Source organism: Vidua macroura, chromosome 4 (assembly GCF_024509145.1).
Source record: "Vidua macroura isolate BioBank_ID:100142 chromosome 4, ASM2450914v1, whole genome shotgun sequence".
Classification (NCBI taxonomy): Eukaryota; Metazoa; Chordata; class Aves; order Passeriformes; family Viduidae; genus Vidua; species Vidua macroura.
In genome coordinates, this window is record NC_071574.1 from 28740429 (window position 1) to 28811939 (window position 71511).

General features: G+C 41.5%; 1 protein-coding gene across 2 annotated transcripts; it reads left to right on the forward strand.

Annotated features, from left to right (window-relative positions):
* The first annotated feature begins 585 nt into the window (after nucleotides 1-585).
* On the forward strand, nucleotides 586-29496 carry CENPC (centromere protein C). 2 transcript variants are annotated; one of them, XM_053976039.1, is made up of 19 exons: nucleotides 586-642; nucleotides 1942-1988; nucleotides 3042-3103; nucleotides 3423-3511; nucleotides 4578-4683; nucleotides 4787-5006; nucleotides 5872-6075; nucleotides 6250-6623; nucleotides 7282-8125; nucleotides 8670-8708; nucleotides 9931-10004; nucleotides 11063-11131; nucleotides 12904-13008; nucleotides 13814-13912; nucleotides 16488-16586; nucleotides 16874-17028; nucleotides 17451-17541; nucleotides 18965-19034; nucleotides 29127-29496. In XM_053976039.1, the coding sequence occupies exons 1-19, from the start codon at nucleotides 628-630 to the stop codon at nucleotides 29167-29169; spliced, it is 2805 nt and encodes a 934-aa protein (XP_053832014.1). In that variant the 5' UTR covers nucleotides 586-627; the 3' UTR covers nucleotides 29170-29496. The 2 variants fall into 2 exon arrangements, with proteins under 2 accessions (XP_053832014.1, XP_053832013.1); XM_053976038.1 differs by having other exon boundaries at nucleotides 624-669.
* Nucleotides 29497-71511: the final 42015 nt, after the last annotated feature.

Genomic DNA, 71511 nt, shown 5'->3' on the forward strand with positions numbered 1-71511 from the left:
GCAACTCTGATCTGATGCATACTGAGCAGCACCCTATTCACAAAGTGATCTAAACTATTTTCGTGAAAAGGAAGTGCTAACCTCCCATGTTATGATGTACTTTTAAAATAGAAAGGACCTGGTGTTCCGGTCACAACTGTGTGCTAGAAAGCATCACTTAAAACTGTATTTTTGGGCAGTGTTTTGCTGGCACTGTAAGGTACTGCGGCCTTAAGTTCTCTAGCAGTCGTTTTTTGCTCGTTGTTGAGTTCTTCAGTAGAATTTTAAAGAAAAATTTGCAACGCGCCGTGGAGACAAGGGCTGCTTTGTAGCTTTGGAAACCCGAGGATCTGAAGGTTTCCCACCAGTGAAGTAAAAGAACGGGAAGCATCGCCCGCCCCTCCCCTCACAGAAAGGCGGGCAGGAGGAAGGGCGGGGTACGGGCGCAGCAGCTGCTTCTGCGCAGGCGCAACAACCGCGCGCGCCTAAAACAGCTGCCCTGCCTGGCGCGTGGCGGCCGCCGACCAATGGGAGGGGGCCGGGGGGGCGTGGCTGGGGCGCTGCCGGCCGTGCGCGCGCGCCGCCCGCCGGGAAGGGCGCGCGAGGTTCGAAGGCGGCGCGGGGGGCGCGCGCCGGCCCCGGTCTGGTATGGCGCAGGCCTTGGTGAGAGAGCGCGGGAGCGGCCGCTCTGTGCGTCTGTCTGTCTGCCTGCCTGCCTGCCTCTGTGTGTCCGCGTCTGTCTGCGTGCGTCTCTATATCTGTCTGTCTGGTTTGTTGTGGGCGGTGGCCGGGCTCGTCCGTAGCGCAGAGGCGCGGCCCTCGGCGCGCTCCTGAGGGGAGGGACAGGGCCGATCTTCCACTTGCCCCTGAGGAGGGCGAGGCTGGGATTGGGGTTCCGCGCTCCCTCCGGCTCCGGGCGGTTGGCACAGGCATGTTGGCTGGTCTGTCGGGAGCCCCGTTCCCCTCAGCGCACCAGTGTCTGTGCCAGACCCGGTTCCTCTCAGGCTGCCTCTGGAGAGCCGACTTCCACGGGAGAGTGAGCACATCGAGAGCAGGACACTTGTGCAGGCACCCTAGAATCATGCATAAATTTTAAAATTCTTCATGTGTAGCGCGACACGAACACAATAATAAATGAACTGTTAAAGGCTCTTTTAGGTCCTTGACAGGAATTTTTAATTTCTTTAGTGCGCAAGGTCACTTTGCCCAGTGCATTATGCTGCACTCTGCTGCGAAGGGAAGGGGGTTTAAGTTTATGCTCGAGTGCCGGATTGACTGCGGAGTGTTTCTATATAATTTCTGAAGTGGTGTCTTTTGGTCAGTTGTTTTCCCCTGTCACGTGTATCTTCCTTCTTCCACTTTAAACCGATGATGAAAAATTGTAGTGAAATCAATTCATATAGCGTTTGATTATTTTTGATACCAGAAGTAATATCTAAAGGGGAATCACAGTGAAGTACAGTCAGTATGGCAAACTTCAGACAAACGTGCTGAATTCTCTTGTGTTAGGATTAGATAATTGCATTACTCCACATTGCATATACTCTGCACGAATCAGGAAGAGATTATAGATTTTTTCAGCTAAACATTTTCATTTTTTGAGATATTTTCCTGACACATTTGTGAAGAACTACACTCTGCTTTGCTGTTGAATTTTTCTTGCCCTTTATTCCCATTTTATCCTCTACAACCATTCCCAGGTCAGCAGCTTTATTTGATTACACAGAGAATGTGTTGTTGCTTGAATTATTACTGCTCTAGTTGTGGTAAATGGCTGGAGTCCTGTCTGCTGTTGTTTGAATGAGGTTATACTTGGATTTCAAGTGTATGAAGAGGCACTGTGGCATTCTAAGAAAATCAGTGCTGCAATAACTGCCACTGTCTCTAGAATCCTTGAGATCTGCTTACTTGTTTTTCAGGTGTCATCATGATTAGTAAAAATGGATTCTTATTTCTTCACAGAATCGTTTAAAAAAAGACTACAGAGCAAGATTCTGCCATGGAGGAGGGTAATTTGCATTTAAACACCTATTCTTAGGTTGTGGAAAATTTACCTTGACTTTATCTGAGAGCTAAATGTCAAAGCTACTTGATGTACCGTATTGATTTCCCAAATTTCTTGTATTTCTTAGTGGTAAGAGGAGCAAGCTCTGGTGGAGGGGGGTGGGGGAACAAGGCTCCAAGGTTTTCCTTTGCTGAGGCAGCGGACTGTGGTGTAGCTGTACCTAAGGTAACCCTAACTGGGCTGCCTGAGTAGGGAAGCAATAATCTGTGCAAACATGTTGCCTTTCAAGGAGTAGAGAAGTGAAGCTCAGGTAGAATTCCAGCATATTTGGACCTTGCTGGTAAATGGCAGAAATGAGTTTGAGCATTTGCAGTGCTGTGATGTTCTTTACATGCGTATTAGGAGTCTGTGAGGTTTTTGTTGCTGAAATCCATTTCTGGACATGCATCTCATGAGCTTACCGAATGTACACATTTAGCTGTTTTTAAAGGTATATCATGATCATTATGGGAGTAATATTCCATGGCTTTTCTAGTGTTATTTTGGTTTTGATCAACACTGTCTGGCTGGTGAATCACTCACTTCTTCCCTTTTCATTTGTGCTGGTTTGAAATAATAATCCAACCAGCTGTTCACTTGCTTATGGATAGGATACCTCAGGCCTGGTTCTAGGTCTGCTGCAACTGCACTACTGTACAGGCAACATAGCTCCAGGTCTGATTTATAAAAATATTACTTATTCAAGTGAGACTCTAGCCAGCCTAAAGCTCATTTACCTCAGGGCTGTTGCAGTAGTTGCATGTTTTCTTTAATGTAGAGAGAAGTCTTCGTTCTTATTATAATCTGTGGCAGTGAGGCTTTTTTTCCTGGAATTCCTACTTAGACAAATTTCTTTGCAGATATCTATGCATGGAAATGGTAGGTAAAAATATATTAAAGTTTGAACTAGAAGAAATAATAACCTAAAATATATAGAAGTAAAACTTTGCTACTTTAATATTTGGGATAAGAGCATTTGACATTTTTGATGGAAAATATTTTCCCCTCTTCTTTTTAGAAATAAGATTGATCTACAGCCAGGTCAAAACGTACTGAAAGTCATACAGGATTGTTTTGAAGGTAAGTTCTTATTTGGTGTTTTGCTTGATTTGCTGATAAAAGAAAAATATTTTCTTCCTTGTATTATTTAGTGGTGAGTACACAGAAATAAAAAATATGGATAAAATGGATAAAAATAGTATTTCTCAGGGTTTTTAAGAACAGCCCCTTCTCAACTTTTTATAACTGTGTCTTAGCTGTCTTATAATCTCTTTCTCAAGCAGCTGGTTCCTTTCTTGTTTGAATTTACATGACCTTAGTGAGCCTTAGAACTTGTTAAAATAAATAAAACCTGGACAATTCCAAGATTCCCATATTTACTGGTTTTTTTTCTTCATAGGTTGCAGCAGTGATCTTACAATAAACTCTCCAAATTGCTCAACCTTTGTTTCGAAAACTGAGAAGAGGACTTCAGTCCAGAGACAAAGCGTAAGTTCTGTCAGTGTCATAGTGTAGCACTGGACACTGGTTCATGTGGGTGCAAGTTCAATTCTGTAGCATTTGGTTCTGTATGAGCACCTGTAAAAGTATGTGGGCTACAATTTAACGATCTATAATAGTTATTGAAAATGTGGGTTTTTTTCTTAGTTTGTTGTGCTCTAATAGTAAATATTCTATAAGTATAATTATTTAATAGCTTTTTTCCTTAAGTTTTTACTAAAGAAAGCTTCTTCAGCTTTTTGTCCAGGACAGTTAAATTTCTCATGGTCTCAGGCTGAAGCACGCTGCCTTATTACTGGTGGTGGGTATGGCTGTCAACCAACTCCAACCACTGGAGTTGGTTGTGGTCACTTTGCTAGATATATGGACACAGTTCTTAGCTATCAGATGGGCAGTGAAATTTAAAGGGGATTCATGTAGAAAAGCAGCTGGTTAACTCCTGATAATTATCTGTACAATAACTTCATATGTCTGTAACTTTGTTGATGAGTGGAAACAAGGTGAAGGCCTTGTTAATGTGCTGCCTGAGAGGATGATGCCAATATTCTAGACTGTATATTTAGTTTTAATATTTTGATTTTACTTTTTTCTTTTAAGTAGGATAGTCTATTAATGGCAGGGTTTAGAACATGCAACCTTATAATGATGTTTGTTTAATTCAGTCTGATGTTAGAATATAATCTGAAATCAATTCTTGCTAAACCTCAGCCTGTCTTAGTAAAGGGTAATTAAATAGTTTAAATGAATTCATGTTAATGACAATAATAAGTAGTTTACCTCGAGATTAGCCAGATGTCTGGTTAAAGCTGCATATAGATTTTTACTGTACACACTGTTTTACCTGTTGCTTGAAATTTACAGTTACTTTTAGAAAGTTTTACACCATAGAAAGTTGCAGTCTTTAGCTGAAATAGAACTGTGATTTGAATGAGTGTGAATTAAGGGAAGAGCATGAATTATATTAATGGTCTTTAAAAATGTGTATTCCTGTTAAAATACTGTTGCTTTTTCAAATATTTTACTTCATCTCATTATTTGTTACCAACTATGACAGTCCAAGGCAGGGTCATCCAGCTCTGTGAAAAGAGCACGTGAACCTGCAGAACCCTCACCTGCAGAACCCTCACCTGCATCACCGCTAAAACCAGTCAGCAGCAGAGGTTGGTCACAGTATTACTGAATTAAGCTTTTTAAAGTAACTAGTTCTTGGGATTTTGTTAGGTTTGAAGTAAAAGAATTAAACCTGTACTATATATATGGCAGGACAGTCATGTGAATCACACCTGAAGACTACAACACCTGATTGCGTAGCTACTTCTAAAAAGACAGAGTCTCCTGTGTCTAAAAGTGAAAAAAAACATACTTTAGAAGACATTGAAGCATTGTGCCAGCATCCGGCTGTGCCTTTGGATCCTGAGAATCATCGTGGGTCTGTTGGATCACCTTTTCCTGTGGAGGAAGCGAAAAGTTCTCCTGTAGTTAAGTAAGTAGAGCTGAACATGGTTGTGGTGTCATATTCCAGGTATGTCCCCCACCTCAGGGTAAATCGAGTTTGGATTGTGAACTCATAAAAAATAATTCCAAGCTTTTTAGAAAGTTTCTATATCTGGGTTTAGAAAGGGCAGAATTATTTTTTATTTAATATTCTGGTGATAAGTGCAGTACTCAAATGAAGGAAGCCTGTCAAATTAAACTCTTCTTTCCAGGAGAGTGCACCAAAGTATCAGCTTCTCAGCTTGCGTAGACTTCTTCAGTGAATACTATTGACAGTGTTGACTTTAAAAGTTAACAAAAATTTGTTAAAGCAGAAATGACCAGTCATTGTTCCTCTTGCTCTGAATATACAAATGCTTTATTCAAAGTAAAATAGCTTCAGTTGTGATTATTATCTCCTTGTTGGAAGATTTGAAGCTGAACTGCAGCACTGGCCAATGTCCTGGCCACAGTTCTGCTTTCCTAGAGGACTGAATCTCTGGGGTAGATCATAAAGATGGACTGACACTGATCCCATTGACTCCCATTGATTGAATGAGATTGGAAAGACAGTGCACCTGCAGTCTAGGAAACCTGACAATTTCTCAAGCCCATTCTTCTAAAATTAGGAATTTGTTTTGCTGAGCAGCCTTTACTTTGATCAAGAGTCACATGCTGACTCCATGTTGCCTGTAGGCACTTGCTACTATACTGGAAAGCACTACTGCTAACCTTTGTTGCAGCAAGTTTACAAAGGGAAGCTCGTTCATAGGAAGTGAGATGCTGTCAGCAGGAGCATCTGTCCATCCTCACAATACTTTATTGTGCACTCAGGATTTATGGCAGCATATTTGAATGCTGTTTCTCATTCATAGATTGCATTTTGATAACTGGAGTACACCAGCTGCAGCAAAGAGCCGTGGAGAAGTTGAAAATTTGGAAGGACCTCAGCCTGGGAGAGATGCGCAGGTTGTTCCTGTGCAGGGAACAGAACGTATTACTGCATCATCTACCCGGACACAGAAGACTTTCTCTTCAGCTTTCTTAGCAGCTGTAGCAACAAGAACACTTGGACAGAGGTTTGTATGGAGGCTTAATATGGAATGTATGATGGATGAACTTTATAATAATTCTTTCGAGGAATGTTCTGTACTGTGTCTAGGTGTGGTGAGTTACCACTAGATTTGGAAGACTGAAAGTCAATTTCCCCCCACCCTGAATGATATGAATGTTTTTTTCCCTCCATTCTTTAGATATTCGACCTTGATGCCATCACCTCCTCCTGTGAAATACCAAGAAATAGAAATAGAAAATGAATGTGAATTTTTAATTGATGAATCAGGTGGTGCATCATCTTCTTCTTGGATTTCAATACCCACTAAGAACAAAAAATCAAAAAAAGATGGCTCTGCAACTCCAATTTCTAAACTTCAGCCCTCTGAAAAGGAGAAGACAAAGAATAAGAAAGTCAAGAAGAGAAAAGTACAGGTTAAAGCACTTACTAAACAGAAACTGGATCATCTGGATGTTGGAGCTTTTGACTTCAAAGAAATGTCAGCATCAGATTCAGTCTCTAATAGTGAAGAAAATGTCCTTACATCTCAAAGCCAAAGGAGTACTCATATGGGTAAGTTATTTAACAGCTCTTCAGATTTTTCCTTACAGGTCACATTACTGGATTGTTTTCTGGTGGTTTATAAGAAAATTGTGATAAAGTAGGTGATAGACATCAATGGATTCCTTTTTTGGTGTTTCAGTTGCGCAGTTAGATTTGGGTGAGACAGAGAGGCAATGAGACAGTGTCTTCACTTTTTTCACCACATCCTTTTCCTTTCCTGTTATAATGTTAAAAATTAAATTAGCAATGTTGTCTTTTCGTATGAAGAGTCACAAAAGGTAGGTACCCAACAAGCTTTTGTTCTCTCACCATCGAAAGGCAGTTATGTGCTATGGACAGAAAGGGGATTGAGTTTTAGGAATTATTTGTGAAGGGTTTTGTAGCATGAAACACTGAAAACTGGAAAGCAGACAATGTAACATTTCTGCCCCCTTTTTTTTAATACGAAATACTGGAAGTACACCAAAAGGTTTTTTGTAGACTATAGTTTAGTAAAAGCCTTCTTTTAGTCAGTGGTGATAAAACTGGTTTTGTGATACCTCTTTTTTTTATTATTTTCTTCCCCATTTTAATTCTTTGAGGTTTTTTTATGCATTCAGTTGTCAACATATCTCTTCAGGTTTAATGGGAAAAGGTATTAATATCTAAATATTTTGTGTATTGACAGGAAAGACTAAAAAGGATGCACTTAGGCAAGACTCTCCAAACCAGAAAAAGAACACATCCTGGAAACCAGAAGATGAAGAACTGATGTTGTCATGGGCTGGATTGGAAACAAAACTATCTGATGAAGAGCAGTGTGAAACAAGGATACCAAATGAGGATTTGCCTATGCCCTCATCTGGGCGTCAGGAAGAGCAGACTGTGTCACTGAAAAAGTCTCTCAAGTCTTCCAAGAATCTGCAGTTGGCTTCTAAAGCTTCTCAGCATTTAGTTAAGAAGAAACAAACTGCTAAGCAGGAACTTCCAAAAGTCAAAGTAGCTAAGAGAGGGACAATAAGTCCAAGAAAGAAACTTAAAACATCTGTCCAGAAAAGTAGTAATAAAAAGCCTCAGTTACAAAGAGAGGAGAGTTCTGACAGTGAACCTGGTGAAGAAGAGGTTGAAAGAGAGCCTGTAGAACTGAATGAAGTGTGCACCACGCCCTTGCATCAGAAATTAGAGACTTGCATGATTCAGAAGTTGACTAAGTCCGAAAAGCCTAGAAATGTAATACACACATCAGAGTTACCTGGTGGTGCAAATAACAGAACTCCTCTAAAAGCACTCCAGCATCCCATGGAGAATGTGAAGAATCCTGGAAAGAAATGGTCTGACAAGTCTTCAGGGAAGATACCCAAAAAGATTCCACGCAGAACCAAGAAAGCTTTTTGCTCAAGCCCTGAAGACCCTGAGTCTCAAACAGATTCTGACAGCTCTTCTGTACAGGATATGGCAAGGAAAAAACAGAAGTTACCAGATGTAAAAATAAAAAGTAACGAAAGAAAACATAACAGACAGCATGGACCACAGTAAGCTTTTTGTGTGATTCTTTACAAATGTGGTGTATAACTTGGTAGATAATTAAACGCATCTTGTCAGCTTTTAAGCAGATGGCCCAGTTCAAGTATGTGGTAGTTGAGGTTGGTTGAATAGATAATAGAGAAACCAAGCAGTTTAATCAACACTCTTTTCTCAAAGCTGGGTGCCATACTTAAGTGTCCCCTACATGAGGAAACGTGTTCTAGTTAAAGTGGTTTTGTGAGACTTGCATAGCAGATCTAGTTTAACACAATCTCACCACCCACGGAATAACTTCATTGTCAAGTTTGTTCCTTTTTAAAAATAAATTTAGAAAATACAGCATTTAATTCTTCAGCTGTATTTATTTTTGTCAGTCTAAAGACCAAGTGGTCTAAAACCTGGTTTATAATCACTGGTCTTTGCATTGCTTTTTAATTTTTTTTAATGTCTGTTTTATAGTTTTGTTCAGGACATAAAATTATTGATCTACATGTTCCTTTCATTAAGTTTAGTTAACACCAAATGTAGTAAGAATATTTTTTTCTTTTCTAGGGATTCCTTTGTAACTGAGAAGGTTGAGAATTGCGAAAGGTAATTTCTTGAGTTGTCTGAAAAATGTTACTTTAATCCTACTTCTGCCCCATGAAGACCCCCTGAGACTGGGCAGCTGGTACAGCTGCCGTGTTCTGTGCCCTACTGGTGAAACACCAAGTAGAACAGGGTTGTGATTCCTGCTTCAGGGCTTTAAATACTGTGCAAATACAGTTAATAAAGTAATACAGTTTTTCTTCCTGTCATGAATAAGGGGTCATAACAAGCTTCTTGCCTTTGAGGATTTTTTTTTTTCCTTTGAGGCTTGCTTCCACATTAGTGTGTAATTTTTGAGCAGAAAGACCAGTGCTCCTAGAACTAATGACAGCTGCACTAATAAAATTGATGTCAAGTAGGGAAGATAGAACTCTATCTACAATCCATACTCTTTGTGCATGTACATAGGCATGTGTCTTCCCCTTTCATGAGATGGAAGCTTAATAACGAAGCAAACAGGAGTGGCAATCTGTGAATTTATTAAATTCTTACACAGTCATTGTACTGAAAACGTTGGGGGCTTTATTTCCAAGGGAAACGTACTGCAGACTGACTTGGACAAATTGGTAGTGTAGATTTGCTAACCTAGGTAATTGAAACGCACCTTTTGGAGTTGAGCTGAACTTCACTGGCACAGTAAAAGCAGTGAAGCACAGCCTCAGATAGGGGAAGAAGGAAGGTCAAGGGTACTGATTCTAAGTCTGTAGGAGAAGTTCTGTTACAAGTGACTTGATTGCTAGAGAATCTCTATTGAAGTTATATGTGTAAATTGTTGCTATTTTATGGGGGAGATTTCATGATAGACTACATATTATTTTACTGTCCTTTCCTTAGAGTATGCAAAACAACTCTTTAAAGCACTTTTTATAATTATGGTATATGGAAAATTGTAAGGTAATGCTACAGAGGCGGGGAGAAGGTCTGTTCTGGAATAGAAAAAAAATAAAAAGTAGGAAACCTCTGTAGAGAGGAGGTGTGAACACTAATTGTCTACCCTATGACTGAGTAGGGGAGTAGTTCATGAACTTCCGACCTGTGATTTCTAAGGATTAGTCATTTGCTTCAGTGTCTAATTGTTATTGACTTGTTTAAATGCAAAATAGAACTCAGCCCATATGATCTGAAAAAACCTTAAATTTGCTATTCTTGGTAGTGCTGTAATATTCCTTTGACATGTTCAGGTGAAGAAGTATATTTTTCAAGTGTATTTTTTTTTCCTTTGCAGTGGGCCTGTTCTAGAAGACGGTGATAAATTTGCTTCCAGCACTAAGTCTCCTGAGCAGGATGATACATCTTCAGGTAATGTTTGAACTTTGTATTTCCTTGCATTTTATGTATAAGCTTCTTATAAACTGTAACTGACAGTTCAGTAATTTCAGGAGAGTTGTATTCAGCTTGTTCAGAACAAGAAATGCAGGTTTTATTTGCTGTGGTTACATTTCTATCCAAGTGTGTGGTACAGCATGCCAGCTTTACATTGTTAGCTTTGGGAGAACACAGCCCTCCATGTTTTGGCATCATGCATACCAGGATAAAGTTATTCTTTCTAAAATACTTTGAACAAAATTTTCAGGCTCAGTTTGTACCAGTTTGATGTGTTGCCATATGATTATCCTGTATGCAGTCACTTCAGGCAAACCTGAGCCAAATTACAGCACTGATGGAGTCATGGCCTGTTCCCCAAGGAATACTTTGGTTTTGTGGTTTTTTTGGGGGGGTTGTTTTGTTTGGCTTTTTGTTTGTGGGGGTCTTTTTGTTTGCTTTGTTGTGTTAGGGTTTTTTTGTTAGTTGTTTGGTTTGGTTTTGTATTTGGGGGTTTTTGTGTGAGGAGGGTTATTATTATTTGTTTGGTTTCAGTTTTAAATTTCACTGCACAAGTTCCACATGTTGTTGTAATAAACGTGAGCCCTGGAGATATGAAGTCTTTTCCTTAGTGTTTCAGAACCAGATGGGAATGTTATTAAACCATGTAATGCTTTTTTCAGATACCTACTTTTGTGTGTGTTCTGGTAAAAAATTTGTCCTGAAGTTAGGTTTCAGTGATATAAATCTGAATGACCTTGCACTTTAATCAATAAAATTATGTGTATAGTTTATACGTTGTCAATGTTCACTTTAAAAAGAGGGATAGGTCTGAGGAGTATTTATTTGAATGTATAGTTTTCAAGTAATTTTTAAGTTTACTTTGTTTAAAACTAATTAGAGATACTGTTTATCTACAATGGATTTCATATAGTTTATAGCAAAAAATGTTGGTGGAAGCACTATTCTTGGGACTTCTGTTTGTGTCAGCATATTGAATAAAAGTCAGGAATAATAAATACCTTTGGTGATGGGGTTTTTGAATATGTTTTCAGATACTTCTGAAGACTCAAATTACAAATTAAGACATCTGTTGTCAGACGAAATAGCAAGCCATAAAATAGGTAAGAGTATATTAAAATATAATGTAAGTGTGTAAATGCAAATGCATTTCCAACTTGTAAATGTTGCTGAAGGAGACACAGACAAACACCTAGAAATGGATTCATCTGTTCATAAGTATTTACAGATAAGGTTTGTTATTTCTTCAGGCCTTCAACCCTTCTCTTAACTGGAAAGTTATTTTTTAAAACTTATAGTGTTTCTCTTTTTTTATTACTCCATTCAACAACTATCTTATTAACTGCCACACTTCTGTTTTTCATGGTCTTGTGTTAAGGAAACTTTCAGATCTGATCATCTAGGAGCCACTCTGGCAGTCACACTCCCACCACCACAGACTTTAAGTCCTGGGACTGAAACCCCTTTACAGTGGGTGGCTCCAGTGCCGTGACAGGTGCTCCATTTGACTCTCTACACGGCGACAAGGTTTCTTTGCTGGCTTTACCCTGAATTTCTCATAGCAGAGTCTCAGACCTCTGGTTCCTTTAAATAATTTTATGGTGTAGCAATGGAATAACAACTTAAACTGGAACAAGGGACTATCTGGACTTTTGTACCCTCACATTCTGTGTGCTCGACAGTCCAGGGTCCTGCTGCTCCTTCCAGCTGAGTCCTTGGCTCCTGCTGTGTCCCTGAGTGTCTGGTCACCGGGCTGGGCTACAGGTCCCTGTGCCCACTGTTGTTCAAAGGGACAGCATCAGTTCATGACCTCTTGCCTGAGGCTCCCATGCAGAGCTCAGTCTCTGGCTGGCTCAGCAGCTCCACACCCAGCAATGTGCACTGAATACATTCCTAAAAAACTGAGTCAGGACAAACTCTTACTGTTCAGTGAGTGAATTGCTTCTATGCAGTAAAACTGAGGGTGCAAATAACCTGCCTTCTGTGGTGGTCTGAGTCTGGATAGGATGGAACAATGGGCGTGCAGTCAGTTGTAGTCCCATGCTTGTCTGTTTTACATTGTGAATGTTTTTTATTGGCTTCGTTATTATTTTACGCACAACACTTTAGTTGTCTACCTTCAGAAACTGTTTCAGCAACTGTTTCGTATTTACTATTTTTAACATTTAAATATTCTTGATTATTTTGCTTTGAGATCTTAAAGGGCTTTTACTCTTCTTAAAACACTAAAATATCACACTGTATTAATATATGGCAGCTTATGCAACTTGAAAGTTGAGACTGTGTGATGAGTACATTTGAAGGTAAATATCTGAGAAATCCTGGAAATTGGAGTTTCTTTTCATAAAAGTAGAGTTTCTTTTCATAAAGATGCTGCTGTTCTGGACTCTGGAAACAGGACTTCTGAATCTGGAAGAGGAGGATGTACTTAGGCAGTCTCTGTTACCCTCCCCTTCCCAAAACTGAGGCAGTGCCTTTTCATGGTTGCTAATGAAATCCCCCAAATTCAGGCAGGATTCTTAGTCTTTGTCGAGAACTTTGTCTTCGCAGATGAAGCATGTTTGCTGTCCTCCAGCTGGAGCTCCTAATGTCTGTGTATCAGTGGTTCACTAAGATATATAGAATGAAATCTAATGTCAAGTCAGGGTGGTGATTGTTTAAGAAAAAGGGAGGGTGAAATACTGATGTATGCAAAAGAAGGCATTTGGTAATACTTGAATCCTATTTTCTTGTCATGATAACAATGTGATAAAAATATCAGCTGGGAAGGGCTGACCCACTTGTGGTACAGAACAAGAGGAAAGAATACTTAATATTTTCTGTCTCTGAATTTTTCTTTCATACTTAATGTGAATGACTTGATCCTTCAAATCAGTAATGCCTTCGAACACACCCAATGTTCGTCGGACAAAAAGGATACGGCTGAGACCTCTGGAATATTGGAGAGGCGAGCGCATAAACTATACTATGAAGCCTTCAGGTATTAGTTCCAAAATACCTATTTTCTTCCTTCTGATAAAGCAGAAAAGAAAAATCTGAGTTGATCTTGTGCTGTGCAAGCCTTGAGATGCTTACTATTGCGTAACTGTTTTAAAAAGATTATTTGTGGTCTCCAGTTACTTAGTCATCTCTCCATGTAGTTTTTTTCTCTTCTGACACTCCTGTGTCAGCTGAAAATAATATCAGCAGAGCACGTTAAGTACTTTTACCTTCACTGTTGAGGGAAGAGCAGAACAGTTTCTCTGTGCTAGTGGGTTTTTTTATGTCAGAGATTGTGTATGATACTGGAAAAAGAGACAATCTACTGGATCATTTATTAGAGCATTTCTTTTTGTGTGAGGATTGTTTTTGAGAGCAGATGCTATAACATTTTATAGTCTCAGTGTTAAATACCCTAAGTGAGAAAATAGATCTTGTTCTCAGCAATTTTTTACTGACAATTCAGCCTAGTTTAGTACTTTCCTAATGAATTAGTTCACTGAAAAATAGTATTTTTGGTGTCTGTAAAAGTGATTTTTGTCTTAAAAAATTATTTGCATGTAATGGCTTTCTGAAATGTTCTTTAAAATTTCATCAAATCATTTTCAAAATGTCTCAAGTTGCACTGCACTCCGAAGTATTTAATGTAGAGAAGTTTTTTGTTTGTTCTGGCTTTCTAAACTGATCTGAAAAGTTCAGCATCAAGGAAGTTATTCTCAATTGCAATGCTGGTTGCTTATGCAAATTTGCATTCTTTTAGATTTATTATGAGTTAGTGGACTTTGTTTAACTTCCTTTTGTTTCAGGAGGGCTTATGATTAGTGGACTAGTGCATCCAGAAACAGAATCTCCCAGGAAGCATAAAAGGAGGAAGGATTGTCCCAAGCAGAAAACAGATAAAACAAGTAGGACCAAAGACTTCTTTCCTTTGGATACTTTAAAAAGTCTCTTTAATCAAATGCTCTGCTGCTCTACGATTTTTCTCCCATAAACACTCAATTCTCTCTCTGGTTGAAAATAATTTTATACCATAGTTTATTAATATGATCTGATGAGAAAAAACCTGCTCCTACTGGATCTATAGCAATGCTGTACATTGTTGTAGTAAAACTGTTCACTTTTCAGCATAAGGAGGAAATGCTGGACATACCCAGAAGTGCTGTTGTTCCTTTAAAGCAGGGACTGAAGAGACTAAACTGTACTCATCTTGTGCTCAGATCATGATGCTAGTGTGCATGGTTAAGGTATAAAAACTTGTAGCTGTTTTGCTGATGCCTGTAACACATCTAAAAATGCAGCAGAGAGTGTTAGTAGGGCTTCAAGCTGTTGTAGTTTATATACCAAACCACAACATGGTAGGTGAAGAGAGAGCTTTAAGAACAGTGCATAAAATGGTTAAAAGTGGGCAATAAATCTGTGTTTTAGCAAACAGAGACTCTCTGGCCAGTATATAATATATATGTAAGTACTGCTCAGAAAAGAGAGTCAAAGTCCAAAAGCCAAATTATTTTTGTTGTGCTTTGTGGAAGATGTTTTAATGCTAAAGAGCCTTTCTTTATGGGGACTGTCTAGAGCTTTTGTTTGAAGCTGAAGCATTTCTCTGTGAAGTTATAGAACTATTAAAACAAGTGCTAACAAACATGGAAAATGCCATATGGTTTTAGTACTAAACTAATCAGGACTGACATAATCATCAGAGAAATAAGGAAGAAAACAATCACTGTTGGTACCAATTTCTGATTTTACATGTGTTTCATGTAAGTTTTATTCCTTACCTCAAAAAGAAAGTGGTAGGACTGGAGAAGGTTTAGGGAAAGCTCATCAAAAACCTAGGACTTCTGTAGTGAATTCTCCTCAGCCCTGAAGAGAATACTATGGAGGCCTCTAAGGAAGAGGTCTAAAAATACCTCTGAAATCATGAGTGACATGGAGAAGGGAAATAGAAGTAAATGGTCTTGTTGGGGTTTTCTGCTTGTTTTTTTAAACACAAGAAACTAGAAAGTGTGGAAGGAAGACAGTGAGAACTGGGTTATTCAGCAAAATAAGGTGGCCATTCTCACCATGTCCTTCCTGCCCAGAATATTGTGCGTAAAAATATTTATGTTGTTTCAAGGCAAGAACCAAATACATTAACAGGAGAGTTAATAGCTCTAAATAAAGTGTGGGAGCTCCAGGTTAGAGGTGGAAAGTATTCAATTGAATGTATTATATTGAGTATATTTTTATGACATTTTGAGGAATGGAAGGCGTACCTGCTTTGGGCCACTGATAGACAGGACCCCGGTATAGATCAATATTTGATCTAAGTACAGTTTATATTGTAATATAAATCACTTGCAGCCCATGAGAACCTGAGCTGGTAGTGACTGTTCATACTGTATCTTACAAGAACTCTTGGTTGCTTCAAGTGCCTTTGAACTGTCTTCTAGAAGTGATTGCTTTCCTCTGTGGCAGACATTCATCCTCAGAGATAGTGTTTCACTCACATCCTTCAGTCTTAGTGATGCATGTAAGGCCTGTCAGCCAAGTAAAATTTCTAGCACAAATTCTTAAATGTTAGTGATACAATAAAAATTCTGTTTTTATAGCTATAGAGTTTCACCTCTTGCTGCTTCTTTTTATAGAGAGATGGTTGGAACAAAGCTGTTCAAACACAGTAACTTTCTTCCTCCTCCTGATTGTCTTGCTGTAAGAGCATTTAAGCTGCCATGAGTGCCTACAAAGTGCTATAGCTTGCCTTTGGCATGCTTCTTCTGTCTGTATTTAAAGAAATTTCCTGTAGAGCTAAAATTGTCTTAAGAGAATTCTGCAAAAGAGCTTTGGGATATTTATTCTGCCGTGAATATTCTAAAGCATCTCTTTTCTGTTTGAAAAGCATTGTGTTATCATCAACTCTTAGGATATTTCTTTCTCTGGAAAAGTCCTTTTTATTATAGCAATAGTTCTCAGATTTACAACTTAGAGTGAGATTCCTGTAATGTTATTTCTTGAGAAAAGGAAAATTGGACATGTGCTTATCCTTGAATGCTTTCTCTCTTAAGTCCCCTGATGCCTATCAACAATAGGTTGAGCAAAACCACCTGTTCTTTGCACTTCATCATGTATTTCATATTCTCTCAGCATCTGTTGCTAGAAAAACTCTTCTCAGAATGCAGAGTTTAGTTTTGAGTAAATACTGTTGTTAATGGCATAGGATAAATAGTTGGCATTTCCCTAGGAATTGCATTAGGATTTAGAGAGTGTTCATCTATAACACATGGAAATTATTTCAATGAAAAAGACATTTTCAAAGAATTGTTATGGATGGTTTTCTTTATTTGAAGGAAGAGTATTCAGTCTATTTAATCACTTATTAAAGGAAATTTAAGTACCTAATGTGTGACATTAGAACTGTGGAAGAGTTGTAGTTAAATTATTAACTTTTTTTAAATCTATTTTGATTATTTTTTTTGTTTTGTTTTGGTTTCTTTGTATCCTCAGATAGAGGAGAGATACCTGGAAGTTTGGACCACAGCCTAGCTGATGCGTCTAAGCCAGCCATTGTACTGGACCCAGTAACAAATCAGGAAGTGAATCTAGGTGAGTTGAATGGATGTGACCAAGGGACTTCCTGAATTATATAGTCTTACAAGAAAAAAAAAAATATTCATGCCACATTGGGCATAAAAAGGTGAGGTTCTGAAATATTCATTGCTCTTCTTGTGAAAGTTCTGAGGGAGACACAATAAGTGTCCTAATTTTTCAGCTAAATGTTGAGTCTAGCTTTTGGGGAGGTGTTGCACTGAAACAATATGTATTGCACTGAGCATGTAACAAGAGTAATTATGTGGTAGCATTAATGTTAATCTCCTGGACATTTTTTGTAGATTGTATAAACACTGCAAGCAATCAAGCTTACTTCTTCAAAGATGATGCAATAGAAATACAAAAAAAATTGAATACATCTCTTTTTGCAACTGGTAGATTGATCCTGAAACCATATAAAGAAAAAGGGCACCAGTTTGTCGACATGGATACAATAGTAAGTGTGCTTTTTAAAAATTTTAATGAAATGGACTTTGTAAACAGAAGATCTATTAGGCGGTTGGAAATAACATATGAAGTTGAGAGGTCCACCCCACCCCCCAAAACAAATGAACATTAACATATTGTTTGCTGAAGGTTCTTTGTATGCATATTGTCCTGCTTTGCTTTGTAGTAAATCTGTATGTCCATGTGCTCCTACTTCGTGAATCTTGCCAGCAAGACGGAAATATCAGAAAAATAAAACTAGACCACATCCCCCTTTTGAGTTGTGCATCTTATTTTTCATCAGTATGGGGAAAAGAGTTTGCAGCTCTGCCGGCTGATTTGGGTTTCTATCTTTGTTATGTATGTGCAAGTGTTTTCTTGACTATTTTCCTTAAATGGTGCTAACCTCAGAACCCTTTGGCTTCCATTAAGGCTTTCCATATTATCCATGGCAAAGTTATTGTGACATTACATAAGACATCATATTACCTGACTGCAGGGGACTGCTTCTATGTTCCAGCAGGTGAGTGTGTGTGTCTGAAACCCATTTGTTGGGAGGTGCAGGAGACTAAATCAGCATGCTAGGAATCAAAACCAAACAGAATGATTGAATAGGGAATGGGACAGTACAGGGTGAGGAAGAATGGAATGTGACACAACACTGGACACGGGTTGATGATCTAATGGTTGAATGCAGGGATACACATGCCTCTTGTTTATGTGAGTTGGCCTCAAAATTTTGATTACACTACTAAGTTCTAAGAGTAAATTTCTCTTGGTATTCTGATTGTGTCACTAGCTGTAATGTTGAGGAAACATCAGAGACAACCTAATGTTACTAGTAATTAATATAATTGTCTCTGTCACCATATGCTTGCTGCTTTTTTCCTGTGTAAAATTATGAAAATCCATTTGGACCAGTTCACCATATTTTGTGCTTTGTGCTTGTATACAGAAGGTTCAAACTATCTTGTTGAATAGGTTGTAACTTCATATGTTCTTGAGAATTTAAAGACCTGATTTTGTCCTTCTGATATAGAAGTGGCATGAATTCCATATGGGAGGCTGTTCATCAGTGGGTTAAGACACTAGTCTGGAGATTTCATAGTAGTGTTGAAGCAGGCTTTTCATGAAGCTGTAGAGAGCTTTTGTACAGCTCTTCTTTCTTGTGAAGAGGCTTATCTTCAGAAAATGAGAAATTAGCCCATTTTTTCCCTGTTAACTTTTCAGCAGTGTCCTGACTGAACAATCATTGCTCAGTCAATGCTTGGTGCTTTGAAGCTGGTTTTTTTGGTGTTAAAATCTTAAAAGTCTAGTGGGTCTGCAGAGAAAATTTTGTCATTTGCTTTTTGGGAAAGCAGACTATATAAAATGCTGAAGGTTTTGTATGACCATAAGGATCTACACTTCATTTTTCCCTGCTTCCTGATGGCCAGTCTCAGTATGGCTGGATGGGCAGTGCAGTGTTTGTGGCAGGTGATCCCTGTAATTCATTATGTGGCTGTATATGAATGTGAGGATGTTGTTCATTCCCAGTGTTCAGGGCCTATTAGATAATTCTATTTTGTGGTTATGTTAGTGTGCAAATCTCAAGAGAAGATCTGCAGGTAAGTTTCCATGTGCAGTTTTTACTGTAGGAATAAATTAAAGTAAATTCAGTCACCTAAAGGTTTTATTGTGGGTTTTGAGAGCTGAGAGCTCATGCCTGTTACATTCTTCTCAGTAAAAATCTTCTAAGCATAGATGAAAGTAAATGACATTAGGTGTATTCCTTGTCATTCCTTTGAAATGCACTGACCTGCCTATAAGAGTAGCATCCTAGATTAAGAGCTAATATTCTTTCTGTTAAAATACATAAAATGAAATTATACTTGGCTGAAGACAGGAGAGGACTTAAAAAATTCCCAATGGATCCTAAGGCAAACGTACTCTGTTTTTCTTTGTAGGAAATGGATATAATATACGTAATCTTCTGAATGAAGAAAGTGTTCTTCTCTTCACACAATTCAAAGACAGGTGAAGAACTTTCTGCAAAGAAGTTTGCTTAAACACTTGTCAAATTTTTGTACATTCAGAAGTTCTTTTTGCATACAAAAATGTTTGAGTTGGCCTACCCTAACATTACAAATGAATACAGAGCAGCTGAAATCAAGAAGAGTTGAGGGAAAAAGCCCAGAAGAATGTTGGTAGTTCGCTGTCAAACTGAAATGACATACTGAAGGACCTTGCTCTGCATCAGTTACTGTTCTTGGGCCATCCAGTGACAGAAGGATATAAGTGTGAAATGTGTGGGTGTATTTGTTGTTCCAAATTGTATCAATATGCTTAATCTCCCTAAAGATGCTTAGCACTTAAAAAAATGTTGGCATCCTCAGCTAACATCTGATAGATAGTCTTAACGACTGCCTGGTACAACCTGCTTAGAATAATCTCTGTTTAAATGACAAACCTGCTGTTTGCATTCCAGTAATTGTTGTCTAGGAGATGGGCTGCTGCAAGGCTGCTGTGCTGGGGTCCAGCTGCTTTCTCATATGTTAACGACAGGCAACCCTTCCTTGTCTGGCAGCTGGATGATTAGTGCCTCCAATCTCAATAGGAAAATAGGAGCTCTTAAGTAGGAGCTTATCAGTTGTGTCTTTTGTGTGGGAACTACGGCCTGATTAGCTCTGAACATTGTTGATAGCTTTATTTTGTGTAACAGTGATAGGTCATTGTCAAATGTATTACTTTAATATCTCCTTTTGATTTGCTTGCTGTGTTCCTGGATAATAACGAGGACCTTTGGGAAAGCTGTAATTATACTGTATACTCCAGAAGCCAAGTCTAGACAGCAGATGGTATACATAGCATTTGTCTCCCAAGCTCTTCGAGGTTCCTTCTGGCTGAAGATAAGGACAAACTACAGCTATTCTCATATGCTGCTTTCTCTCTCTGGTCATTGCTATCCTTGAAGAGAAGGAGATAAGGAAAATTGAATTGGAATTGTGAACTCTTAAGGACTCGAGGATTGAGCAGTAACCTTGTAACCAGTCTTGGCCATGATCTTCATGCTAAATCTAGAGTATACATTAAAGTAGGAAAGAGGAATTAGCTGTCAGCTAATTTCCTGTATCTGTGAAAGGTCTTGGACACCAAGATTACCATGCCTCTGTGAAAGATCCTTTGGATTGGAGGATTTGAGCTAATACTTTCTGTCATTCTCTTTCAAGCAGTAGTTCCTATGATTAGTGCATATATAGACTGACAGGGGAAATACTTGGTAGAAATTGTGTGCTGTCTTTTCATTCATGGCTAAGTCACATGTAACTCTGAGAAAATGAAACAGGAACATGCCTATTGCTATTTAGTTCTATCTTGAAACAAACTACTTACTGTCAGAGTTCAGACAACACAGAAAATCCTTTTTTTCCAGCTTCAACTTTTGTAAGCAGTTTAAGAGTTAAAAAAGAAAATATTCATTTCGTCACTAGATATAAATTTGATGTTGGCAGCTTTTCTAAATTTTGGACTTGAGTTGGTCTCTTCAAGGTCAGCAAGATTCAAATAATGTCCTTCCTGTGCTGGAGCCATACCAGCTACCAGATGGGCACACATGCTGTCTCACTGCTTGAGGGGATCCCACCCACTAAAACGTTTAGTTTTTAAGTCTTTCAGCTCCTCAGGCCTACAGAGATCTGGAACTTTGCCACTTGGAAAAAGTACAGGGCTAGTATTAAACCTAAGACTCTGCTTCCAACCCAAGCAGGTCTCCCAGTGGTCAGGCCATGGATGTGATGGTCTCTGATCCCAGCAGCAAATTGCTTCCAGTTAAAAATGAGAACAAGGAAAGTTTTCAGTTGTGTTAATGATTGGGGAGTTCTGAACAAAAATACAGTGCAGATTTCTTTTCTACAAATAGGGTAGCAGAAGGATGGATACTTAAGGGGGTTAGTGTAGGTAACTTACGTGGATGGACTATAGGGCTTGGTGCTAAAGGAGAGTGTGGGTGGATGCTGTGACAGAGCTCAGCAGGCTGCTGCTTGCCAGGGATGTGTTTTCATTTGGTGGGCTGGGATGGGAAGTGATGACAATGTTATATCAGGCATTGATGTGTCTTTGCCCCCTGCAGCTTGGCAGCAAGATCATGAGGGAGTTTTCTTCTGAGTCAAGAGAAATAAGTTCTTCAGGATGCTTTCTAAAGCAGATTTAATGTGTGCAGACCTTTTCCTGACACAGGCTGGAAAGTACAGATGTTCAAATGCAGGTTTCAGGTTTCAGGTCAGCATACCTGTTTGTCTTTTCCTAATTCTGTGGCTGGGAGTATCAAGGAAAACAGGGCAGATTTGGTAAAGTATGTCACTTTTTAGGCTGGATAGTTTTGTTGCTCTCTGTCTGGTTGGGTTCTTGAGAGAAATGTCCTGTGTAGTCTGCAGAGAACATTTTGTAGCTGGACTACATCTTAATATGTTTGTGGTTTACTTTTTTTTTAAGAAGCAATATCAGGTTTGTCAAGGGATGTTCTCTGGAATATTGCTCTGGTTTAGCAACAGTTCTATTGTTTGTCAGTAGATGGGGCTTCAAGCACAGCTCTTAGTCCTTTGCTGGCCTCTGTGCTGATTAGGGTCTGGTTTTTGAAAGGCAGGAAGAGCAGTGTGTTACAGGTGGAGATAAATTTAGTTGAATTCTCTTGCAAGGAGATTTAAATCAGTTGCCATTCATTCCCACTAGGACTTAACTACTGAACGTTGCTAAGTTCATTCTGTTACATGGATGTTGTACTTGTTGCAGCCACTTGCACAAAATTGTTCTTTAAAACATTAGTGCACAGCAGGACCTGGGTTGTTCACTATTGGTCTGGATTGCATTTCAAATTTTTTTCTTCAACTTGGCACTTGTTAGAAATTTGTTGCTGTGTCATTAGCCTAAATATAGTGTGAGGAGATGCAGGAGAATCTTGTGAGTGCCAGGACTCCTATGGCTGCTGAGTTCTGCAGTGTGTCAATCAATAATCAGTTGCCAGTCAGAAGCAGCAGCTGATGTTTCACCTCTGCCTGGTCTTGTTTTGGTTCCTGCTTCCTACATTTTTATGTACCGTAGGCCAAACAGGATATTGCAAAGAAACAAGCCTTTTCTGAAATGTGAGAAGTTAGTGTTCTTCCTACATACATGTGATTCTTTTTGCCAGCCTGTTTTCTGCTCTGCTGAGTTATCTCACTTCCACTGGCTACTGTGGTTTAGCTAGGTGTTTGTGGAGCTAGGCTGAAGTTAGTTAACCACTATTACCTGTTGTGGAGTGAAGTTGGGATCTTTGTCTTGAAGGAGACAAAATGTGAGATACACTTACTGTTCCTGGAGGATATATACTGATATCCTAGTGGATATCCCTGTTTCAGTATTTTAATTCATTGCTTTCTATCAGCAGTAATTGAGAGAGCTGGAAGCAAAAGCCAAGTCACATATTTCAGTTTTATGTTAATAGGTTCATGTATTCTATAACAGGTACTATGGTAACATCCAGGGGCTTCTTTTAAGAGGCTTAACTGAAAAGTCATGCCACAATAAAAAGCCACAGCTTTGAAGGCTGTGGCTCCCTTCAAAAAAAATACAGGTTAGTAGTTTCTTTTGGAAATCTATCTTTTTGTAGTTTCATTTGGTTAGAAAGCTGTTCTTGTTTTACTAAACAAAGCTTTTTGAAGCTTAAATTAGCAAAAGAATGATTGCAGAACAGTCAGATGTGTATGCATATCCATATTTGTACAACTCTGTAAACCTAAAATAGGAGATTGTGAGCTGAGTAATTACAGACAAAATAAACAGGACCAATAAAACAAGCTGTTGAGGCACATATATAGCTTCTTCTATTTTGCAAGTGCAGAACTAAATTGGTTATCTGCAGATGATTTTAAATTAACATTTGGGGAATGCAATAAACCTAAAGAGCTATTTCCTTATTTCATAACAGTTGATAAGGCATTTAAGCATGAAGGAATATTTCTTGTATTTCTACTGCTGTATAGACTCTGCATGATGTCTTTTGTAATACAGGATTTACTTTAAGTGGTGATTGATTGCAGCTGATACATCTAACTGAAGAGCATGGGCCCATGCCTCTTTAATGGTACTCACAGCGCTATTGTAACTGAATATCCTCTTTCTTCCAAGCTGGTACATTTCCTTGGCAGAATCCTTCACAGATATTCACAAACTCACAGGCAAACTTTTTGGGTTGTATAGGTGAGCTTCAGTTAGGATTTGACAACCAGTGAGTTCTGTGGTCCCGTTCTAAGATGAAAACATGGTTGATCATCAGTCAGAACAGTGGGCTGCAGCTTATTAGGAAACAAATATGTTTAAAGGTTTGTCTTCAGAGCTGCTCTGTGTTTTTAAGCCCACTCATAAAGCTCCTGTTCTGATCTGCTTCATTTGAGCTTCTGTGCCCAAGTAAAGGTACAACACAAAGGGTTGTAAAACCACAGGTACTGTGTGCTCCTTCTGCAGTCCTGTTTGGAGCACAAGAGAAACAGCGAGTGAAACAAGGAGCTGGAAGAAACAAAGTGTTTACTTTGTGACCTTGACTGCTGAGATGCACATCTAAAAGTGTTCACAGAAAAAAAATATTAATGTCTAGAATAAGGTTTTAAATATCTCTTTGCAGCTTGATAGGTAAAGACTTTTAAAGTTGAAAACTGAAGAATTCCAGTACTCTTGACAAATATTTAGGAAGTTTATTAAATGGGTATGATAGCTGTTAACACACATTATTTAATTTAGCTTTTTTTTTTTTTTTTACTGTGATGGTGTTTAAAGATGCCTTTTCCTGTGTTTTCAGTATCTGAAATGAGAATTGATCAAGATGGCAGATGAATGGGAATGCAGTGAGGGTGTCTTCTAGAGTCAATGTGCTGTAAAAAGGGAGGGGAGAGGAGTGATCTGAGAGGTGTAAACATCATGAAGAGCTCTATGTTAGTGCTCAAAGGTGTTGCAGACTGACTGGTCTAGGTTGTGCAAAGCATTTTCAATGAAGCTCAATAACTTTGAAAAGATTATATGGGAAAGGTTTTCTGGTGTTGGTGCCACAAGGACACAGCTGTGTCTGCTGGTAACCCACACTCCTGGTTTGGGATTTTAGTAGTGATCTGATCACTTGCATTTAAGAGCATTATGTCATCTTATCTAAAACTACAGGGTTCAGCTAATGAGCTTGAGATATAATCCACCTAAGAAGAGGCCTGAATTTAATGAATTGTACCCTTTCTTTATGTTAGCAACACTTCTGTGTTGTAGTACAGTGGGGGTAAGTACAAGAATTGAAATTTAATTACAAAGAAGTTTTTTTCAAACACTATCCAGACTTGAAATTTTATTGCTGACAAAGAGGGGGCTCCCCTAGGATGCAGTAGCCTATTCACTGAAGAAACTGAGCACTTCTCTTATATTTCAGTTAGTGCCAAGTGAGCTCTGAGGCTAATTAATCAAAACAAATTCACAATTAAGCCCAGGAAGTAAGACTAATTAAGTAGACAGTTAAGAAAAGTGCTGAAGAAGGAAGCAACCTTAAGGGGGAAAGTATGAGACTCCCAGTACTGGCCCATGAAGGACAATTAAGTGATAATTGCAGAGGCCTTTTTGCATCTAGCAAATGCTGTCTGCCTTTTATTATGGCTGATTTTCTTAGTAGAAGCAGACATTTGCCTCATGTGCAGCTAAGCTCTACTACGCACTTTTAAGCTAATTCACAGGTAAAGCAGAGAGGTTGTTACAGCTATAAATTAGAACTCAGCTCCCAGACTTGAACACTATTTTAGATAGTGAAAAAGACCCACTGTGATTTAAAGACAAACTAAATGTTTGCTTTATTTTCCTCTTCATTTTGTGGCATACCAAGTCCATGTTAGCATCCTGTTTAACCTTTCAGACAAATTACACTGGGTGAACTATGAGAATTTAGAAGAGCTTCATTTTGTTCAGTTGCTCACCCCACTGAAGCACACAGAATCATTACCTTGTCATGAAATGGCTTCTGCTGCTTATGACCTTGTATTGGGTTTGTATAGCCAGGTTTTGATAGTGGTGGGGGGTGGTTATTGGGATGGCTTCTGTGGGAAGCCAGTAGCAGTGGCTGCGCGTTGCTTTTCCCAGACCCGGTCAGCTTGGGCGCCTTGACTTCTTGTTTGGGTCAGTGCTGGCCGCTACTTCCGGGCACTTCTGCAGCTGTGCCCCGCTGTGGGCTGGCCGCGTCTTGCCATCAGCGCGAGGGAAGGAAATGAAGAGGCAGGGAATTGTCCAAACCCATCCGCGTGGCGGCTGGATGCTTTATTGGTCGCGGGAGCTGCGATGGAGAAGCCGCGGCCACTCCCAACCTCGCGTAGACGAATCTGGCCCCGAGGCTGGAGTGCCACGGAGGGATATAGGGGTGGGACAGGGGAGGACAGGAACCCTCCGCCCAATGAGTGCAGACGCGTGGCGGCGATGTGTGCCACAGCGACCAATGGGAACACAACGGGGGCGGACACGGGGCTTCGGGGCAAATGGGACTGCGAAAATGAGGTGACGGACACGGAATTCCCGGGGCCACATGCGGGAGTGGTCACAGGAGTGGCAGGGGAGAAAACCCAATGGCAGGCAGCCTGGGGCTAACTTCCGGGGTGGGGGGCAGAACACAGGGGGGATGCACGAGGATACATGGAACCGGTAAGCTAACAAAGACCAGAAGCCCAAATCTGAACCTAAAACCCAGGATGCAACAAGCAGCAGCTTCCCTGTGTCTGACAGAGCCAATGCCAGACAGCTCCAGTGGCAACCTGCCACTGGCCAAGGCTGAGCCCACCAGAATTGGTGCTAACTACTCCGTGGTAACATTTAAGAATGAAAAAATGTTACTGTGCAGAAGTAATAATTGCCAGAGAAGAGAGGAGTGAGGATATGTGACAGAAACAGCCCTGCCCACACCCAGGTCAGTGAAGAAGGAGCAGGCACTGGAGCTGAGATTCCTCTGCAGCCTATGATGGTAATGGGTGAGTGATCTCTCCCTGTCCTCATCTCAACCCAGGAGCCTTTCCTTATATTTCCTCTCGGCTGTCCAGCTGAGTCAGGAGAGTGATAGAGTGACTTTGGTGGGCACCTGGCATCCAGCCAGGGTCAGCCCACAGTCCTGCATTCATGCTGCATGATATATTTGTGGGTTTTGCTGGGGAAAAAAAAAAAAAAAAAAAAGGACCCTACAACACCAGTATTGTTTTAACTGAAAATATTTTAAATTTTCTTCTGAAGAACTTTTTAAGTTAGCAAAACTAATCTCTGATGAGCTGAAGCTTTTAGATGAGGCCGCAGCCCCTGATTTCCTTCATCCCTCCTTCCTCATTTCCATTGTGAAATGTGATGCTAATGAAGTACAAAACCTCTCTTAATATATTTGACTTAGCATGGGCTATAGATTTGTGTAAGTGTTCCCTTTTTTTTCTCCCCCTCATATCTGGAACTTGAATTATTGCAGAAATTACAGTGGAGAGGTCCCCTCAAGTATTTATTGAAACGTTGATAATAATTTATTTTTCTTCATTAAAATTCCATGTGAACAGTATGCTACTGTGATGTACTGCAAGTCTTGAAGTATCTGCCCTAAGTTCACTTTTGTCTCTCTTTTTCTTTCTTCTCTTGAAACAGGCTGCAAGATGAGGCATTCACCTGCTGCTGTTTCAGCTCAGCTGTTCCATCAAGTTTCAATCTGCTCCTTCATTTTTTGTCTTGCTGCCTAAACTAATTTCCTGCCTTATTTGGATTGCATTTTCCTTACCAAAGTTTTCTTTTCTGTCTTTTTGCCACTTGCAAGGATTGAATAATTTCTTAGCTCAGTTCCAGGTGTTTTAATTATTTCAGAGGTGTTCTTGTGCCTGAATGTTCCTTGTTCCTTTGCTACCTTTCCTGCAAGTTTTGTACAGGGCCTGGCATAGCTTCCAGTTTTCACCCTGAGAAGTGATGCAAAGCTTTCTTTGGCCTCTGTTCTTTGAAGGATTTTTGTGTAGTTTTAATCCCAAGAAGGTTGGCTTAAGATGTCACTGGCAAGGTGTTTGTTATTGTCATCAGCTGCTGTTTTCCTAGCTGCAGAAGCAGAACTGAGACTGCTTCAGGCCCACTTGGTTGCCCTTGAACCTTGTCCATCTGCTTAGGCTGGCTCTGCAGTGCCGGAAGAGTCCATCCTAGCACCATTCCCCATGGCCAGACTTACCCTGCAGCACCATAGCATTGTGCTTTTTGCTCCTCTTAGAGCACTAATTCAGCATGCTGGTGACTTCCCTTGCCTTGGCACAATCTTGATGTGTGTCTGCCATCACTTAGGCACCACGCCATACCCTGATTTTCTATTGGCAGGATAGTCCAGGCATTCACCTGCTCTTACATCTTCATTCCTCTTGCCAGTGGGAATGCCGCCTGGCACCAGCTGGTTTTGGCACAGAGATGTGCTCACTGTTGAATGTGTGGGTGTGGATCTCTGATGTGCCCTCTCACATCCTCTTGCTACTTGACTTTTCTGGTAAATTCCAGGAGAAAGTAATCTTGGTTTTTAGTGTTTCTGCAGTGTCTTAGGAGTCTAGACTGAAAGAGCTGTGAAGGTTGGGTAGCCCCTTAGGATCAGCTTCATATATTTCTCTTGGAGGTGGAGCTGAGACCTGGCCAAGCACATGTGACATACCCTTCCATGTGGAACAGTCTGTCCACTAAGTTGAGATTCCATCATCTCTGTTTTACCATTCTTAGTGCCATGTGTGGGATCATGTATTTGCAAAGCACATCAGAGTGTTGGTGTACACACTTGGCATCCTCATTCTTACTGCTGTGATTACTGCAGAGAGCTCAAGAGGTACAGAAGAGATCAGGAAACAGAAGCTCATGTGAGGGGAAAGCTTATCTGAACCTGGGGCAGCCGGCTCTTGGTGGTCGTGCTTGAGCGGAAGTGTTGGATCAAATGACTTCCAGAGGTCCCCTTGGACCTCAGACATCCTGAAGTTGCAACTTGTGCTATAGAAGCTGCTCTTCCCTAAGTTTAGTTCATGTTTTGGTTGGGAAAACCCTTATTTCGTTACCCCTCAAGTGCAGAGCAGTCTTTTCCATGTCACACAGCAGCCCACCAGTATTGCCACCAGAGTGTGGGACAGTGCCTGAGCCCCAGCCACTGCTATCTCTTTCTCCACACTGAAAGACAAAATGTTCACATTAGGTAGAGTCACAAGTGTCAGCTTTAACCTTGCCTTTCTAGTCTTGGCTCTGAGGAGTCCCTCTAGGGCGGACACATACCTGGGTTTGATGGGAAGCCCACTGTTCAGTTTGGGCAAATTAGCTAACACTTTTAGGCACATACACTGCAAAACATTTTATTGTATTTAGATAGTGGGTTATTATTTTCACCTGCAAGTCTTAACAGCAGTCTTTATTTTGTGCATGGGCTTCAAACCAGTCGAAAATTTGTTATCTTGCACAATCCAGGCTATCAAGTGTCTGCTTTTCCCATATAACTCTACATGTGGAGTAGCAGTACTCAGCTGTTACTTGATGTGGGGAATTGCATCAGATATTATTCTCTCAGCAAGCATTTTAGTTCCTGGTTATTTTCGCTACTGTCAGCAGCATTTTGTGACCTTTGGAACTGCGGACCAGAGATTGTGAACCATTTGTGTAAACCCAAGTTAAAGGGAATTCAAGTACACGCAAAATGTTTATAAAAATAACATGAAACTCACATGCACATTAACTACTGAGGCCTCTTGGTCCTTCACAAGATATATTTCGTATTCAAAATAGCTTAGGAAAATACCCGGAGAGCAAGTGTCAGTGCCACAACCAGGTGTGGCTTTGACAGCTCCAGGTTTTGCACAGATGAACACATTTGTCAGAGACCACTATTAGTGAAATTAAATTAGGCTAATGTGCTCTTTTGAGCATAATTGAAATTATACTAATGTTTTTATTGATTTGCCACTGGAGTAGGTGAATGCTGTGATGTCCTTGCTGCTGTGAGTACAACTTGCAGGTGTTCCACTTTACTGTCTTACAACTCTCCAATATTATGGCACAGATAGGCCTATTTTTAATTGTGTCAATTTGAACTAATTGCTGGGTTTTTTTATAATTTAGAACAAGAGCAAGAAATGTGTTGTTGGACAACTCTTCCCCATAACTTCACCTGCAAATTGAAGATCATCTAATGCAGAGGAGTTCTAAAGAAAATTGAACATTTTCATCGGACACCCCAGTTTTAGGGGCATGTTGTTTCATTGATCTTAAAGATCTTTCTTCAGTGTAAATGGTAAATACATAGTTTGTTATGAATTTTCTTTTGTATCAATAAATATTAAGTAATGCAAATCAGTTTTGATTTGATTTTAAATAGTTTTAGAATCAGTTTTTTAGCATTCCATGTGGTTTTGAAAATGCAGGTAATTGCATGAGTTTGACTTGTAAATATTTATGAATAAATATATGAGTTATCTTGAGTGGCTTCAAAGATGTCATGAACTGAAATGTTTCACTGTTTCTTTGGAGTTGTTGAAACATTCAAAGGGAGTTTGAAAGTAAAATAGTTTTCAAAGGATAGAGTCATAGAATCATTAAAGTTGGAAAAGACCTTTAGGACCATCCAGGTCAACCACTAACCCAGCCCTGCCAAGTCCATCACTAAACCATGTCCCTGAGTACCATGTTTTTTAAATACTTCCAGGGACAGTTATACCACTTCCCTGGGCAGCCTGTTTCAGTGCCTGACCACCCTTTCAGTGAAGAAACTTTTCCTAATATCCAGTGTAAACTTTCACTTCTATAACTTGAGGTCATTTGCTTTCATCCTGTTACTTGGGAGAAGAGACCAACCCTTACCTGGCTACAGCCTCCTTCCAGGTGGTTGTAGAGAGAGAAGGTCACCTCTGAGCACTTGGCCTTGTTGAACCTCAGATGGCAATGGAGGTGAGATTTGAAAAACAGTTGACAGTGGCTTTGGTTACAGTTTGAATCCCTGATGTTCCTGCCAAACTTACACAGAAACATCTGGTTGGAATGGTGCAGAACTATTTGGTATTCAAGTAAATCATAGTCAGAGCTACATTCTGCTGCAGCATGTGATCATTCAGTGCTCTTCATATTTGGTATGTGATGACTTATGTTCTCCACATTTTCTACAAAATTTTCAAGATGTTTCCATTTAGCTGGAGATGGTGCTTCCTGAGAACAAATCTTGCCTAGTCATCAGAGTGAAATAAAATAAAAACACCTCCCATTCCTTCAAGGAAAATACGGTCCATTAGTTTTTCATTTGCCAGGAGCATCAGTTTTTAATGTTTTCCCCTTTCCCTTTGTCTCCTGGAAATATCAATCTGCATAGATCTATTATTAATTCCACAGCAACGAGCTCATTTTCTCAAAAGCTTTACAGTGGGTGGTAAAAGTAGGTCTCCCCAGGAATTATTTAATATCCAAATTGAACTCAAGTGTCCTATACATAGTGCTGGGTGGCTGTTGTGGTTGGTAGTGGTGGTTTGGTTGTTTTTTCCTAAAGCATCTTTGCCTCATCTGAAGTCACTTTTCTATGATAAGGTGAGTGTTGTAGGGTTATCCAGCATTTAAAACTTGGGAGTCTGGATGAGTATTAAAAATAATTCTGTAACCAAAACAATTTTTAGAGGTGAAAGGGTGAGGAAAAATCCTCTTGAATAGCAGCATACTATGCTATGAATGATAGTGTATTGTTGCATAAGCATTGCAGAGAAGGGAGCAAGAGTGGTTTTCCATTCCTGGAAGGTTCTGGAATCTCTGTTTATAATGTTCACCTGTCAGCCATGCCCCACTGTGGAAGGATGGGTTGTAGGAGAAGAGATAGTGCTGAAGGCAATCTCACCCCTGAGGAGTTGTAGCTGTACTAATTACCAAAGAGTGAGGAACCAGCCTGCCCTTAATAGGGTGCAGCTGTGTCCAGTAAGGATGGGTGTTCTAAAAGAGTGGGTTAGCTGGTTGAGAGGAGAGTTGGAGTCAGTTGGCTGTGCTGCTGTGAGGAGCAAGGGTCAGGTGTTCATGATAGGGACAGTAAGGGTTAGCATGTGCTGCTAGGGACAGAAAGGGTCAGGCGGTTGTGACAGGGACAGGAAGAAGTCAGCCAGCCTGCGGAAGAAAGAGAAAAGGAGTCAGTGTTTTGAGGAGCTGCCCAAGAGAACTCACAGAGAGAAGGTATGAAAGTCTTACAGTAAGATAATAAACGGCAACAGTCAGTTCCCATCCACTGTCGATTGGTGCCAAGCACCGACACCAACAATTGGTGGCCCCAACGTGATCCTGTCGTGATTTGTGTAGAGAACTGCAGAGTGAGCAGTAATGGAAAAGGAGACTTAAAATATTAAGTGAAGGAAAATTCATTTTGGACAATTTGTTACAGATTTTGTAGAAGTGTGTTGCATATGAGGAGCAGGCTCTACATACTTTGCTTATTTGGTATAAATAAGTAAATGTAGTGAGAACAAATGAAGAAACTTCCTTTTGTGTTAAAATGGGAGAAAGTACCCAGCAGCACCTTTGTCCACAATGCTGCCTGCTGCTCCCTGCAGATGAGGTGGAGCGAGCCCTGTGTCCCCCTGCCTAGGTACGGCTGCAGTCTGGCAGGGTCCTGGGGTGGTGTGGGCGTCCCCCTAGCTGCTGGTGTGCACAGCAGCGCAGCGGCCACACAGCAGGACATAGAAGAAGAAATGTTATGAAAATGAGTATAAAACTGCATGAGGAGAAGCATTAAAAAAGAAAGAGACAAGACGGGAAGAAGCAGCAAACAGAGATGTTGCTTTAGCACATAGAAGAAAAAGAACTGGAATTGCAAGAGGCAAAAGCAACAAAAAGGAAAAAAGAACAAGAGAATTTATTAAAACAGTAATAGGAACTGGAAACAGAGTAGTTCTATTATTCAGTACAATGTGTTTATTTGCTGGTAAAACATGAAGTACAGCTATTAATTTTTTGTCATTATACATATGAGTTACAGCTATTAATTTTGTCATTATCCCATAAGCGCAGGTGTAAAGATTTGATGACAAGTACTTTATGAATTTAGAGAATGAATCAAGCTCAATTCACAGATGCATTCAAGAGTTAATGGAAATTACACAAAAAATGCTTGTACTGTGTTTACTGTCTTCTGCCAAGGGCCCTGCAGAGGACAGTGAACACAACATTAGTTTATGGAAAGCCTTAGGTTGATGTTCTATACTGTGAAAAGCAAAACTAAACCAAAACCTAGAAACGTATGTTCTTACTGTGATGTGTTGCCTGAACATTTGTATAACTGTTAGTCCTAAATGAAATATGTAAATGTGTCATAATGTCAATTTACTTGAATATGTCTTTCTAAGTATGCTGCAACTTTGTAATTAAAAGAAAAGAGGGAATTGTGAGAGGATGGATTGTAGGATAACAGAGATAGTGCTGAAGGCAATCTCACCCCTGAGGAGTTGCAGCTGTACTAATTACCAAAGTGTAGGAACCAGCCTGCCCTTAATAGGGCACGGCTGTGTCCAATAAGGATGGTCCAGTAAGGATGGGTGTTCTAAAAGAGTGGGTTAGCTGGTTGAGAGGAGAGTTGGAGTCAGTTGGCTCTGCTGCTGTGAGGAGCAAGGGTCAGGCATTTGTGCTAGGGTCAGTAGGGGTTAGAATGTCTGCTAGCGACAGAAAGGGTCAGGTGTTTGTGTTAGGGACAGTAAGGGTTAGCATGTGCTGCTAGGGACAGAAAGGGTCAGGCAGTCATGATAGGGATAGGTAGGAGTCAGTCAGCTGTGCAGAAGAAGGAAAAGGTCAGTGCTGTGAGAGCTGTCCATGAGAGCTCACAGAGAGAAGGTATGAAAGTCTTACAGTAAGATAATAAACTAACAGTGACAGTCAGTTCCCATCCATCATCAACTGGTGCCAAGTACCAATGCCAATAACTGGTGGCCCATACAGGATGACTTCCAACATCCCAGGAGCAATGGAGTGAGCATTTTGCTGGCAAGAGCCTTCCTGGAGGGCAGTATTACCACCTACAGTTCTCGTGGTTCTTGAAGCCTTGTCTCATTTCCAGTATTTACCATTCGCTGAAGCAGCAGAGAACCTGACTCTACAGCACAACCTCCTGTGGCCTCTTCTGTGCACCTGGGTAAGCCCACACCCACCCACAGTGCTTGTGCAGGTCGGGAAGGGGAGGGTGGTGCTGGTGTTTTCCAGAGAGTCCAGACCTGGTGTGGCCTGAGCGCAGTGTAGGTGTCATGGTTTGACACTGGCGCAATGCCAGTGCCCCCATGAAAATGCATCTTCCCCAAATAAATGCTGTGAGATGTTATCAGGAGCAGAGCAGGCCCAAGCTTAATAACAAAGGGACAAAAAACTTTATTAAACTACTACTAATACAGAAAACACATAAACTAAATCCAGGATGAAGACCTTTTAAAACACCCCTCCTCCTCCCAATTCCAAAAACACCCACCATGAAACATCACCCGGGATTCCTGATCAAATTACCACCCTTCAGATAATCAATACTCAAACTATCAAGGGAGAGAGAAGTCTCTCTTGCGCCACAGACCCCCCAGGAAACACAGTTGCCACCTCCTGTGTTTCCCTGTCACACATGGCAACCGCCCGGAGAAAATCTGCCAGTGTGACACTCTCCTTTCCATGTCACAGTGCTCTCACCACCGTGAGACAGACTGCTCATAGGGCTCCTTTAAGGATGCTTTGCCATGGACCCAAAGATACAACAGTTCAGCTTCTCATCCTGGGACTACAGTCCCCCCCATTTTCCCCGGGTCCAAGAACAGAAATCATCTTCTTTCCCAAAGACAGAGGGCATCACCATTCCCTCCGCAGCTTTCTTCTGTTCTTGCCATTCCTGTGCTTTTAGAAGCTGAAGCAGGTCTCCTTGGGTCACCACTGCATCCCCCTAAAATGCAGTCTCTATTGCAGGAGATTTTGGTTCAGTCCATGGCTAACAAGAAAAGTCCAGCCAAAAGCTACTTCATCATTTCCTCCCACCTAAATATTTCATCTTCTAACATCTCAGGTCCCAGACTATCTCTCTTCCACTACAAATCAAGGAGGAGTAATATTTTACAAAGCCCTCATTTCCCAGAAAGGGTTAAAAGTTCAGACTCCCTGGACGGCTGATATCTCGGTCCAGCGTTCCGTCTCCCATGCTGGACATCATCCCCCCCCTTCTCCTTCTCCTCTGCCAGCAAATTTCCAGGTGACGTCAGGCTCTCTGTCACTTTCCCTCTGAGGGGGGGGCAACAAAGGCATCTCCGCTTCTCTCCACCCTTCCGTCCAGGAGCTGGCTCGGTTCCAGACCTTCAGCCCTCTCGGCCTACCTGGACAAGGCCGCGTGGCTTCCCCTCCCCCACCCAGGCCATGGCTGGGCAGGGGAGAGTCTGCACTCTCTGACGACCGGAACCAAAGAGACAGTTCCCCTGGGAGTTCTTGCTTTTAACCCCCTGTGTTCTCAGAGGCGTGTCCATACTTTCAGTGGTCACTCCAGGTGCCAATATCCAAACCTGACCACTGATTGGTTTGACCCAAGTTCCTGGAAAAAATTCACTTCCATGTCAAACCACGACAGTAGGTCACTGTGGGATCCCTTCAGGGCAGGACCTGGATCTGGAGTCTCTCTTTCCTCACCCTGACTCACTCAGACAGAGCTCTTTTGCTTGTGGTCTGACAGGAGGACTAAGGAATGGTTACTGCTTATCTTCTTTGCAGTGTTTAGGAGATGCTTTCATTCAGAACAGTCTCACAGTTTCTTGTTAATTGGGTCAAACCAATGCATTGAACAGAAACAGCCATAACCACATAGATCATGTGCTGTATTTTGATAGTCAAAAAAATTGTCTTTTTCTTTTACCTGCCCTAACCTGGGAGAATCAGAACATTTGCTCTTCCTTGTGGCAAGCACATTTCTCTCTCTCTCAGTATTTTTCATAGAGGTGCACAGAGAGAAAGAAAGAGAAAACAATTTCTATTTCTGCTCCTTGTTTTTTTTTAATGTGGAATGTGTTTGGAGAATTGTTTATCTGGGGTGATTGCTTGATTGGATTCTGGTGAGAATTGTTTGAGCCTGATGGCCAATCAGATCCACCTGTGTCTGGACTCTGGGCAGAGGGTCACGAGTTGTTAGGTAGTGAGAGATGATAGTTAGAACAAGTAGGTTTGTAGTTTTAGTATCTTCCTTTATATAGTATATTAATGTATTTTAGCATAGTTATAATAAAGAAATCATTCAGCCTTCTGAATTGGAGTCAGACACCATCATTTCTTCTCACTGGGTTCGCCTGCATTTGCAACACTTCCTATGCCTGTTAGACTCAGTCACAACTTCATAGAAGGAGGGCAGTTCCAGTAAAACCTGCACAGTGACCCAATATAAACTTTTTGGAACCAAGGAGCTTTTAAGTCTGTTACACGGATGTATTGTTTGGAATTTGTTGTGTCCCTGGAAAGTCACAATTTGAGGAGCTATAAGAAATTATAAACAGGTGAGGTGCATAGTTCATGGGGGTACATTGGAAGATGAAGCTGTTTTTTTTTTTTTGCATGTGAAAGAATCAACTTAAATCTTAGGGGATAGAAAGCAAAGTGTGGGTCTTAAAAATTACCGCAGTCATCCGTGTTTCCCCACTGCACAGCAGGAGGAGGTAGAATATCCTGTGGCTCTTACCAAGCAAAAGTGCTGGTGTTTATACAGTAGCCCAGTCTTGGGCATGGCATGTGCCACAAGCCACAGAGTCACTGCTTGGGGATTGCCAAGCCAGCTCTGAGCTTGTGTGTTTACTTGTGCTGTGACACGTGGTGGGCGTAAAGGCACATGTTTGTACTCTGGATTTGGAAGCAGCCATGGAAGCTTCACATTGTTCAGCAGTGATGGAAGAGATTATTAAAAGTCACATTTATTACATGTCTTTGGCAGCTCAGTGTTAACTTTACCATTTGAGTCTTGTGTATTTTCAGTATCTCGAGTTAAACAGTTTCTCTCCTGTAGGAAGCCACTTGGTCATGCTGGTATGTGGTCTGCTGGTGCACATCTGTGACTGCTTTCTCATGGGATTCAGCTGTTACTAAAAAAAGATTTTAATTCCTCTGCAGATAAGCAAATTTAACTTATCTTTTAAGGATAGTGTGATTTTTATTTTTTCTTATTTTCTGTTTTTAGCTGAGTATTATCCATATGCATGCTTAACTGAAAGACTATATATCAAACCAGTGCCAAATGTATTGGAGCCTAAGGAATTAAGATGGAAGTGAGCGAGGTGCAGACAGCTTTCCTGGCTGCCTCTCTTCACACTGAGGAGAGCTTTCCTGTGCTACAATAGCCTTGCTTTGCTTCAGGCACTGCCCAGCCTGGTGAAGCTCTGCCACGCATCAGTCCTACTGCCATTGTGTCTGCTTTCTACTGCTCTGAGATCCCAGTCTGTGCAAGAGACAGAGAGAAGCCCATTTCCAGCTCAGGCTGAATGTATTTAATATTTTTTTCTTTTATTTTTTTTTTCCTTTCCTCATGATGTAAGTAAATAGAACTAATCTGTAGGATTTACAAATGGGAGTTCAGCCAGCCCTGATGAGGATTCATGGTTTTGAAGTCCTGTGCTTGATTATTTTACATTTATGTCGTTAAAATCAGGCTGTTTTAGGTTACTCTGCTAAATATTGCAGGAAAAAAGGCACTTGAACCAGTACTGAGCCAAGGATACTTAAACAGAAGGTAGCCTGGTAGCTTCCCTGCTGCTGGTTGCATTTCTTCTGCACAGCACACCAGGTAGTGGGTGCAAACACTTCTGAACTCAAAAAACGTATTGAAGTTGTGGTTTTTGGATGTTGGTCTTTTCCATTCTCTCCCTGAAGGGAATGCAGACAATTTGACCAAAGCAAGTGGGTCAGAAGATTGCATGTCGCTTTCAAAAAAAATCTTTTTTTCAGATTTTTTATGCTCACATCACCTTGCTCTGAATGAATGAATGCTGTATTGTTTTGGCATGGGGTTTGTTTGCACTTTTTTTGGCAGTTCAGCCTCCAAACAAACTTCTTACAGCAACTCCCTGTAACCTTGGCAAGCACAGAAACTGCTAATATGCAGGAGCAAGTGGACACAAAACCCAGTCAAAATACACTGAATGTAAGTTTTGAAGAATTATTTTCTCATGTTTGAGAATGCCTGTTGCTCTTTTCCTTTTTCCTGTGTGCTGCAGCTCCCAGGGACTAAGCATCTGCAGAGGATCGAAGACACATCAGGGCAGCAGGACCATGCCTCTGCTGAAGGCCAGCGAAGCAGCCTGCTCCATGTGGAGGGTAGAGGTTCCATCTGCCTTCCACCATGTCCAGACTGCTGTGACAGATGCTGTTTCCCAGGGAGCAAATCTTGCTGCATTGTCCTGGGCTCCAGAAGACAGGCGTTGGAGGAGGCAGGAAATCAAGCCAAGCTTACGGAGTCGTTGGAGGGATGCAGAGAGATTGTACTCAGCCAGAGGAGGATGGCACCAGCACACCTGCCCTGCTCAGGAGGTGTCTGCTCATTGCTGGTGTGCACAGTTCTGCTTGGGGGCACTGTTTGCTTTTACAGCTGGCCCTGATTTTGAGGGTTCTGCTCTGCCCAATAAGATGTCTTGCTGCTGTCTGTTATCCAGTAGCTCTGCACTGAGACTTCTGCCCTCCATTCACTCACCTTCTCAGAGGTTTATTCCTGTGATCCTGCAAAGTGCTATTTTTAGTTATTGTTTGTGTTTTTAATGAGTTGAGGAGAGGTGTCATCTTGTTTATATCCATGGAAACTGGAGCCATGGGTTTTGAGTCATTAAATTAAACCTAGGCAGGACTGCTGTTGCACTCACTGTCTGCTGCATATAGGCATATAGTTTCATTTTGAGAGTTTGTGTTTACAGAAGACAGCAACTGAAATCCTGGTTTAGATTGTTCTTTACAGCCAAACTGGTGTGGTCTGAATGCTGCAAGAGTTAACTTTCAGTGGAGCACATATAGTGGTATCAAGTTTCTAGCCCAAATGTAACAAACTTAGTGCCTCTGCAGGTGAAATGTTATTTCTTTTGTGGCAGACAAAGTAGGAGCTCACTAGAATGGGAACATGTGTAGGAAAAAATATTTAACTCAGTCTCTTCCCTGAATGATAGCAAAACCGAGACTCTGTACATACCTGATACAGAATAGTCATCTGTTTTCATCACATGCCTTGCATTCCTTCACCAGGTACATATTCAAGCTCTGTGTGGGCAGAGGTGTATTTGTCTGTATTCTGTAAATGAAGTTTTGTGATCACAAGACATAGCTTTTGTTTTCCACTAGAGGCCAATGAAGCGCAGGACAAGGCTGCTGCAAGGCTTTCAGGGAAAACCCCATCTTTTTTTCCCTTCCAGACCTGTTGCTGAATAGTGGTATCTCCATCTTGATGATTATTTCTTCTTTTAGAAATGGTTCTCCCTCTAATGAAGTGGAATTCAGTCGCTGTCTTCCTCCCAGTATTTTGTTCCCAAATCCTTCTGAAAGTTCAAGAATTGGCATCTTGATTTGCTGATATGTGTTCCTTCCACATTTTCAATTCCTAGCTGTTAACTATGTAGCAGCCTCCATGGAATAAAGGGTACATGGAAAAGCAATGGAAACAGTGAGTAATGCCAGTGCTTGGGACTTAAAAGAGTTTCAGGAAATGGTACATCTTGAGCTACTACATTTTACTGGAGAGCTTCCTAAATTTTTTTGCTTACAAGTGACTGAGCCAATGACATCCCATTCCAGCTGAGGCACAGGATATTGTCCTTACTGTGACATCATTCTGCCCGAGTGCCTTTGCCTCCTGACTCCTCAAGTCATATCACAGTCCTAAGTAATAACACTAGTCTTTTACAAAGTTTTTAAGAGGTTCAGAACAGCAAAAGTCCTCAAAGGTGATGCTGGTGGTGCCAGCTCTGTGTCAGAGACAGAAGAAGCCATCTGGGATAATATTTCTTTGCCTAGGAGCTACCCCACATTTTCTGTCTCAAGTAAGTGAAGAATAATGCTGCCTAATGTGTTGGTTAAAGCCAGAAATGTTTACAGTAAGACAAAGGCACTGCTTGGGGCATTAGCTTGGAAGGTGGTTTAGGATTTTGTTGCTGCGTGGAAGAAGTGCCTTGTGGGTGGCACATATCTGTGAGCCCCTCTGGATGCCACACTGCTGGACCTAGTTAGAGCACCGTGCTTTGGCTGCTGATCCTAAACTGGTGAGATTTCTCTAGGGGTTGTAGGAAACTTGTTTTTAGAGAGAATTGGGTTCTCCTTTGGAAGGATGTACTGCTATGAATAGGCTGCTATGGTAGGAAGCAAAACTAAGGTGGGTTTGCAGCTCAGAGGGTTGTCTGAGCTAGCGCTGATCATGTGGTGGCATGGTTCAAAACCCTTTGAGCTAGGGTGCACTCATGCCCCCCCCCACCCAAGATTTATCAGCATCTGCAAGCCCCTGACCCAACCTATGAGCCAGAAGGGCTTTGCTGCAGCCTTTCTGTGGTTAGAGAGGGGAGGTGAAGCCCAGGCAAATGCTGCATGAGACAGGCTGTAACCCATGAGGTGTCTCCTCCAACTTCATTCATCTGCTGTCTGCAAAGGATTTCCTAATGTGGCAGGATGGGCTGCTTTGAAGTTTATACCACAGAATATGGTAGCTGGCTCTTCCAGAATAAATGGTGTTTGCAGTATTGCACTGTTTGCTAGGCAGGGGCCTCTGGAAACCACCTCCGAGTTGCCAGTGGCTTCACTGAATATTGAACACCTTACTGTCAACTGCAGAAAGCTGATTTATTACTATTATTTACTCCTCATTAGCACTGATGTAACACAGCAGGGAATCGAGAGCAGCAGTAGCTTCCTGGCCGTTATCTGATGCTGCTGATGGCCATGTGTGTGCTGTGCTATGGTGTTATGTTTGTGCAGGGCCTGAGATAAGTGGGGGTAGCAGCTGGCAAAAATGAGGAAAAAAAGGAAGAAAAGGGAATCTTAGCTTTATTTATGCCCTGGTGCTAGTAGTGTCAGAAACACTCATACGGTGTATCACATAAATTGAAAAATAAGTCGGAAGTGAGAATGACACATCAGCCTTCAATCTAAAAGAGTCTACTGTTATTTTTGCAAAATGTGCAGTTTGTGTATTACTGGTCACATATGCTGTTTAATTTTCCTTGTTTTCCTGCTGTGCATCTTCTCTTTCTCTCATAGGTGGATGTCAAATAAAGTGTCACTGGGAATCAATGTTAAGTGCTCAGTACCTCTTTTAGAATAGAATTACAGAATCATTAAGTTTGGAAAAGACCTCCAAGATAATTGATGATCATAGACCTAGCAAACAGTGTACCTGTCCAAGCCATGACTAGCCAGGAGAATGCTGTGGGAAGCAGTGTCCAAAGTTTTACTTGAAGTCCAGGCAGACAACATCCACAGCTTTTCCCTCATCCACTAGTCAGGTTGCCTGGTCACAAAAGGAGATCATGTTGGTCAAGCAGGACCTGCCTCTCATAACCCTGTGCTGGCTGGGCCAGATCCCCTGGTTGTCCTGTCTGATGGTGCTCAAGTTGATGTCTGTAAACTTCCCCAGTGCCGAGATCAGGCTGACAGACCTGTAGTTCCTGGAATCCTCTTTCTTGCCCTTCTTGTAGCTGGGTGTCTTATTTGTTAACCTGTCAGCCGGGGCCTCCCTGATTAACCAGGACAGCAGGTAAATGATGGCAAGTGGCTTGGTGAGCCAGATGTTCATGAAAGATTAGGACCTTATGATACAAGGTGCTGTGCAAACAAAAACTCCAGAATATCTATTCTACAGCGTTTATATTCTAACTGGCAAGGGGAACATAATTATAAGTGTAATTTTCCTGGTGTTTGTACACTCCTTGAGACAGTGGGGCCACCCTTATAAACCAAGTTAATAATTCTTCATTTTCTGAAGAATGGTGTTACAGGGTGACTGCCTTGCTGTAACTGAGGCACTGTAAAGCAGGTGTGTAGAAAAAAACATAAGCCCCCACTTTCTTGGTGGAGTTTCAAGACAAGCAGATCTCTCTGCTGAGGTTTACCACATCAGAAATGTTCAATGAGAGAAGGGGCTTGGGGCATTTTCCTAGATGTAACTCCAAGGTGCTATTTCCCTTGGCAAGTGACAGTACCTTCCTGCCCAGCTGTTTCACCCTCATGTAAAATGGGTGATTTGGACTTGCACTTTAGCACAGTGGAGGAAGAGCCTTGGGTTTGACAGATGCTGAGCAGAGGCAGTGACTCTTGCATCATATGAGATGCACAAATAGGGGATACCTTTAATGCTTCTTAATGTGTTAAATTAGAGGAATGTTCAGCCCTGTTTTCTTGGTCTTAATTCTAGACATTGATTTTGTCCAGGGAATAAATTCTGGCTCCTTACAGCACAGGCTGACTTTGGGTGGAGCAGTCCTGTAGTCATGCTCAGGCTATGGCACATGGAGGTGGCAGTTCTGTGTTTGGCCAAGGCAGAGATGCTGGCATCAATCCTCAGCTGCTGTTCAACTCAAGCCAACAACTGCATGAGGGTGCACTTCAAGCTGCTCTGACTGGGAAAAGTACTATTAGATCAGTGCATGTTGTATTTTATACTAAGCCTTTTATGCCATCCTCCATATCACGAGTCAGCGGGATGCTTGCAAACGAGCAGGAATGTTTGATCTGGGCCTGTAATTTTGTTAACCGTTTCCCCTTATATTAATTTACATTTGGGTGATTTTGTGAGAAACTAGAGCAGAATTTAATAACACTAATATTAAAAAACTAATATCAGGTCTGCATATTTCAATCTGATTAGTAGTTTTTTCTCTTGATTAAATTATGCATTTTTAATGCAAGCCCTTCATTTGTCTGCAATAACATGGCACTGTAACCCTCTGTGTAAAGCGAGCACAATTCAGTGCCCTTTTTGCTCCTGCTGGTCCTGGATGCAGATTTCCTTGTTTCTCGGTAATCTTTTCTCTGTATCCATCATAGTGCTTGCCTGGAATAAAAGGTCATTGTAAATCCTGATTACTCTTGAAAGTTGCTCACACATTTATTTCCTAGGCTTGATATATTTCATCCTCTTGCACGTCAGAAATAGATTTAATCAAACATGAGAATTTGTCTGGGAGAAACAGTTCATGATTCTTTTCCTTTGTGTGTTTTTTTTTCTCCCCACATAAAATGGTTTTGATAAATACACCCCCTCCTAACCCCCCAAATTTGAACTGTTTTTCATTTTAATTTGGAGAGCTGACGCAGAATAGTTATTCTTTGTCAAAATCTTTCCTTTTTCTTTTTATTTTTTGCAGGGGATGCAGACAAGAATTCACTCTGCACCTCGCTGTAACATTTCAGCGATTCTCCAAAGTCAACTGCACCAAAGTGTGGTTAAAATGGTAACAAGAGAGCTCAGGATCACATCGCAGTCAATAGCAAAAGGAGTGTTGGGTTCAGTGACACCAGGACATCGTGCTGCTGGGGTTATTTGGTAAGTACATCTTGTTCCTGATGCCCTCAAGGTTTATTTGGTGTATATTTTTGGTATATTTTTTTGTGTGAGGTTGATTGCAAATTTTGCCTTTTCAACATAAAGAAACAAAGGTGGTACCCAGTTCTTCTCTTTGTGGTTATCTCATTGAAACCTTATATTGATCTGGAGAGCTGTGAAAAAAGGACAGCTGGGGCCTCAGAACCAACCCAACCTGCTTTTATCTTAATTTTTAAACAGTCTTAAAATTTTCTTCTTTAATTTTGCTACCTGCTAGGAGGCAACAGTCCTGTTTGCTACTACCCTCATCTATTTTTTACTATCCAGTCTGTACAAGAATAAGCCAGCATGATGAGCACCAGCTACCATTTTTGTTTTAAAAAACTCATAAGATAATGCTATTCTCACAATGTAGTCTGCCTATAATTTTCCAAACACCAGGCAAAGTTCTGGGCTGTGAACTTAAACCTATGGAGAGAAAAAAAAAAGAAAAGAAAAATATGTTCCACCAGAAGATTCACAGCTGGTTTTAGTGTTATAATATTTTGATATCCTTTTTACTATGGATCTGTGATTTGTTTGCTTTTCCAAGCAGGACTATTTCCCCGCCTCTTTTCCCTTAGATTCTCTCATATTCATGTTTATCAGTTACACACAGAAATAAAACTGTTTTATGGTGAATACCCTCATTAATGTGCTTTAAACACTGTTGACTTTAAAACGATCCACTCCAGAGCTCCAAAGGCATTTTTGAGATTAAAAGTATCATTCCTCTTTTAGCACAAACAATGTGAAGGCACCAGGTAGAAGGCAGAGATAGGGGAAAACCATTTCCAAAGCTGAAAGGGATTCAGGAGATTTAGCTACAGCCTATCCGGCTTAAAATAAAGTTACAGCCCTGTCCTTTCCTGTGGCTCACGTCTCTGACAGCAAACGTCATTAAGGCAGTAGAGAGGCATTGCTTCTTGTTCTGAATCGCTGAAACTCGACGACCAAGAAAATAATGTCAACTAATGCATCCCCTCCGGGGCCCAGTCCTTTAGTGGATTATTTTTTTTTTTTTTTTTTTTTTGCCTCCATTTGGGCAGGGAATACTGTGAAGGAGAAGCTGTGCATCAGGAGGAGATGTCTCTGGGTACTGGATATACATCTTGTGAAAATTTAGACCTTGCTCTTGCTCTGAGGATTCAGGAAGTTTTCTGGAGGCACTAAGTGCCATTTAAGCTTTCAGATGTTTTAAATCAACTTCCCAACGTTTACCAGCATGATCCCCTACCTCATTCACCTGCAATGAGCCTTAAACCTAATTCTGCACATTCATATCCCTGAACTGCCTTTGCTTTCATGTTCAGTTTCACTCTTACTAAAAAAACAAAAAGGCAAATTATTCACTTCATTGTCAGACCACATTTGGGGAGTTCCATACTCAGCCCAGCTTTACTGCATAGAAGTCTCCCTTCTCTTTTGTGTTTGTGGAAGAACTTGGCTCATGGTCCTTTCTGCAAGCCAGAGCTCCAGGCTCCCAAAAACTCATCTCTGCTTCTCTACAGTTGGAATTCAGGTGCCTACCAAAGCCATTCTATCACTCCCCTCCTCAGCTGGACAGGGAAGAAGAAATATGTCAAAAGCCTAATGAGTTGAGATGGGGACAGTGAGAGATCCACTCAGTAATTATCATCACAAGCAAAACCGATGTAACTTGGAGAAAACTTTAACATTACCAATCAAATCAGAGTAGGGTAATGAAAATAAAAACTAAATCCTGAAAAACTTTCCCCCATCTTTAATCCTTCCTGGTATTAACTTTCTTCCCAAATTTTCTACCTCCAACCATGCGGAGGGATGGGATTGTGGTCAGTTCATCACATTCTCTCTGCTGCTCCTTCCTCTTCAGGGGGAGGAGTCCTCTCACTCTTCCCCTACTCCAGAATGGGCTCCCTCCTGCAGGAGACAGTCTTTCATGATCTTTTGGCAGCATGAGTCTTTCCCATGGGCTGGAGCTCTTCACAAACTGCTCCCGTGTAGATCACTTCCATGGGGTGCAGTTCCTCCGACGCAGACTGCTTCAGTGTGGGCTCCCTGTGGGGTGACAAGTCCTGCTAGAAAACCTCCTCCAACACAGGCTCCTCTCTCCACAGGGTGACAAGTCCTGCCAGGAGCCTGCTCCAGCATGAGCTTCCACAGGGTGACAGACTCCTTTGTGCATCCACCTGCTTAGGCACTGAGTCCTTCATGGAATCACTTCTCATCCATGTACCTCCCATGGGCTTCAGGGACACAGCTGCCTTATCATGGGCTGCACCATCTGCAGGGCTGTTCTCACATATTTTTTTTCCACTCTCTGGTTTCAGTTGCTCTTGAGTTAACTTTTGCCCCTTAAATCTGTCATCCCTGAGATGCTACTGTCACCACTGATGGGCTAAACCTTGTCCAGCAGTGGCTCTGTCTTGGAGCCGGCTGGGACAGACTCTATCGGACATGGGGGAAGATTCTGGCAACTTCTCAAAAAAGCCACCCCTGTAGCACATCCTTCTATTGTACCCTGCCCAACCTGGCCATGCAAACCCAACACATGCAATAATAGTGCACTTTTAAGGGTTCCCTGCACAGGTGCTTTTGATTGTACCCCTGAGCCCTTGTAGGTGGGCTGCAGAATCATTCCTGTGAATCAAAGCTGTCCATTCCCATGGCTGTTCCCAGCTCCCGGCCATGCATCCTCAGAGCAATAACGAAGCTGTCAGTTGCACCCAGCCTTTGCTGATTACCCACATACATTCTGTTCCTGTAAAACCTCTATTAAGGATGCCATTCTGTTATACATATTTAAGTCAGTATCTCGGCACCACGGTTGCCTGCGTGAAAGAAGCTGAGAAACTATTACTGTGAAATTGCCTGCAGCTCTTGAGCACAGGAGGTAGCAACTGGTTAATAGTTTCTTAGACAGCCCTGGCAGATGTGTCAGGTTGCTTCGCAACTGCGCACCTCGCGGGAGAGCAGCGCACGCGAAGCTCCCCCCTCCCAGTGTCCCCTCCTGTAATTACTCCATAGCATCATTTCTATAGTGTCAGCAGCAACATATGGACCAAGCACTATTTTGCAGGACGAACCACAAAGGAGGAAGACTGCAATTATGTGTCTGATGATTCTCCAGGGTAGGCACAGGTTGTTTTGTGAAGGCAAGAGAGTCTGAAAGAGGTGGGATTATGATGAGTGTGGCCATGGAAGATGAAACAGTGGATAAAATTACCTTTCACCTTGTGTAGTGCTACTGTCTTGCCTACAACATGAATTCAAAAAGGGCAGCTAAAAAAAATAAAGCATCCATTTGGCATTCAGCTCACCAAGTAGTTCACTACATGGTACATGTTGAATGAGCAGATAAAGAAGGGTGCAAGGCCACATTACTTTGATACCAACAAAACAGCCTCCTCTTCCTTAAGCTTGTAAAGGGCTCCAGGGAGTTCCCAGTCAGAGCTGAGTGCCTGGACTTTTACAGATCTAGGTTTAGGTGGAAAACTCCTGTAATTGTCTTTTAAGTCCTACTCTAGAAAGAGAGAAATATTTTCTTAAGACAGTCTATCCTCTCTAACCCTGTATTAAAATAATTTTGCTGTTAAGGCCCTATTTACCAATTATCTATTTAATTTCTGTGTTTATATTAAATGCATAATCAGATTATATATAAGCTGATTTATGCAAGGAGACAATTGAAAAAGATTAAACATTTTTTTGCTGTCATATCCATATTGCAACAGCAAAACTCATGCCAGAACCCTATAGGAGAGGTCAGCAATTGCTGCCATCAATAACACCTAACCTCCCAATTTGTCAGGGAGACACTGTGATGGCTATGCACTGAGCAAGTCATGTCAGCTGCCTCCAAGGCTCCAAGAAAATCTTACAAAAAAGACCCAAATGAGAGTTCCTTCCTTCCTTCCTTCCTTCCTTCCTTCCTTCCTTCCTTCCTTCCTTCCTTCCTTCCTTCCTTCCTTCCTTCCTTCCTTCCTTCCTTCCTTCCTTCCTTCCTTCCTTCCTTCCTTCCTTCCTTCCTTCCTTCCTTCCTTCCTTCCTTCCTTCCTTCCTTCCTTCCTTCCTTCCTTCCTTCCTTCCTTCCTTCCTTCCTTCCTTCCTTCCTTCCTTCCTTCCTTCCTTCCTTCCTTCCTTCCTTCCTTCCTTCCTTCCTTCCTTCCTTCCTTCCTTCCTGCCTGCCTGCCTGCCTGCCTGCCTGCCTGCCTGCCTGCCTGCCTGCCTTCCTGCCTTCCTGCCTGCCTGCCTGCCTGCCTTCCTGCCTGCCTGCCTTCCTGCCTTCCTGCCTGCCTGCCTGCCTGCCTGCCTGCCTGCCTGCCTGCCTTCCTGCCTGCCTTCCTGCCTTCCTTCCTGCCTGCCTGCCTGCCTTCCTGCCTTCCTGCCTTCCTTCCTGCCTGCCTTCCTGCCTGCCTGCCTGCCTGCCTTCCTGCCTGCCTTCCTGCCTGCCTGCCTGCCTTCCTTCCTTCCTGCCTTCCTTCCTTCCTGCCTGCCTGCCTGCCTGCCTGCCTTCCTTCCTGCCTTCCTTCCTGCCTGCCTTCCTGCCTGCCTTCCTGCCTGCCTGCCTGCCTTCCTTCCTGCCTGCCTTCCTGCCTGCCTTCCTGCCTGCCTGCCTGCCTGCCTGCCTGCCTTCCTGCCTGCCTTCCTGCCTTCCTGCCTGCCTGCCTGCCTGCCTTCCTTCCTGCCTTCCTTCCTGCCTCCCTCTCTCTTTCTCTCTCTTTCTCTCTCTCTCTCTCTCTCTTTGGTGTTTACCTGCAGTGATTTTGTCACCACTTCAAAGCAAGGGAAAAGATTTTATATTTAAAAAATAATAACTGCTTAGATTTGATTTTTGTCTTACAGTAATGGTGGAAATAAAGCTGTAATGATCTCTGTGACAGTCACTACTGCTAATGCCTATCATAAAAGCCAGTAAAGAGGCAGATATGTTGATTTATCATGTATTGCTGCTCCCATATATCTACTTTCTAATAAAAATCTGTGGAATTATTGCTTACACTGAGCTTCATGTGCCCAAATTTGTATAGCTAACTTCTCCTGGAAGATTTCAAACCTTTATTTATGGGAGGCTTTTATCTAGCTGTAAGGAAAACTCTTGCAATGGGAACATGCCTACCCTCGAGACTCAAACCCGTTAAGTGTACAGATTTATGTCACCCAAATTCCCCAGTGGAAAACATGCTCTTTTTCTGAGCTCTCGATTAAAACCTGGCTCCAACACATGTTTGCTGGCACTGAGGATGCTGGTAACCAGGGATTTTTGAATGAGCCCCAGATAAGTAATCCAGCACCATCTCTTCAGGCAGGACCACATGTATCACCTAAGATCAACCCTTCCTTCTAAAGCCCCTAAGGGTTATTTCACAGCTGTGGTTTTTTTCCTCCCAGAAGAATTGCTTTCTTGCCTGCTTCTTAATCTTATCACAGAAGGATTTTTTTCAGAATTTAGAAATTAAATTGTTTGTTTTAGGGTTTGCTACACAGCATGTGCTGAGAAGAGCAATGTGTTATTTTGAGCCAAATGACCTAAAATATGGTCTTTGGGACAAGATGTCTCCCTATCTTTCCTCTACAGTTCTTGCAAATTATGATGTATTTTGACAGATTTAAGCACCAAAGAAATATATCAACTGCTAAGCTTTATCTCCACAAGGTTGTGAGATTAAAAAGGTTGATGCCTTGGAGAAAAACACCTGTTTAAGGGTGGAGGTGAATGCAGTGAGGAGCCAATTCCTGTTTCCTGCCAGCAGCAGTTTGGAGCTGTGTCCATCCTATCTGCCCCTCTGAGCCCTTGGATTCATGCTGAGGGTATATATTCCCCATGTTCAAGTGGCATGCTGTAACAGCTCTGACTTGGATCATGGGGAAGGATCAGCATACAGTGCTGAGCTAAAATAACTTGTTTTTGGACAAACATCCTAAACCAGAGCTGACTCTGGAAATTTCTCTGCACTTGTATTTTCCCAGGTTTAGGACACCATATCCTGTCCATCTTTTTGCAAAATCTCAGCAAGCAATCATACTTTTTGTGTAATCCCGTTGGCACAGCACTGAAAGGGACATGCAAAGAACAACATTCTCAGTATATGGCATTACTTAAGGGACAAGTTTGTGTGGCATCCAGCAATAGTTATCTTCAAAATGTAACTGCTAGTCTGTTTCTCCTTTTTTTTTTTTTTTTTTTTGTGCACCTGTTAGTGAAGTGGGAGGTAGCCCACTTCATAGCTTAAAAAAAAAAAATAAATAAAAAAATTGCTTGGTTGGAAACTCTTAAAAACCCCCAGGAACTTCCCTGTTTCCCACCCTGCTTTAGACTGAAGATTTCAAACTAATTTTCTTCTCAACATTGAAGCCTCATTCTTCTTTCTCTCTAGTAAATATTTCTTCATTTTCAAGGTTATTCCAACTTTCTTTTTAAAGACATGGAGATGATCTCCAGCACTAATAAGAAGTTAGCAGAGCAATCAATGAGAAGAGAAGGCTTGATCCTTTAGGCAAATTGGGTCTGAGCCAGTTAAATATTTATATGGGAAGAAAGCAAAACTCTCCTCACATATGTGTCACCTGTGCTGGAGTGAGGGCTGTGTTTGCTATAAGAGTGCAGTTTGGGCTGATGCTCTATTTCCAAGTCTGTCCTGGAAGCAGTTTTGCATGAAAGAAAGGACAGATTTTTTTCAACTAGTATATGGAAATATGGTGAAATTGGGAAATAAAAAAGAAATGGCCCAGTTTTTAATTCTGGGAGAAATTGCTTTCAGCAATATGAAAAACCTGTCCTCAAACATGGAGTGAGAAGTTTCATTTTGAGTTAAACAAATTGTTTTGGTTAACCTGAAGTGTGTCATATGGTACTGCTCACGTCTTATTTTATATACCATAGGTCCTTAATAACATGGAATAATTTGGAGGATTATTCTACAAGTGGAATAGATTTTGTAAAATATTTGCTACCATATGTGGCTTCCTTTGCACAAGAAGCATGCAAATAAGGAAATACATTCTGAGGAGCATTATGCAATTTTCACCCATCACTCTTCTCCTTGAACAAAACAATTCTTCACTATATAACCCTATATCAAAATATTCGAGCAAGTAAGTAGTTCTGATAAAGCTGGGGCATTTGGACACTTAGCTTGTGGTTGAGGATGAGGGTGAGAGACCACAGGTGTTCACCAAGGCATTTGTCAAAGCCTGTGTAAGTACAATGAGCCAGGGACCATGAGTCTGTGGTCTGCACCATTTCTTCTCTGGGCCACAGAGTGCCCAGCCTACAGCAGGATCCATAGCATGAATACTTTTGCATTGGTACTTGGTGAGTTGATGCCCCATGGGTCTGTTTGTAGGACCATTCTGCTTTCATCTTTTGTGCTGTCATTGACTTTGCTGGTATGTTGGTTCAGGTAGACCAAAGCACTTTTTCTCTGGTCTTCTGTGTTGCCTTCCCTGTGCAGTCAATAGCTAAGCATCTGTAGCTCTGTCAGCATTAAGCTCAGCAGATTTACACTGCAAATACTGGCATGGTGATGTTTTTGCAGCTGCCCCTGGAGGCTGTGGATTCCTTAGAGATGTCTAGAAGGAAAAAAACTGAGATGAAAGGGAGTTGGAGAAAAAATGTCTTTAAGAAACATCACTAGAAGTACTCCCTGGGAAGCAGTGTGGATGTCTTGGGGTGCTGGTGGAAGATTGATGGAAGGGTAACTTTATTTGCTCATCCTTGGACTTTGCAAGGCAGAGCTGCATCTAAATTGCAGATGGGTAGTGCTTCCCATGCTGGAGCTGAGGAAGGCTGTTTCCATTGGTTCTAATGGGGCCACAGAAAAACATTCTGATGCCTAGCCTGAGATGGTGTTTAATTTAAAGGAAAAAGTCTTTCTGGTCAGAATGACTGCATCCCTCCCTTTGGGCCAGCGTTTGGTCGTGGTATCAGATGCTGCTTAAGAGGTGCGGATGTAAAAGCCATCTGTAGTCACAGATATATGACCCAGTGGTTAAGTAATGGAGCAACATGCCAACACAGCCGGCTGCTCCCTGGATGTGTATCCAGAAAATGTTTGATTCCATTTTTGAATTGCTTTGCTGGTGCTAAGTGGAGCTATTGCATTACCAGCAATTAAGGCACTTTTCCCTGAGGCTGCTCGGCCCCAGCCCATCAAGCGATGTAGGATCACATAGCGGGTGGGCTGACCTGTCACACAGGATAAGGATAATGGAAAGGATTTCTTATCCCACTGAAAAATGAACCTTTTTTGGAACATTTTGCGGAAGTGTCTCTGCACCCTGGGGGGCTGCACCCTCTCAAGAAGCTTTGTATGGAGTGTGGGAAGAAACATAGATTCATAGAATGCTTTAATTTGAAAGGGACCTTTACAGGCCAACTTCCCTGCAATGAGCAGGGACATCTTCAACTAGATCAGGTTGCTCAAAAACCCATCCAGCCTGACTCAGACATGGGGCACCTATGACCTGTCTGGGCAACCTGTTCCAGTGTTTAACTGTCCTCATATTAGATATAGAAATATCCATATTTCTTCCTTGTATCTAGTCTAAATCTACCCTCCTCCAGTTTAAAGCAATTCCCCCTTGTCCTATGACAACAGGGCCTGCTAAAAACTTGCCACCCCAGGCTGGCTCATCTCTCAGCTTCAGTTACAGACAGACTTCCTCCAGCCAGTTCATAGCATCTGCAGCACCCATTGCAATCATTTTTATTCTGCTCTTTTCTCTAGGAGAAAGACAGGTGAAATAATGGTTTCCCAGACTTGCATGTAATGAATATGGTATTTCATACATGCCTTGAAGAGTTGAAAAAAAGGGCTGGTTTGAGTAACCTGTGTGTAAGCAGTTTTTAATAAGGCATATTCATGTGCTGAAGTGAATCATTCTGGTCCATTGAGTAAATATGTATTAAAGTCATTTTCAAAATACTTTCCTGCTGCCAATGAACTGGAAAGGGTCAGTCCAACAATGCATCATTTTTCAATGCATACATTTATTTATGGAACAGAAGGAGGAACACAAAATTCTTTTGTTTATCTGCTTGGCCAAATGCATCTTTAGTTTCATCAAGCACAGCTATAATGTTTCGAAGGAGAGTCAGCAATGCTCTTTCCTAGTGTTGGGATTGCTCAGTGAAGGGGTCCAGATTCATCACGTGAAGACGAGAACTGTGACCACATCTCTCTCTCTCTCTCTCTCTCAGCAACAGCTCCCATTGCTTTTGGCATGAATTCCCAGGATACAGGAGGCCTTGGAGCAAGCCCAGGGGAAATGGGTGAGGTACTCTGGGTTCGAGGTTGCTATTAGGATTGTATGTGAGCAGAAATCCATGGCTTGGCCTTGATTTTTCCAGTATGCAGAGCAGGACCGGAGCACCTGGAAACTTTCTGGCATTTTGGCATATTATGATGTTGTTTCAGCATCATGGTTAGTCTTTGGCCATTTAAATTCCAAAGAGATAATGCTTTAGGGACCTGAATTTGTTTTTTGAGGATAAAACATGGGCAGTACCCATATTTTTGAAGGTGTGCAAGCAGGGAAGTTGGAGTCAGTAGCAGAAGTGTGATTAACCTTGGATTCATTCACATGTTTTTAGATCGATTTTCATTTCACAAGAGTAAATCATGAAACATCTGGGACAGTTTGACATAAACATGCAGGCAGCAATTAGTCCTAGCCTAGGGCAAGAGGGCAGAGAGGGAGTTTTTGCCAAGGTCTGAACATTTGTGGATTACTTTATGTTTATTGTACATGTGTGGACTTAACACCTGGAAATGGAGGCAGAACAGCAGAAATGCCCATTTTCCACTTCAAGCACCTAAACAACAGAAGCAATTAGTCATTTGCCTCCTCTGGAGAAAAAGGGCATTTAAGAAATATATCCCAAGCAGGAATATGCATGTGTGCCATATTCTATCATTAACGTATCTCCAGCCAGTATACTTTATAAATATGCACAGATGGCTCATGTTGCTGGTTAAGATTTACAAATTAGGTGGTTCATATTTTTAAACAAAACCTCAAGTGCTAAATCAAGAAAATGTCATGACTCTTTAACAATGGGGGAAAAAACGTCTAGTTCAAAGGCACAGCTGTGGGACATCATGGGAGTAGAATAAAACAGGCGGTCTTTCCCTTCAGGAGCTGGATATCATATAGTTAAACCATTATTTTTGTGCTTACAAAGAGATGTCTGAGTCTGGTCTCATCTTATGGACCTTCTGCCTCCTTAGATGACTGGAGGGGCTGGGAGCCATGGGTTGCTTTGCATCTGTTTTCTCCCCTGAGTGCTGGTGGATATGTTACAAGAGCAGCCAGCAGCTCCAAGAGAATTGGGACTGTGATGCTGCAGTGGCAGAGCAAAGAGAGATGCTCTGTCCCAAAGAATCTGCTCCCTGGGGGTGGTTATATCCAGGCTGGTGTCTGTGTGTATGTATATGAAAAAAATAAAAACAGTATACCCACCAGCACATTTGGGTGATGACAGATGGTGTTAATGGTGATAATAATTATGCATAATTTTCTTTTATCTGCATTTTTATTCACTATTGCAGTGAAATGGACATCAAACTGTTCCTGTCTGTGCCTTCCTTCATACAAACAGCTGGGGGGAATCCTTCATTTTAGTTACTATTGAAAAGAAAATAATAGTGAATTAGGTTAAGGGGAAAAAAACCCAAACAACCAGACACTAATTGAAACAGTGTTTTAAAGTTAGTAGAATCCTCTGTTGTGTATATTGAATATTCAAAAATATTTTAATATTTTTAATTGTTTGGTCTGTGTTAACCTCCTTCTGATCAGTGTGTGAGGTTCCCTGAATTCTGTAAGATGCAGAGCTGGGAAATAGCTGGCCTCTTGTGCCAATATGGGGGAGTGCCCAGCTTCTGTTTTTAGTGTGATTATAAGTCCTCAAAGAAGGTACAGCTGAATGACAGTTTTTTAAAAGAAGTGTAAAATTAAGAGGATAAGGTCTGTATCAAGTTTCTATGAAGATGCTTCTGGAATAATACTTTGCATTTTCCATTATTGCCCTTCACAATGAAAGATGTAGGAGCTTCCCAGAAACTCTGCCCATTCCCTTTGACAAAGAAAAAAACAGAAAGTGATTTGATCAAAGACTGAATATAACCATGTTTTCTTTAGCTAAAGACCTCTTCAGTTGAGCACACAAGGGTGCATTGAGCTCTGAAGGCTGAAAGCTGAGGGCTACAAAACAAAAGGCAGATTTTAACAATGAGGAAATTAACTCTGGAAGCAGTTCACCGAGATGTGGTGTGTGTCCTTTTGCCCTAAGTCTTCATAGCAAAGCTCTGTGCTCTCTGAAATGTGTGGTAGGACTCAAAGTTTCCAGCCCAGCTCTAGGCATAGCAAATTCCCTCTTCACTGTTTGTAGCTTTCAGACCCTTAAAAATCTTCCTGGCTGAGCTTTAGTTTGGTGTGTGTGTGAGGAAAAAATATAAAATCTCCTTTCAATCTAACACTGGGAAATAGTTCCAGAAGACCTTAGCAATCAATTATTTTTTTAGTAGTTCCTGATGGTTTCTCTTCATGATTTGAACTGTGCTGAGCTGAGTGAGGTCCAGGAAAGCCAAACTATGCCAAACTTGACAAGACCTCCTCTCTCTGGATTCGCTCCCCTTTGCACTTCTTAAAGAGCTGCTAGATAGTCAGAAAATTCTTACTTTATTCACTTGCCCGAATTAACACCCTTTTTTTCATCATGCTCATCAGACATATTTCACATCAAAAGTGAACTTCATTTTTGATAGTGATGGTGCTGAACAGCTCATTTTCATGGCACTTAGGCTTGCTTAGTCATCAGGAATAATCTTTTAATTGTTTTTCATCTCTCAAAAATGATAATTTAATGATGATTGATTTAAATAAGTCACAGCTGCAGGAAATACTCCTCAGCTCAGGCATGGGGCTTCTGCTCTACCGGCTGCAGGGGAACCACCTTATCCCCATCCTCTTTTTGCTCTCTTCACAGTGCTTTCAGGGCTGTTTTCCACATTTCCCCCTCACTCCTCACTGTGGTTTTTTGCCCTTTCTGGAATGCATTTTCCCCCTGAGGCGCTGCTCTTCGGGAGCTCTACTTTGCAGGCTGGCACCTGCCATCGGCACACAGCCACAGGCATGGAGGTGTGAGCACAGTGCAAACACGCTGCTTTTCTGCCTAGTGTTGGCTAAAAACGTCCTCCAGCTGAGCTTCTCCTTCAGGCCTTGTTTCAGGTGTCCTGGGGGCCCAGGTGTGGGTGCTGTGTAGAGGCTCGGGGCCAGCTCACCTGAGGTGGCAGCCTGGCTTTACAGGAGGGAAGAACTTGCCGATGCTTCTTGACAAAGTCTTAAGACTGTGAATGATAGTTGATTTTTAATTTTTTTTTTTTTCTTAAAAAGGCTGAATTATTGCTTGGTTTAGTTTTAAGTAAACTCTTCTTCATGTGGTCAAGCTGGTGACTTGAGAAAAAGCAAGAGGAAAATGTGTGTAGCATCCAATGCCCAAGGACAGCCCAGGGTTTGCTCAAGGCCTGCAATGCTGGGGAGAGCTCTCCCATCCCTTTGGTGCTTTTCCCTAGTTTTATGACTGCAACTCAGACATCTCCTACAAACAGGATCACTAAAAGGTATGTGCAGTTGGGTTTTATTTCATTTTTATTTCTCTGATGTCTGGTCTGGCTCTTTTAGCAGTGTGGCATTTCTGGATCTTAACCTTCTTAGTTTGCTAGCAAGGAGAGGAAGAAATGTACAAATACTGGAAAAAGACACATTGTGGCAGCAGAAGTTTCTCCTGTGATAGCAAGAGCAGCATTACATCCCATTCCTATTGGTGAAAGGCTCTTGTTCACCTCTGGACACTCTTGTCCAGGATTAACTTAATTTTTTCCTTTCTCTGGGCTTTTCCTGTAAGAGCTAGAAGAAGTTTTTTTTAGTCAAAGACGAGTGATTCTACCCTACAAAATTATTTGCTGGGTTAGAGGCTTTCAATAATGCACAGAAGAATTAAAACAGAGATGTGCTGTGAATGGCAAAGGGAAAGGAAGCTGCCTTGAGGGCACATTCAATAGGCTATGGGAGCTGCTCAGAGACCTCAGAATACCCCTCCAAAAAAGCCCCAAGTTAATTATCTTGCCCTATCTCACTTTTTCCACCAAAGAAGCGGCAAACACTGGAACAAATATTCAATAGAAATCTTGTGAGGGTCCCAAGAGTTGAGAGTTTTGCCACAAACAGAGGATTTCAACTGAACAAAAGCAAGTACAGAGAAAATTGGGCAATTGAAACCACATTGATCTTTGCAAGGTTATGTTCACCCCATCTTCTGCCACCTGGTGCCAAGGTCTGGGTATCGGGAGCAGCCATATGTGGTCCACCCAGCCCTTGTGTGCCCAGTATTTATCATGTTCAATGCATACGTGTTGAAAACCTTCTCCACGTCTCCATGTGCGTCTGGTTTTTATAGCTACCATATGACTTGATTTCCCACAGGAATTCCTCATCTCTGGTCTCTGTCTATGCATCTCCATTCCACAGTAAGCATTTGCACTGTGGCTTTACAGTAAGCTAAGTTTCTTCTCTGTGTCTGTAGCATTCAGTCTGATGAGGCTACATTAAAGTCATCCATTTAAAATCCCGGTTCATAGTTTTGTGGTCTTTGAGATTTTCTGCATTGAGAATCTGTAGAAGTTCATTTTCAGACAAAATTTGCATTGAAATCAATGAAGAAAACCAGGGCAGTTATTTAAGTGCCTGAGTACAGAGTCAGCTTTAAACACTGAGCTCTGCCAGTGCTGTCTCTCGCAGTGCACTGAGATGCACTCACTGCTAATTGCATAATAAATCAGGGCAAATTGCAAGGTGCTGTGGTGCTCCGGAGCGGCCTTTGCAAGTCTGCAGCCTCTGCTCACCAAGCAGCCCTTGCCCCGTGTGAACTCACTGTCTTACTGCTCCTGGATGCATCAGCTAAAATTAGTTATAAGCAGATAGCAAAAAGTGTGTGCTGGTAGATTGATGAACAAGGGATCCCTGGGGTTTAAAACCATTAATCCTCTTAATTTCAATAGTGGTGAAGCTTTTTAATTGCTGAGATGGTCTTCCAAGCATTTCCTAAGGGAAAAGCTGGTCTTCCCCTGTTGTGAGGTTGGCTGTCTTCCTGGGAATAGATGGAGCTCATGGGAACTACAGGTAAGGACTGGACTGGATCTTGGGTAAAACTGTCCAGTGTGTTTCAGGGACACATGTGTCTCTTACTGTGGTGGATAAACCTCTAGCAAAGGATGAAACTCATGCAAATGAGAGGCAGCTGTGGCTCCTTGAGCCCTAAGGGTTTCTGGGCAGTGTGTGCTGGCTGCCTCCCATACCAGGAGCTGTTGCTGCAATGGGGATGATGGTGTGTCGCAGAACACTTGCAGTTAGGTTTCATTTACAAATAATTTAGTAAGGCAGTTCTGGTTTTACTTATTTGTTTTTGAAGAGCAGGTCTTCCCTGCTGAGTTGTCAATTGCCTGGCATCTAGGAGTGTTTCCATCCTTTCATGGTGATCAGAGAAAAAAAGATGAGGGATTGCAGCAGTGGTTCTGTGTCAGTCCTTGGGGATATAGTCCTTGGTGTGAAATGCATAAAGACCTTTTTATATGATAAATCACAGCAGGGACAGGCATGTCTATCACAAACAGGTTCCTATTCCACTAGATGCTGAACAAACAGGGAACAAAAACCTGGCTACTGTCCTAGTTAGGTCAGTTCATATGTAATGAAATCTGTGTGCACAGCTCCTTGCATTGGTGGCAAACACAGAATGGTGCTCCCACCCCATGCAAGTATTCTGAGTTTCAGAAGAGTTCCCAAATAGAGCCAAATTTTGACCCAAAGCTGCAAAAGTCAGAAGAAAATGTTTATGTAACTTTTGAATCAGATTTAAGTTTAAACTAAATTTGAATTCTTTTTTCACAAATTTAAAATTTTATATTGTATTTCATACAATTCGTTTTTAATGATACCTTTTTTATTAAAAGGTTTCTAAACAGATGAAGTGAAAAAAAAAGAGATTTCTAGAAGCCTAAAATATCCTGCTCACTTCTTCCTGGTTTTTTTTTTTTTTGTTTTTTGTTTTTTTTTTTTTTTTTTTTTTTTTTTTTTTTTTGTTTTTTTTTTTTTTTTTTTTTGCAATCAGGAGTTCATCATAAATGAACTTTTGTGTAAAAATTGCTTTAATTTTGACAAAGTGTTTGCTTTCTGATGAAAAACTGTTTTGGTAGAAAATCTCCAGATAGTGTCAGTAGCAAGGACTCTTAGCCTCTATAGCTTAAATCTTGTTAGTGTGTCAGGGTTTTGAAGTTAACTCAAGGATCCAGATTTTTTGGGGGTTCAAAATGAAGAAAGTCCAAAGCTGTAAAACCTGTTCAAGCTTTATCTGCACACAGCTCTGCCCTGTTTGTTTTTTGCTTCTGAGAATGAGTATTTATGTGTGTGTGTGTTTTGTTTAGAATTTTATATAAGGGCAACTGGTGAACAAGCACACTGGAGATAAACTATTTCTCCATGAGTTTCAGGCTGAAGCCCAACCTGATTTATTAATGTTTTTCCCTATTTGTAACAAATGTTTTTCTATTTCCCCTATCTGTTGGTGACACCGTTTCTGTGGTAAATGAACTGACATGTGAAGGTAATGATGACAAGGGGCTGATAATGGATGGTGAGTGGAAAGGGGGAATTCGGTGCAACAACATGCCCTACTGAGGTTGATCCAAGGACACCTATCAATCAAAATGGTGACAGCAGTCAGGGAAATTTAATTGGAGATTCATTGAACCCTTAATGATGTGACAAAGAAAAATAAGGAGGCTAAAAAAGGCTTCTGGGCTTTTCTTCCCCTTCATTCTGCCAGTTCTCAGAAGGAGAAGGGGACCGTGGGATTGCCAGAGGCTCCTCTTGTCATTTCATCTGCGAGAGGTAATCATCATGCTTTGAAAGAGAGCAAAGCTGAGCTGGTGTATATATATAAAATATATATGTATTTCATTGATTCAGTTCAGAAAGACCTTTAACTCATGTGGCAGACCCACCTGCCTCTTGATCATAATTGGAAGTGTATAAAAAAAACGAACAAGGTTACCTGTGCCTTGCATGAAAATGAGGAAAAGCCATATACTGGTGTGGGCTTCCTCGCAGGAAGCTTCATTCCAACCCTCTTTCTCCTGATCTTGTTTTATCAACAACAAACACAATGAGTTATGTTTGGGAGCGTGCAATCTGTTGGAACTTGAGAGCTGAGTTACCTGGCTTGTAAATGACAGGATAGATAAAAGGCTACCATTCCTTCTGAGCTGCCTTTCAAAACTAGCGTGGGTATTTAGTGCATATGGATAGCTCCTCTTGTTTGGCTTTTGCATACATTTCCATGAATAATACATTGTTATTATTATAGTGGAAGGCCCAATATGTGGAACGAATTCTCTGCAGATGCAGAGAATCTGTTAATTTCTTTTCACCCAGCAATTCTTGCTCTTTGAATATGCTTTGTAAGAGATGGCTCTTTGGATTGGAAGGACTCTGCTGGGAAAATACTTCATACACTTGAGATATTATTTTTTGTTGTTGTCTGAAAAAACTGTTCCCTCCCCTGTTTTGAGTCAGCTTGCTTAGTTCAGTGTTGAATCTGGGTAAAATGATAATGAATGGTGTGTTTTATCAGAGAATGGTGAATTTTATCTACATCTTTAAGGTCTCTTTAGTCTCATCTATTCCCACCAAATGAGACTAAGCTGTGTATCTGTATCTGTCTCAGTGATAGTCCTGAAGTAGAGCAACAACTACTTTAGATATAGACACATCTAAATATTTGTGTTTCTGAAGAGCTAAATACCTTTATATTTGGATATCTAAAGAGCTAAATACCTAAATATTGTGGTCACGAGCCAAGTCACTGGGCAAATGTAGCCATTAATGTAATGGTCAGAATTTGTTTTGGCCAAATTTGTAAAGATGTGGACAAAAATTCATTTTATGAAAACATAAAGGGAAAACCTTCTTGATTTTCCCCTCCTCTCCCACAGTGAGCTGAGAAAAGCTGATAGGAACCGATCAGGATGTAGAGTGTACGATAACACACAGCATAAGATGGGATTCAATAATCCTCATCTTATCTCTTCTTATTTCTGAAGCTGGTGATGTGCATCGATAATTAAAGTGAATGGCAAGCTGCAGTGCCACCCTGACCTCTGGGATACCAGTTGTCATTAATAATAATGCAGTCAGACAATAAGGTTTTAGCACCACATTAATACAGACAGGATGAGAAAAGGAGGATAAAGCCAAAGGGATAAGTCAAACCCCTTGGTTTCATCTGGGTATCCTTTCATGCTGATCTCTCCCTTCATGCTCTTTGATTCCAATTATTCCCCTTTCTTTACAGGCAGGAATATTTGTTTAACTATGCTATGGGATGGGAGGAGCAAGGAAGAACAGATTTGGTTCTACCTATCCTTTTTGGCTCTATTTTAGTTGTATTTGCTCCACAGAAATCCATACTTACCTTGTCAGAGACTACATTTGGAGACCTTGCATGCCCAACTGGACCTGCAGGTTGGCTCCATGTAGTTTTAGTCAAAAAGTTAAGGGCCTGTGCTGGAAAATTCAGGCATAACTCCTTTCCTGCTAGGTGAGAGTGTGGCTCACAGCACCTTTGAGCTCACACCAAAACTTTCAGGAAAGAGCACTTCTCTGTTATGCTGCTGTCTGCATACCTGTGTAGCTTAATTAGCCTGGGTTTATCACCGTGCAGCGCTTTCCCGATATAAAGTGAGAGCATCTGCATTTGCCAGCCTGCCCTAAAGCCCACAGACACCTGTGAGATGTAGTACTAGAAGAGTCTGCATTAGAGCCTGCATATCATTCCTACACATAAAAAAAGGGTGAAATTATTTTTAAAATCCTTCAACTTTGCCCAAGCTCTGCTGTTTATCAAGATAGTTTTGCCACCAATTTTTTATAACTGGTAGGCTTAGAATCCAGTCAGCCCTGTGCCAGTGTCCTCTACTGCTCTTCTCTGTACCGCAGTTCAGCAAAATGCCTCAAACCCCTCATAATACAGGGGTAGAAATGGAAATTTTGTGTCAAATAATAATGTATATATATAACTAATAATTGCTGTCAGAACTGGACTGGCAATTTCTTTGTCCTGCCTGAGAAGAGGTTTCACAGCAGTGTCCCCCATGAGCACAGCCCACGTGAAGAGGCCTCCTTTCATCTTTCTCTTTGACTTTGCTGGTACTCCCTGTGCACAGCCAGTGGGACCGCACAAGCTGTTGTCATTAAGCTGCCCAAAGAGTCTTGCCATCCATGCATAACCCAACCAACTTCTGGATAATGTAATCACAGTCATTTTTGTATAGTTAAAGACTGGTCCTTCTCCCCTTCTCCATACTTTTCCAAATGCAGAGCAGTTTCTCTTCCATTTGACTTACAGCCTTTCTGCGCCCTTCTTGACATTGGTTCCCTCCCCTCACTGCATTTCCAGTTTGGCAGTGCTTCCTACTGCCAGCATATGTTCTCCTAAATTTAACAGCTGCCCTTGAAATGGGATTAGGCTTTTATATGCATCTGGCACCAGACAGATTTGTGAGAGGAGATTTAGGGTGTAATAGGGTGTTTAGGGCCACACAGGGTGCACTGTCTATGGGAGCCTGTTAGCAAGAAACTGATGTTAATCTATGGTAGAAGTTGTATGCACTTCATCTGCTTTTACCACTCTGATTAGCTCTCAGAAACCCAGGTTGGCACTAATCTTAAAATTGTTTCTTTTCCAAAGGGCATTTTCCCTGACTCCTTCAGCATACCTGTATCTTTGCCCTTTGGTATAGCACTGTTGAATCAGCATTTTGATTATCGTTGATCTTCTGGCTGTAACCTCAATGTGACCACTGGCACTGCAGCGGTCATTGTGTGCTATTTCCCCCCCTGTATTTGTACTGTAGGAAAAATGTGCAGAAAGGAGTGATTTGGGAAATCATCTGATGGGAAAGGTAGCCCCAAACACATTTATTTCAGAAATGGCTTTGCCCTAGAGCTCCATGTCCCAACAGTCCTGCAAACTTGGGAGGAACAAGAATCCTCCTCTCTTCTTTGCCATTTCACCCAATCTCCAGTTAATTTGATCTCTATCTGAGACCACCAGGGAGAGAACATCTATTAAACAATAAAATAGACCGATTGTGATGTATTTTCAACCGCTTTGGGGGAATTCTACAAAATTAAGTATCAGAATTGTTTTTCTTATTGGCAACTATTGATCTCTGGCTGTGCCAGTTTCTCTCATTAACACTTTTATTACCTTGTCAATCACAGCACAACCTGCACTAACCAGAGGCTAAAAGGATTTACTCTTATTAACAAAACTGTCTGGTGCCTCAGAGCAATAAAAACAGCTGAAACCACTGGGGGAGGGAGAAGTCTGCAGAGATTTTCGTACCATTTTAGTCTGGAGACTGTGATTCAGAGGGAAAAAAAAATCCATAAAATAGGAGCCAGTTTCTCAGGTGATGCAAATGATCAAAACCTGTAAGAAGTATCAGAGCCATGGGGCTGTCTGTCTGCAAGCTAAGGTCCAGCCAGAAATTCAGGGTAATATCTCAAAATAGAGTAGCACTAAAAATTCTGTTTGTGAGCCAGAAGCCTGGTACACGAAGCTGCAAATACTGAATGAGTCAATGCCTGCCCAAGCAGACACATGGTTCAGGGGCTGTGACTGATTTCCACAACCTGAGAGTGCCATTCTGGGGACTCGGTAACTTTGTAAGCCAGTCCCTTTGGGTGTCCCTTTACATGTATCCGTAGAGACTGGAAAAAGATGTTTTAGGCTTTTGAGAAGCACACAAAAGCCTCTCTGTGAATGTGACGGCTGTTGGCAGGGATTGGGTGTGCACTTGTCATGAAGCTGGGAGTATCTGATATGCACATGATAACATGGTGACAGCAAATGAGATAGTGAGCTTGCTGCTGGTACCTTTCAGTAATAAGAATAATAATTTAAAAATCAGTTTCTTCTTAAAAGTATTTCAGAGTTGGTAGTTTGAAGAGCTTGGCCCTTGGTATGATCAGAAACAGAATTCAGTTGCTTCAGGACAGGGTGTCCCAGCACTCTGAAAATGGACCCTAAACTGCAGTGGGACATGGTTATAAGGCTTCTGAAGAGGCAAGCCTCTCATGATAACCTCTGAAGTGAGGTACTTGATAACAGCTTCTGGCAAGAAAGGGCATGTTGCTTTTACTACCTAGGTCTTCTCTCAGGCTTAAGTACCTTTAAAGGTACTGTGTTTAAAAATCTCTTCTTGTAGTCTGTGGTGCTACAACATTTGTAAATAGAAGACTTTATTCTCAATTTCAAGGTGACCGAATAGAAGCCTCAAGTTCTGGTGTGACTTGCAGAGCTGGCCCTCAAGTTCAGTGTGAGGATGTGCTCTTTCACGCTGATCAGGAGAGATGCACACCATGGGAATGCGAAGGTGGTAGGAATAGATGGTGTCATCCTGAGTATTTAGCATCCTTCAATACCTGAGCACTCAGCTTGCTTGCTTTCTTAAGGGTACATTTCATTTTAGGAGTGTGCTTGCTATGAGCTCAAGGCAGCCAACTCACACTGTCTATGGATGGAGGAGCAGAGCCCCTGCCTGTGCCTCAGCCATGGGACAGGTTATGCTTTGTGTGCTGGACCACAGGACTTACACAAACTCCTCTCCTCTGCTCCACTCCTCCAGACCAGGCTGTGTGATGGAGTCAGATCTGGATCCTGGCATCACTCCTGAGCTCTGCAATGTGGCAATGAGCATGCCATTTCTCCCTTCCCCTTGCTGTTGCTCTTGAATGGGCAAGGCTCCAAGGTCTTTCTTTTTTTTTAAATTTTTTTTTTTTAAAGGAAGAGGCCTTCCTTTTGACAGTGTCTTTGAAACATAGTGAGATTTTCTCATTACTACTATGGAAATATAGTCCAGATATTTTGTCTCTTTCCTAACCTCCAAGGTCACCTAGACACTTCAGGGATGCGAGACTGCTCACTGGAGTAAGAAAGCAATTGACAAAAGGCACAAGATGGGTGAAGACAGCCATTAAAATCCTGCTCTGGCTCTAAATATAGCAATCTTGCCATGCCAGTCTCCTGTAATTTGCATGTTGAATTAGCATCTCATTAATATCTTATTAGGGACACTGGAAACCTAATGACAAAAACAAACGCAGCATGTGCAAAGAAGAATAATAGAAGGAACAAACTGAATAGAAGAGCTTTCCCCCCACCTTTTTTTTTCCCCTTGTGAGTATTCAAATGAAGGCTCAGCTGCACTCTGTCAGCCAGGCTGTGGTTTCTGACCATTTCAGTGTCATCAGAGCCAGGAGGCTGGAGGTGCTTCCATTGCACAGATGATGCCAAAGGCTAAACACCCAAAGGACATCTGCAGACCCACAGTGGCTGGTGCACCCTGGCATGCCTTGCACTGATTTACATGCGAGGTCAGTTTTAGTGGAGACTCCCCAGACCATACACCAGCTTCCCCAGGACTTCAAAAAGTGAAGTGTTTAGATCAGAGATCCTGAGCTACAGGTTTTGAAAAAAAAATCATCCCGATAGATGAAGAATAAGAGAGAAAATTTATTGGGCTTTTCTAGGATCCACACAGGCTTTAGTTTAGTTTGGGATTTCCTCTTTCTTAGCTCACCTCTATTTAATTTTCTCAGGGCTCACAGCAATGAGCTCAGCCACCACAGTTCATATGAACTCTCCTCAAATGACCGAGCACTTCACTGTGCATGTTTGTGTCACTGATTTTGCTGTTAAAGTAATATGGTACCAATTAGATTACCTCCCTCTGGAAGTACATTGCAGCTGCAAAATGGACATTGTGTCATTAGCACCTTTCCCTTCCATTGTCCCAGGGGATGGAAACACCAGGCAATGCAAGTAGCATAGTGCCAGCAGCCCCTCATTTTTCTGGTAAAGTGTGTTTAAAGGATGCTGCCTATGTTTCCTGCAAACTGCAGTAGAGGAATGCTGCTGGCAGCTTTTGAGAGCCTTGAAGTCAAAGACCATCTGATAAGAGAACAAGAACTCTCAAAAATGAGAAACTCAGAAGCTGAATCTGGGAAGTTTAAGGGAGAGAAATGGTAGGAAAACTGTGTGCATCAAAGGGAAAAGCATAGTATTGTATAGGGCACAAGTGGGCTTTGCTGTAAGGGCGGGATCAGGCTGCAGAGCAGGTGAGGGAAGGGATGTGAGCTCCCTTGCTCTGTAACCAGCAGTGAGTGGCATGTAGGCTGCAACTTGGATAGGATAGGTTGCAATTAGAAATCCAGCACATGAAAGGGAAATCAAACACTTGTAAATTAAGGAGTCAGCTGTTTCCCCATCAGATTTAGCTGTAATGTATTGGATTAGACTATTTAATACCCACACTAATAAGGCAAACCATAAAGAGCATGGAAATGCTCTTCAGTTCCTCTTTATCAGCATGTTACAAGAAATAACTTGGGTCTGTATTTATGGGAACTTTTGAGTTCCTGGGTGCTGGCATTGTACAGTGTCGATGGAGTTTTGCAGCCTTGTACTGAGAGAGGCAGAAGTTATGTGCTTCACATTGCTCTCTGACACAGTGCATGGAGCCCCATACAGTAAATGAGCTCTTTGTGTTCCCTGCCATTGCATGCCAACCCTGTCTGTCATTCCAGAAAGCCCTGTACTTGTTTTCCACAGAGAGGAGATGGCAAAAAAAGAGAAGGTGTTCAGTAGAGTGTGCAAGGGTTTACAATCCAAATGTTGTGGTTCTTGGGTGCTTATGGTGGCTGGCAACATCTCTTGATCTTGCCTAGTGCCTCCAAAGCATGGGATTGAAACAGATGATAATTTGGTAATGAGTAATGAACACATTCTGTCTAGGGGTTTTCACCTTTTCTGCACACTGCCATTGTACAGCGCCCTAGATTGCCTCTGTGTCAGGGGATACTTTGGGTTCTCTTTCCTCTGAACCACCTTGTAGTAAGTTTCTCTCTCTGCAGAGGCTCATTCCTATGCAGAAGCCCAAGTACAGGAAATCTGTTTGCTTAAAACATTGACCCTCATGTAGAAGGACAACTGTATAGTGGAGGTTGCTACTGGGCCTTTGCCATTTTTCAGATAGGAGGGTACATTATATCAGTCAATCAGTAATCCAAGCATAAATTTTAATGTTTCCTGTCTGGAATTTTAAAACACCATGACCCAAATCCTCAAGAAGCTCTGCTGTCACTCACAGCCCTACTTTCCCCCACTGCTCACAAACTCCAAAATGCATCAGCACATTGGCAGTTGGCATCTGTCTGTCACAGCTCTTTTTTACATAGGCAAAGTGATCCATCCTTTAAGCAAGGATCTAATCATATTAATTTATTCAGGCACTGCCCTGATACATGTTATGAAAGAGCAGAGTTGCCTTGCCAAATGTATATTTCAAAGCTCTTGTGAGTTGAAATCTGCAGGGGACAGAGAAACATGCAGGGAAGAGGGGGCAGTGATTTTTGTTGCTCATATGTGTCGTCACATGATGCCAGGGCAAGATGCATGAACACCATGCACTATTTTGGTTCACTGAATGTGCAGAGAGGTGATGTGTTGGGCATTTGATCCTGGTCCAAAGTGGTGTTGTTATGCTACATTGACACACAATGGTCTAAGTGTCCTCAACAAACAGAGTTGTGCTTTTCTACTGTGCAAAAAGCTTGCTGAGGGAGAAAAAAGTCCAAACCAATGCACAACATTTCTGCTCCACTCATGGAATCTCCCATGATGTCAGCATTCCTTATAGGAAGATGGACAAGCTTTGGGTAAACTCCAAATTCCTTTTTCAACCAAAAAAATTAAGACAGCTTGTCTTGTCATTTGTGGTCCATGGAGTTCCTCTCATTTTGGACTACTGTGGCTCTACCACCAGGCCTACACTGAGCCTCAGTGCTGCAAGAGCTGGTTGATGTGTTCCCCTACCTACAAGAGTCGCTGTTCCTGATTGCAATGAAGAGGTGCCCTGCATAAAAAGGAGACTTGATCCTGAAGCACTAGATGTTGATCTTTGCCTTGCTCAAAAGAATTTGGGCTGGATTTTGGTGTTTCCTGACCTTGGATGTTGCCTAGCATTTCATCTTTGAGGCTGTCACTTCCTGTGTGATAAGATAATCATAACAGAGCAGAGCTGACAAGTGGTGTTTTGATGTAAGCAATGGGCAAACAGACAGATCAATAAGTGCTGAGCAAGGCACGCTTCACCTCATATTGTATCGACTTACTGCAAAAATAATGGGGCAACAAAATGAAAATGTGTTGTGTTCTGAGTTATGGTCAGTGGTTATATATAATATAAAACAATATATTAACTCAGATGGGACTTGCTGTTGAAAAAAATAGAAATGGGCAGGCACAAAATGTACTGTCTCTTGATGTACATGGCAACACATCGAGATTAATTACACAGAATATGGGAAGAAACTAAAGCAACAATAAATTTCTATTATTGTAACCATAGAAAGAACAGGAGAAAGATTTATGGCACTAAGAGCAAAATTTCTGTGTCCTCTTAGTCTGACTGTCTAATGTGTGAGAGATTTATGAGGCCAGTGAGTAATGATCAGAAGTATTTATAAAATTTAGCATTTGTGAGATTTTATTTTTGCTCTCATTGAGGCTGTTTATGAGCAGCAGAAGGATGACTCTGGGCTGAATGGCTGTTGGTGGGAGTTGTGCTATAGGTTGGTTATAAACATTTTGGTGTCAGCAGCTCTGATTTCCAGAAGCCAGATGGCAGCCAAGGTAGAGAGAGGTACAAGAATACGGTGAAAGAAATCTGGTGTGTTTAGAGACTTTGGGCTCATAGAGGTGTAAGTGGAGGTGCACTGAGGCACGGAAGCACCCTCTAGTGCTAAGGGTGCTTTTTATGCACCAGAGATGCTTCTGATTTGCCACATCTTGCTTTTGCTGATTAATCCCAATGGGCACACCTGCTGGTTCTTGATTTCTCCAAGTGCAGACAGGCATTCTGTATCTCCTACTGCATGCCCACACTTGGAGAAATGATGGACAAGTGGATAAACGAGGCTGCTGCCAGGAGAAAGGCAGAGTGCCTGTGATAGTCAAGTGGCAGGAAGAGAAGGGTTATGGCAGAGAGTGGAATAGCACACTGCTGGGCATTTATTGCCTTGGAAATGCATTGTGTGTAGCCAGGAAATAGGACATTTCTCACAGCTGTGTGGGCATCTATCTTATCTCTCAACAGCACATAGCAAACTGCCTACTCAGAGGCTTTGCAAGACAGATGATGATTATGGCTGCTTGGTTAATTGTGATATGACATGACAGGGAATATAATTTACCTTGATGATAATTATCACTGACCCAGGTAGTTTTACAAAGCTTGGACAGAGTGTAGAGAGTTGCTCTTATGGATCAGCTCCTTCCAGAAAGGCTCTTCTCACAACTCTTCAGCTTCACAAGCCCTTTCTGAGTGTGTTGGGGTATTTTTCATATGTTTAATGTAAGAATCCACACATATATATAAATAAATAAATAAAAAAGACCAAGGTAATACTCTCAATTCCCCCCTACAAATAAGTATGTAAATCTGGAATGCCTTTGCAGTGGGTTTTGGCAGCAGAGATATTCACAGAATCAAATAGCCATTGGGGTCACAATATTGAGTCCAATTGTTCTGTCCTTTAGGACTTGCCAGGGTTGCTGTCCTCTCATTTATCTTTTCTTGTGACGCAGGGAAAATCTGAAATTTTGTCTTTGCTGCGATCTTAGGTCAGGGATGCAATAAAACATTTAAGCACAGTCTGGAGAGGGGAAAGTATTTTAAAGCAAGCTGCCGCCTTTCAAATAGTTAAGTAGTTTGCCCTAGTTTGCCCAAATTTGTCAGGAAATGGTAAGATTTTGAAAAACGCTTTTTTTTTTTTCTTCCTTTTTTTTTTCTTCTGATAACATAATTCAAATTATTATCTCAAAATATTGTCGTCATCAAAATACTTCTGTGATCAAAATAGTTTTGTGCAGAAAAAAGACTGACTCTACAAACACAATTTGCAAGAAAATCCCAGGTCATTTAAAAGAAAAATAAATCTATATTTTGGATACTTAAATGCTAAAGAAAAATCCTGCTAAAGAAAAAAAAGAGATGCTGAAAAATACTTGAATATCTATTATTCAAAAAGATCTGCCAGGCAATCCTGAACTTACCCAGATAAAAGAAGTGACTTCATTATTTCAAGTAACCCTGGTAGAAATGAGAGCAGAATTTGGCATAGTGAATAGATTCTTAGTATTAAAATGAGTATATTCAGGCAATTCATCATGATGCCTGATTTCACAAAATTATGCAGAGGTCTCAGCAGTGACTAGTGCTGTTGAAAGGAAGGGAAGGCCTGTTATTTAGATGTGAAACTTCATTTGAGGCTCCTGTTACTGACAACTTTTGTCTAAAAAAGTATTATGTGCTCCACGGACCTCTGATTGCGTTTTTTTGAATTTTCCTGTTACTGTTTTGGGAATTTTGGAAGGAACTTTCCTTTTGAGGCTCTAGAAATGGTGTGAGTGCTTGCAAAAGCCTTTCGTTTGTGGGAATTGTGTGACACTTGTGGACTTCATCAGGGCCCAAGGGTATGCAGTTTTTAGGATCTGTCTTTGTGGCTGTGAGGGTGTTGTGGCACTTTGTTCTCCCTGCAGATTCACCCCCTGGGTCAGAGCAGAGCAGCATCAGCTGGCAGAGCTCTGCTTCTTGCATCCCTTTCCCACACCTTCAAAAACTGCTTGCAACAAAGTGGCTTCTTGCCAAGAGCAAGTTGTGTTTTCTGCTCATGCCTGTACCAATGGCTGTGGTCTGGTTTTCCCACTGTGTCCTGTCCCACCTTTGCTTAGGGACTGAGCTCTGTCTCCTGCTCTTTCATCTCCACACTTTTCATCTTGTGCCGCATTTTTGAATGGTGACGGAAGTATATGGCAGTAAAAGGTTGAGAGGATCAAAGATACCACTTTGAAGTATGAGAATGCTGACTAATGTAAGGTGAAAAAGAGTACAGCAGGGAGTCATGGCCTAAAGCGGGACAGGAGCAGGGTTTGGTCACTGAGTGGATTTTGTTATTGAGTCACAACTTCCCTTTTCATGGGGTTCAAGGATATGAGGCCATTGACTGATGGCTTTGCTGTATGTCAAATGCTTTCCCTGAGCTAAATAAGCTGGAAACAAGAGAAAAAAATATGAAAGAAAAGTGAATGGGAGTAATTTGAAACACTGTATGTTTGAACAACACAGAACAAGAGTATGTTTGTTATTTAAAGAAAAATAAAACAAATCCTTAAAAAGCCAAAATGGTCGCTAAAGAGGCATCCCTTAGCAGGTGAGGAGCTAGACAGCATCTAGTTGCAGAGATTTATTTTTCCTGGTTTCTCATCAGTCCTCCCAGGCTGGAGTCAGCCCACAGGCATTTGAGCCCCAGCTGAAGCCTCACCAATACTTGCTCTCTTGCAGGTTTTGGCTGGGGAGAAAAAGGAGCTCCAAAAGGAGCCCAAGAGGGAGTTTTAATGAAGAATAAAAACAGAAAGAAAGAATTTGATTAAATATCTTTTAGCACCTGCCAGGAGCAGAATTCACCTGACATTTGGCGTTATCTTCCTAGTGCTCTGATAAAAACTTAATCTACTTGGGGAATAGGGCTGAGGGGTGGTCACGATTTATCTCCCCTGACTGCTTACAACCATGTTGCACAATCCTGTTTATATGGCTATCAAGATCCATCTTAAAACTCAGGGGCAGCTCATTCCTGGCATTGTGGAAACCTTAGAGTCATTGAACTTTGCCAATACCATTTGCAAATATCCTGGCACATGATGTAGCATGAGTGAGCTCTCTCATAAGTTAGCCTAAAAATGCCAGAAGAAAATGGCTTTGTCCTTTTTGTATCAAATCCAGGCCTGATTAGAACAGGAATTTTCTAGAGGAATTTTGTGTCATGGACTATACCCAGAAATTTGAAAGTCACACAGCCATATCTGGAGTTCAGCAGCAAGATAACAGTCTTTTTAAAAAGACTGATATGTTAACTACTGGCACGGTGACACATCACACTAATAAAAGACTCAGATATGCCACAGCCAAATCATGAGTCTGTCCCAGCTGTAGTATTTTAGCTGAAAGATAGCAAAAATATGTGCGAATTGCTAGGACAGCACCTTCTTCGTTGCAGATGAAAGCTGTCTGAGATAGTAATCTCAATTTCTTCTCCAGGATGAAAAATAGGGAAGGGTTTTTCCTCCTTAAGAAGCACCTTTCCCAGGTTTCTTTACCAGTCTGATGGAAAGTGCATGAGGTAAAAGGTCTTCTGTAGGTGTCCTTCTGGATGAGGGTGTGTATCAGCCATTTGAATCAAGATCAGCTTGCCTTGGGGGGAAAGGGTGTGCATGGCAGCTCTCAGAGTCTCATCAAGCATCTTTACTTGTGGTTTTGTGATCTCACTGAGACTTTGTAAAAATCTGTGCACACTGATTGATGCATCTAATTGTATGTTGTGGTTGCATAGAACCGTATTTGCTATTTGGATGTGGACAACAGCTGTTTGGAAAAATATTTTTGATTATATTGACTTTTGAAGGAAAATAGCCTCCCAAAACCAAACCAGTAGCTTCTAGAGAAAAACAACAGGAAAGGTACAGACGAGAAGAAAAAAAAAATATCTGATACTATAATTAATCAGTACAGGAAAGAGAAGGATGGAAACCCATGCATTCTCTATGAATATTTGCAAGGAGGAATGTGCTCCTTTCCTGCAGCTGAAAAGTTTCATGTCCCTGGTGAGAGTTTTGATGCTTTGTCCTAGAGCTGTCCTTCAAGGCTGAGTATTCAAGTGTTGTGCATGAGAGAGTGAGGCCCTCCAAAGTTATAAAATTCACAAAAATGGCAGAAATTTTGGCTT

What these genes read in the sequence shown, in the direction of transcription:
- CENPC (XM_053976038.1), top strand. Translation starts at nt 628, where the DNA reads ATGGCGCAGGCCTTGGTGAGAGAGCGCGGGAGCGGCCGCTCT. An exon ending in CTTCAGTCCAGAGACAAAGC is followed by an intron (nt 3,512 to 4,577) that starts GTAAGTTCTGTC and finishes CAACTATGACAG; the next exon opens with TCCAAGGCAGGGTCATCCAG. An exon ending in CTGCTTCTATGTTCCAGCAG is followed by an intron (nt 17,542 to 18,964) that starts GTGAGTGTGTGT and finishes TTTTCTTTGTAG; the next exon opens with GAAATGGATATAATATACGT.